Here is a 72,089-nt window from a genome sequence, read left to right as displayed (position 1 = left end):
GTTATCGTAAACTTGATCCACTTCGTGCTGATGTAAGCATGAAGTCGTGAAATACACATGAAGAACAGAGTTTGTGCTGATGTAAGCACGATGCAAAACTCTCTTCGTGCTGATGTAAGCATGAAGTTACACACGAATTTCATCATCTTCACGAATTAAGCCACGAATTCCGCAGAAAATCTTCAATAAAGATCGTAATTGAAAGCAAAATCGCTTCCCCCGCTCTGATACCAATTGAAGGTGCGGTTAGGACCGATTAAATCACGATCTAAGAACATCTAAGTGTGCGGAATCCACTTAGATTTGTCTTTGAAGTTTCTGTAAAATTATGAACATATAATCACGAATTGAACAAAGAACAAGAGATATAAAACGAATTCCTTTATTATTCAGTCATTTCGATTACAATACAATGATAAATCCGTATAGAAAACATCTCAATGATTACGGATTACAATCAAAGAGACGACAATAATAATGAATTACATGGGCGGACACGGTGTATAGATCTCTACACCGATCCTATGAATAGCTTTCTGACTAGTCTAAAACTATTAACCCTAAATTGTAACCTAAGTCGTGTATATATAGGCTATCGAATGGGTTGGGCTTCAATCTCGTTCGTGGGCTTCGAGCTCCTTCGCACGAACTGTTGCCTCGTGCTGACGTCATCACGACCTTGATGATGTATTCTTTTCATCATAATCAGCCCTTTGAATTGTATTGCAACGGACAACAAAAACCTATCAGAAATTGTTTCTACAAAACAAACACCCGTTTTGTCACTTCTGTAAGCAAATTCAAAATAAAATACTTCACTTTTATGTAAACAAGTAATTGTATATATATAAATATATTATATGTATATATATTTTAAATAGATATATATTTAGTATTTACAAGGAACATAAAAATACATTTATTAAAATTTTGTGAAATAAAGTGGGTTGACCCGCACCCGACCCTCACCCAACCCGCTTTTACCCGTACTCGTTTGACCCGCATTCTTGAAAAGACCTGCTTAGACCCGCACCCGTTTTGACCCATTGCCCAAACCTGCCCGACCCGCCCATTTTGCCAGGCCTAGTCTTTTGACATAGACAGATCTGTTCTGAGTGTAGCAAGCAGTTGCAACAGCTTCAGCCCATAAATTCTTAAGAAGACCAGATTAATTTAGCATAATTCTAGCAGCTTCTATCAGTATTCGATTCTTTCTTTCTACAACACCATTCTGCTCTGGTGTGTAAACTGAAGAGAATATCTGAGTTATGCCAGTTTCAGTGCAGAAGGACTCCAGAGTGGCATTTCTAAATTCAGTGTCATTGTCACTACTGAGATGACAAATTTTTCGCTTCTATTTAAGTTCAATTTGTCTAATGAGGGCAATAATTTCAGCAGCAGCTTCACTCTTGGTTCTGAGGAAGACAACCCAACAATATCTTGAATATTCATCAATAACAACAAGGGTATACTTCTTCCCTGCTCTGGTCTGAACATTCACAGGACCAAAAAGGTCCATGTGAAGCATGTGAAGTGTTCAGTGATATTGAAGTTTTACTTGGTCTTGAATGAAGCTCTTTTCTTCTTTCCCATTTCACAACCTAGACATGGCTTGTCTTTATTGAAAGACATTGGAGGTATCCCTTCAGCAAGTTGTTTTCTTGACAACAACTTATTAATGTACTTGAAGTTCAGATGGGATAACCTCTTGTAACACAACCAGTTTGTATCCTCATCTGCCTTTGTATAGAAACATTGTTCACTGGGTGAACTTTCCATATCAATGACATATATGTTTCCTTTTCTTGGTGCAACCAACACTACCTTCCAATCCTTGTTGAATATGGTGCCTTGTAAAACATCAAATAAAACCTTAACGCCATTATCACAGAGCTGACTGACACTGATCAGGTTGTATTTCAAACCATTCACATATGCAACTCGTGTGAATTTGACATGACCATTGTTCAGAACACCATATCCCTCAGTTTGTCCACTTCTATCATTCCCAAAAGTTATTGAGGTCCCCTCTTGCACCCTATATTCATCCATTAGAGTTTTATTAACAGTCAAGGTTCTGCCAATTGCACTATCAAGATACCATATATACTTCTTTCGGTCTCCCTACACATACACAAAGATTAGTTCTTTTTGGGAACCCATCAATTGATGGGTTCACTGGACTCTCCCTTAGACTTCTCGGATTTCTTTGGTTTAGGAGGAAATAAAGGATCAAAAGGGATCTCAGTCATTACTTCAGATGACACAAAAACATTTTGTTTGATGGGATTTCCAACCTTTTTCTTTTCAGATTTCTGCTTGATTTGTTTTGAAAAAGGTTTTGAGGTCTTTTTTAGGTTGAAGAGGAGTACTTTCCACATTTTTCAAACGGGCCTTACAACTTTGCATTTGCCTAGACAACAAGTGGAATTGACTTTCTAACCTTAACAACATAGATTCTTCTAAAGACACTCGAGCTTTACCTGAATCTGAGATAGATGGCTCAGTGGGGAGACATTTTTCTTCTTCCTTTGGTTCTTAGAAACCTTGGATGAAGACTGAGAGGATGGCTTTTTGGATTTCGCCTTCTTGTCTGAAGCACTAGTCTGAGTTGCTTCAGATTTACTCTCAGATTGTTCCTGAGCCTTATCAGTCACAGCTTTCTGATTGCCAATTTCTTTAAAAAATATTTCTGGTTTTATTTGTTTTGGAAGTGCATCTAAATCAGTGATTATAGATGCCAAGTGAAGATTACCAAATTCGTATGCTGCTCTTCGATTTGCAAAAGTGTTTTTAATGGCAGCATCTTGGTTTTGTGATTTCATCCATGATTTAATTATTATTTTTTCTTTTTTAAGGATGGTTTTGCAATTCTTCTTTTTCCAAATCTAAAGTGGCAACCATCAAATGATAAGTTTTTAATGCCAACTGAACATCTTTCAGTTCTTTTAGTCTGGCCTGATTGGCGTTCAGTTCAGAAGTATTACTTTCAAACATTTTTAAACTTTCCGAACGCACAATCTCAACAAATGAAATGTCAGCTTCTAAAAGAGCCAAAAGATCCAGTTTGTGTTCCTCGTTACATTCAAATCCAAAATCACTAAACTTTTTCATGATTATGTCTACCCAACGACTAGATTCAATATCATATTTGACCAAATGACCTTGATCTTCTCGAACCATGAAACACATGTCCCGCACCTCTTCATCATCATCAGAATCATCCCAATTTTCAGTCTTGGCAATCATGCAGCCATTGTTGCTCGAATTCTCTTGTGCCATGAGAGCTCTGTAGGCCTTAAGCTTCTTGTACATAGCCTTATAACTATCATCAGATTTCTGAAAAATAGAATGGTTAGGACCAGATTGTGTACCATCCGTGAGTTGACCATTTAAGATTTTGCGTCAAAATAAACTTGTCAGTAAATACGACCTCATAAATTGATTTTAGTATCGTATTTTAAGTCAACACTGTTTTAATTAGGCATCATATTTGGAGTTAGCCTCGTATTTTTGGAGTTAGCCTCGTATTTTTGAAGTTAGCCTCGTATTTGGATCGGCCTAGTAATAAGGTCTTGTATTGAATATTCTGTTTTAACCTACATATAAATACTCTTTTTCTTTCACAATTCCTCATTTCACCAACTTAGCCTCCAAGCAAAACACACACATACTCTTACTACCTCACCTTTTGCTACCCCATATTTGCTACCTCACTTTACTACTTCACCTTTGCTACCCCATAAACATCTACTTTTAATGAAATCCAGCCTTACTTTTGTTTAGATTTAGGGTCAAAAACTAAGTTTCTACCATCTTAACATCATTACAAAGATTTATTTTGGTCAGATTTGATGTAAGAATCAAAACCCTTTTTATGCTCTCCTTTTGAATATTTTCATTTTTTCTTTTAATATACATACTACACCCGCCAAGTATCAAACTTTTTACGTCCAAAACGTTTAGAATCACATACTACAACTTTTGTCAAAGTTTCGTGTGATTTCGTTACCAAAATCTTGAGATATAAGAATTTTTGTACACTTTTTATAAACTTTGTTCAAATGGTTTTTGGGTTTAAGTCCATTTCCAACTTTCCAACCTTAGTATTATTTTTTTTTATCATATTTGTGGGTCTAAAAGTACAAACTGATGTTAAAAACACCTACAACACCGAAAGAAACGATTAGGGTTTTCTAGAATGAAATTTAAGGAAGAACAACCCAGCTTGCGACCCCGCCAAATTGAGACCTCGTATTTCCATTTCTGACCTCGCATTTCATTTGTGACCTCATATTTCATTTGTGACTTCGTATTTGATTTGAGACCCCAGATTTACTAGCCTCTCAAATTTAGTCTCTTAAATCTAGTCTCTCAATTTTAATTTTGTCTTTTAGTGAAATAAGACCCCAAATTCAATTTAAGACCCCAAAATCAATTTAAGACCTCAAATTTTGATTAAGACCCCGGACTTCGATTACTACCTCGATTTGGTCAACTTTAGTCAACTTTGGTCGATTTGGTCAACTTAGTTAAGCTCGTAGTTTGGTCAACTTTGGTCAAACTTATAAAATTGTGTCAAAATCAAACTAGTACGATTTTGGTCAACATGGTTGATATGTCCATTTATATGCATATTCCCAAATCGTTTCTAAGCCGTTTTAAGCTTAATTATGAGCAAATTATATGTATATTCGACGCTTTCATGGTATTGTTAGTGATTTCTGGCTTAGAACAGGTACATCGGCTAGAAATGGCATTTGGAAGGATAAAAGATGCATTAGGATGATTCTTAGACTAGTACGAGTGAAGACGAGTTGAAAAATACAAGTTTCGCGAAAACAGAAAGCTTGTGCGGCGCACAAAATAGGCATGCGACGCACAGAAAGTTGTAATTTTGGACAGGGAATTTGGCGATTGTGGTTGTGCGGCGCACATATAGACCATGCGGCGCATAACGGGTTAAGGAAAGTCTGAAACATGGAAATCTTTGGTTTTGTGCGACGCATAAAAGAGGTCGGCTGAAGGGTTTTTGATTTTTCACTATAAATATAAGACCATATCCCTCCCATTCGATATACAATCACCTCAAGTCAACTTTAGGGTTCTTTGGAGCTATTCTCAGCAGCTTTTTCGTCCATCAAGGTCTAAGGGTTGTTCGTGAGCTTCAAGGCATTCGGTTGTCGATTTTCTTAACGATTACTTGTTTTCTACACATTGGTACAATATGTTCTTCTATATTTTTACTCTTTGTGCTTTGTTTATGATTATGAGTAGCTAAATAATTCGTCATCTACTAAGATAAAGTGATACATTGAATAATGGTTGCATAATCTTTTGAATTCAAGTTGATTTGATTTAACGTTGTGTCGTAATCTTAGCTTATTAATTCTTTGTTATTTAACTCTTAATTGCGGATAGTTTTTGCATGATCTCAGTGGTAACTTAGGTTGTGTAGAAGTTATTTTGATTGCTTGGTTAGAAGCAATTGTTTCTATAACGGGTACGGTAGAAAGTAATTAATAGTTTATAAGGGTTAACGGGTTAATGGTTGGGTACAATCAATAGACACAATTGTTATCTAAATAACCAAAACAATTAGTTGACTAGGAAAGTTATGAAAGGTGTCTTGGGGTACCAGTCTTAGTAATGGAACTAGTTAATTAAGGGAATTGAATAAAGTAACGAACTTGACGGGTACGGGGTGAGTCTTTGTTTAGTTCTCGGTTATAAAATCAACATATTTGAATTGGTTCTTCATTTATATGCAACCTAAATAATGTGTATCATGGATTCGAAGTGGATGATCTTCTCATCCCATTTGATTTAAAACAATTTTCTTTTCGATAAAATCTTAGGAATTTCTAACTCTTCCAATCAACTAACTTTTAATATAAAAACCAAGATGACGTGGTGTCTTTAAAAAACCAAACTCTTTCTAAATTACTTAAAACTCGCTAACTCTTTGTAGTCTCCATGGAATGAACCTTTACTTACTTTAATCTATATTGCATATGAACGGGTCTACTGCCCGATTGTGTGTAGTATTCGATTTGGAGTATTTTAAGGATTTTAATTTAACTAGATTTTCACACATCAAGTTTTTGGCGCTGCTGCCAGGGATTGATTTAAGAGCTTAAGTTTGAGATTTCGTAGTTGATCCTTTCTTGTACTCACGTACAAGAGAGTTAATTGCTTTCTTAGATTAGTTTTATTTTTAATTTTGTTTTTGTTTTTATTTTTATTTAGTTTAAATTTTCTTCCATCGGTGCTTTTCACGGGTTGTGCTAGTGTCTGTTTTGCAGGATTGACATTACCAATGGCATATCAAGTTTATGATTCGGAAGAAGAATATCCTGATGAGCTTCAGAACTTTGAGCAGTTTGCTGATGAAACTTACGAGGAAGCTTGGTTAAGGATAAGAAAAATAGTTGAAAAGTTTGGCATGTATGGGCTTACAATTCGTCAACTAGTTTCGGTATATTGTCGTGGGTTGGAAGAAGAAACAAGGGAAATACTTGGTGACGAATTCTTCTCGATGAATCCGGATGAGATGTTTGACTATATGGAAAAATATGCTCAACCGGAAGAGGACGAAACATGGGAAGATCATCAAATTCCACCATCTGAATCACACGAGTGGTTACCCATTATCGATGAGCATGAGGATAACGTGGATGAGGAGCATGATTTTGAGACACACGAGATACCTTCCATGAGCGCTGAGGATTTTAATTACATTGTTTATGAGGAAGATTATACTTCACTTTCTGGCGAGGTGATTTCTATATCTATTTGTATTCCAGGTACTACTAACTCTGTTTTGAAGGTTAGAAAGGAACCGCACGAGTCAAGCAGTGAGCATGGAAGTGACCGTTTTGATGTGGAATTGGAGGAAAAAAGTGAAGTCGTTTGGGATGAAGTTGAATGGGAAGACGAACTTGAAATCATATGGGATGAATAGATAGTGACTACTCCGACCATGGGAAGCAAACTTGTATACACCATAAGGAATTTGCTACCTATAATTGAAGTTAATAATGGAGATACGGGAGACACCATTTGGGAGAAATCCAATGTCTTGTTCGAGAGTTTCTCACTTTTCAAGTTTAGATCACACAACACTTCAAAAGTGGGGGAGTCTAAGATCCTACCAAAGAGAGCCGAAGAGAATTTAATTCTCACTCATTCAGGAGTGCCAAAACCGCTAAATCTTTTTAAGATGATCATGGTACGAAAGAAGGAGCCCGATAAGGATGCTAAGGTTTTTGAGGACACGAGTCAAGATCATTTGCAACCCAAGCATGGTTATTCAGGGAGCTTTCTAACCTCTTATGCTTTAAATAGTTTTGGAAGCATTGAATTGGTTAATTTAAGGGCTAGTAGTAATTTCATGCATTATTTCTTATTCTTTAAACTAGCTCCGGATCTTTTAGCTCCCAATTCTTATGAATGGACGGTTATAAGCCTTGATATGAATTACTTGAATACTCCGTGCCATAACAAAAGTTTGGAAATTTTGTATGTTCGTATGAAAGGTTGGCTTTTTAAGATGGAGTATAAAAAAGAAACAAACAATTTTGACATCTTAAAAGTGAATTTTTATAAGGTGAAAGAAATGGTCTGGGTAATGGTTAAGATAAGAGTCACAAATTTTTCACCTTATTCGCGTAAACCTCCCGACATTTTAAGTGTGGGGGCGTTTAAGACCCCACCATGGTGATTGTAGGATTGAGTCTAGCTAATGAATCATTAAAAAATTAGCGCTTCCAGGAGGCAACCCGAAGTTAGGAAATTTTATTTTTAATTTCTTTTGTCTAGTTTAAGTGGCATTTAGTTAATTTGAAAAATCCAAAAAAGTGTTCTTTTAGTGAAATAAGACCCCAAATTCAATTTAAGACCCCAAAATCAATTTAAGACCTCAAATTTTGATTAAGACCCCGGACTTCGATTACTACCTCGATTTGGTCAACTTTAGTTAACTTTGGTCGGTTTGGTCGATTTGGTCAACTTAGTTAAGCTCGTAGTTTGGTCAACTTTGGTCAAACTTATAAAATTGGGTCAAAGTCAAACTAGTACGATTTTGGGCAACATGGTCAACACTTGGCGGCACATTATGAGCACGTTTACCTATAATGAACACATACTTAATTATTATAACTTGGAACAGATTGTTGCGTGTCAGTTACTTGCTTCCTGATATCTTGCGTAGCATAATCTTGTTGCTAGCATTCAGGTGAGCGAAGTAGTCCCTTTTTTACATGTTTTCTTGGGGCTGAAAGGATACAAAAATGTTTTCTTGTGAAACTGTATTAATTGGATATGATACTGTGATAACCTATTTTGACTACATGATTGATGACACATTTCGGATACTTATTAATAACTTGTTATAGATACATATATGATTTCATAACTTGGATACCTATTGATTTACATTATGGATACGTATAGATGCATTGGATACATGTTCTTGAGCATGGCTGGTTGTTGAACCATAAGTCCCTTCGTTGTTAGCACGGCTGGTTGTTGAACTGTAAGTCCCTTCATTGTCAACCTTAGCCTGGTACCGTAAGTGTTGTCAACCTTGATAAGTCCATGGCAACCTTATAGTTATGTCAACCTTGATAAGTTGGCAACATTGTGATTATGGCAACATTGTGACATGGCCACTTTGAGTATAAATGAAATGCATCACGTTAACCTAATAACATGAACCTATGAACTCACCAACCATTGTGTTGACGTTTTTAAAGTATCCTTTCAGGTGCACAGGTTAGAGGTGGCTGAGGAGAGTAGCATGGAGCCCTTATAGAAGACTTTGGACTCTATGATTCCTTGTTGCTGCTATGTTACTTTATGTTCTCTTTTGTGTTAGCATGGCATTATGCCTAACCTTTGATCCCCTGTGTGGGAGTTGAATTATGTTTTATTTTTGTTTTGGATTTATGTTGAATGTTGTGTTAATCTATGATAAGACATTCTATATTTATGGATTCATTTAGTCTTTCTATGTAATATCCATGACGCGTGTACTATACGTCGCATCCCGAGTTTTCTGCCTTAGTCGGGGTGTGACAGATTGTGATGAGGAGGGTTGACTAAATCTGCATTCCTTCATGAAATGTTCTTTCTTCCCACACTTAAAGCATCCAAGATTGGACTTATCAACATAATTGCTGGAAGCAAATGGTTTGGCAGATCGATTAGATTTGGCCTTAAAATGATTGAACGTTTTAGCCAGCATGGCAACCAGATCATCATTGTCATCCTTATCACATTCATGTGTTGCATAAACAGTAATACCCGTTTTCATTAAATCAACCACTATCTTCTTCACTGAGTCAGTGTTGTCACTCTCTAAAGATAGTAAGGGAGTTCCATGTGCCTCAGAATACTGAACCCCACCAAGACTGGTAGAAGCATGATTTTTGGTATCTTGCTCAGCCACTGCCCTCTCAGCTTTATTTTCTTTAGTGTATCTGAAGGCTCCATATAAGGAGGCAAGAGTGTGACTGTGCAATGTTTTACCTTGTCTCAAGACCAAAATCAAGTTTTCCCATTTTGAAGGTAATATATCACAAAACTTTTCTAACAAGATTTCCTTATCTTTTTCAACACCCAAATCTTTCAATTGGTTAACCAAATTTGTAAATCTGATGTAAGTGTAAGTTAAAGTTTCATTTAGTAATGCAAAGAAAGCTTCATATTTCTTGTTTAAAGCTACTTTTCTAGTGACAATTGTCTCATTTGTGTCTTCAAACTGAGTCATTAGTTCCTCCCATATTAATTTAGAATTTTCAAGTAAAACAAGTGTGGGCATAAGAGTTTCAGGAACTGCATACAAGATCATATTCTAAAGCTTAGTATCAAGATCTACTAGCCTATGATCTTCCTCAGACCAATGACTTAGGAACAGGATTGTTTGGAAAATGTACATGGACATTATGCAAAGGTATATTGTTGTTGATAACAGGGGGTGGATTAGTTGCATTAGCATTAGCATTAGCATTAATGTCAGGATTAGAACCTTCATTGTTAACAGGATCGATCATCTTAGTAGATCTAGGTTTGATTATTCAAACCTTCCGCTCTGATACCAAATGTGAGTCCCAAATTAAGATGAATAACAAGTAAACCCGACTGGCAAGCAATTTTAATCTGGAAGAAGACCAGTTCAAAATGCGATCCAGATATGGATATTAACAAGAAAGTAAGTAACTGAAAGTAAATAAAGAAACTAAAGTGTTGAAACTAAATCGATAATATATATATATATATATATATAATCAAGTATGTGACATTGAGACACGATGTACTTTCAATGCATTTGATTTATTGATATAAACGAATACAATGGTTGTTGTGCAACAAAGATAATTACAAGTGTGAAAATATCTAAACAACCTTGAAATACAAGTGATCTAAATAACTTGGAAATACTCGTAAGAATTACTTAGAGTATATATCACACGTTGCAATGTCAAAAGTTCAAACATTTTGCAAATTGTGAAAAGCATTGTATTTATAGACAAAATCCATGCTGAAGTGGACTAGGCCGTACAATACTTGGTTGGGATACATTTTAAGGATTTCAAATTGATTCCTTAAAAGAGTGTGTTAAGGTTAAGTGCGAAAGTCATTTAATGTGACATTCCACACTCTATTCTCAACCTTTTACTCAATCTATCACCTTACCAGATGTTATGTAAATAACTGGATAAAGAGAGATAAAGTAAAAAGGCTTCCTCTTAATCAATGTAAAGTGTTGTAATTACTTTACACTGAGATGTTTCAGTCTTTGGCCAGATAGAATCTTCTCTGGGCTCTGAATCTGACTAGATTCTCTTTCTTCAGTCTTCAGTCTTCAGTCTTCGACTTCAGAATGAATGCTTTCAGTTTGGGCTGATCGACCTGAAGTGAAGCTTTAATGAACTTATTCTGAATGGATTCAAAATTTTGTACAAGTATCTTCACTAAACTTTAGCTATTTCTGAACAAATCATACTTGGTCGATTTTTGACCTAACATGTTCAACGTTAATTTCTCTACTACACTCACTTACGGGCAGTGGATCCATTCGTTCAAATTAATATAAATAGGTAAGACCAGGATCATTCGCAAGGACTATGTATAAGAAAGTAGTTAAGTGTAATTCTAGGACTTGGGGTTGTCACGATTTAAATAAAACTAAAATAAAAAACAATTAATTGATTAATCTAGAAAAACGATAATAAATAAAAAAAATTACATCTACTTGGAACAGTTCATATGCCATGATCATTTAGAAAAAGTTTAGATATGTTGAACAACTCTTCTCACGTTCAGATTCTCGTTAGATTCACCAAACTATTTAGTAAAGCTGTCGTTAAACTCACACTACCCTATAGAAAGATTCTCGTTAGATTTATTGTTATGCATTAAAACCTGAGTTTTGTAACCGTGACTTAATCTTTTATGTAAGTCTAAATCTTTGTTAAATTCAAAAGACACTGATTACTCTAGTCACCCGGATCCGGTGTCTGTTTTCCAGATCAACTAGAATAACCTAATAAACCACATGTTCAGTTGAGCCAAATTATTAATTAACCATCCTTTAGCCAGTTATAAGTCAAGAGACCACATTAATTATAGACCGAATAATGTGTTGCAAAACAGACTAGTGACTTTAAGGACACTGATCAATTTATGCCAAACAAATCAACAAAATCAGTTTGTATATGAAAATTAATAACATGTGTCTGACTCAATAAACATAGATCCACGACAAGTGTAGATACAGTTCAACAATTTAATATAAAAACTATCATGACATGATCACATTATCCAAATAGATGCAAAACTACTTAGCTACTTATGGCAAACTAATTAAACCTAACAATTATTAAAATAAATATATTCATACTAATAATTGTCAAACAAAAGTAGTTTTGCAATAAAGTATGCTAAAAATAATAAAAAGAGTAAAAGAAATATCAAACTAATAATAGGGATGTCGAAGTCACGCACTCCTTAATGCTTCTTAGCAGCTCCTTCGAACCACACATCCAAACCCTAATTAATTTGACCTAGTAATTATGATGTAAAAAATGTTGTAGGCTGCTCGACCTAATAGTGTAGTATGATATATGAATTTTGTTAATGACAACCCTTTAGGGTTGTCAGTATTAATTAATTTGATGCATTAATATTTGTATTTTGTCTTGTGAAATTCAAGGTGCGGTTATTATAATTGATATACAAAGTACTACTTTTAATGCATGTAATAAGCTATTAATGACAGCCCTTAACCCTTATCATTTTTCATCTACCAATAAACTAAAACATGATTATAGCATTCTTCAATCGACACATGCCACTACATTAAAGCGACAAGTGTCCTTTTAGTTATATTTATTAAAATACCTATTTAATAATTTCCTTATTAAACACATCTAACCTATTTAAACTAGGACAAGTGTCCTTATTATGGTAAGTATACAACTATTTAATGCACCTTAACTGCAGCTCTAAGGGTTGTGTTTAGCATTTTCTTATAAGTTAGGGTTATTAGATTTAATATTACTTTCTATTAAAAATATGATATATCCCTGATACATATATGATGCATCTATCTATTAGTTTCCTAATTAGTTTCTTAATATTGGTAAAACTTCTACAAAATATATAAGCAAATTCCGTATTGGATAATATTGGTAAAACTTCTAGTTATAGTTATCATAATTCAAATTAGTATTGGATAATAAATTTATTATAAATACATACTTTCGTTGTTAAGATACTTACGTTGTTAAGATACTAACAGCTAGAATGGTTAATTATGTTTAAGAAAATGCTAAACAAAGCCTTTAGGCCTTACTTAACATACATAAAAAGGTGTTCCTCCCGATTTTTATGCTAAGTGTACAACTATTTAATGCACCTTAACGAAAGCCCTTAGGCTTTGTTTAGCAAAACCCTTAAGTTTATTCATCTTTGTCGTCACATTATTAAAAAGTGGAATCTATCTATAATATAACTAAAAGAGAGGGTTGGGGGTACACTTAGCACTCCTATTTCCCCTCCTTTAACCAAATACTTCATCCTCATTAATCTTCTATTTTTTAAATATTAAATCTATAGGCTGACCTTATTATTAATAAAAAAATATATATTTTTACTTTAAAAGTCTCCCAAAAATTATATTACATTTATATCCAAACTAGGAATTAACCCAACACATGTTAACCATCATCTACGACTCCGTGTTATGCAAGATGGACTGTTTCGGATCGGAACAACCCAAAGAAAATCAAAACGTTCGAGATGGTATTTGTTGATGAATTGGTATGTACTTTTCAAAAGTTATATATTTTTCTTTAGTTTTTTCGTAATTATAGTCTAAAATTGTAGTTTGTGTTTGTCTTAAGTTTAGATATAACAAACTACAAAAATTTTTTATTTAACTAAAGTTCGAAAAAAATGGTTAACTAAATTCAATATTTATATGGAGTTAATTTTCATATGTTTCATTCTTTAGTTTTCGTAATTATAGTCTAAAATTGTGAAGTCCCTCACCGATGGTTTAACCCACGAGTGTAAAATACAACAAGTCAAGTATGCACTAGATGAGGACTAGTATTTACGTAAATATAAATGCAAGAATATAAATAAGTAAATACACGACTTAAGCAATAAATAAGCAAGTTAAATAAAGGTGGAACACAAAAGTAATTTTCAATGTGTATTTTATTTATTGATGTATAAACAAAATACAAGGTTGTTGCGGAACCTAGATAATATCAAAGTAAGTATCTAAACAACCTTATGAATTACAAGTAATCTATACTTGCTAAATAATCTCCTTGATCGAAATACTTAAAGTTGTGAAGTATAACTGTTTGGATAGAGAGTATTTAGACATGTTCACCAAATTGCAAAAGTAATTTGAAAGAGGAAAATGACTTAGTATTTATAGGCAAAATAATCTCTACAGTGATTATTTTGCCGTACAAATGTGGTTGGGAGCATTTAAGGAACTTTGATATTTTCTTTAAATGTAATACTAAAAGTACAAGGATAAAGTCACATTGATAATGACTTGTCACCTTTTAGCCAACCACCTTTACACGCGTGTAAAAGCTTTACAAGGGACAAAAGAGATATCCGGGTAAAAGCGTGTAAAGGCATAAAGTCAATTCCTCGTAATCAGTGTTCAGACTTGTAAGGTCTAGAACACTGACAATGACTCCAGTTGTTGATCTGGTAAGTCTGTCAGTGGGCTCCGCCACATGTTAGTCTTCTTCTTCAAACTTCAGACTTTGTCTTCAGTGAGAATGTTCTTCAGTAGAGTAGATCTGGACTGGAGTGAAGTTCAATAAGCAAATCTGAAAGTCTCCAGATTTCCTGTACAAGTAGACGCTTACTGGACTTCCATAATTTCTGGACAAATCTTCAGGATTACTCCAGTCTTCAAGTCTGGAGCTAGTCCAGTAAAAACTGGACGTAACAAAAATTGTTGTTTGTGTTTGTCTTAAGACTAGATATAACAAACTACAAATTCTTTATTTAACTAAAGTTGAAGAAAAAAAAAGGGTTAACCAGATTCAATATTTATATGGAGTTAATTTTCATATGTTTCTTCTTTATTTATTAAATTATGATATTGATCATACACTTTTTGTTTCTCTTTCTATTTAACTAAAGTTTAAAAAAAAAAAAAGAAACAACTGAAATCAATATTTATATGGAGTTAATTTTCATATGTTTCTTCTTTAGATTTCGTATTTATTAAATTGTGATATTGGTCATACACTTTTTGTTTCACAATTATTATAAAATTTATATATCTTGAGACTACTCATCCAATGGAAGGACCTGAGCACTAGTATTATATATACCAATCGTATGTTGGTTGTTTTTGTAAACATTGTTTTTTTATAAACATGTTCAGGTTGATCAATGGGAGCGAAAATAAACTCAGATAAAAAGATGGTGATGATAATAGATCAAGCAATCTTGTCCACAAGTTTATTCTTTTTTCTTTCGGTAATTTTTATATATCATCATTTAGCTCTTTCATATTCTTACTGAAAATATACATAACTTTTGTTTTTATTTCTAACTATAAGTAAAAAATATTCAAAAGAATTTAATTTTTTTTATCTATATAATCAAATGATTAATAATAACTAGCAGTAATTATTAACCATCGGTTTACTTTAGACCCTATTTAAGTTATAACTTATTTAGTTAAAGTAAAAAAATAATAAAAGGTATCATGCATATTTATTATTTTTGATATAAAAAATAATTAATTATAATCACGTACCGTATGTATTACCTACTAAAAATGTGTTTTTTTAAAAACCGTGCATCGCACACGGGTTTTATAACTAATATAATATATATATATATATTATATATATATATATATATATATATATAGATAAGGGGACAATCAAATAAGAACAATTTTAAAATAAGAACAGTGAGAACACCTTAAAAACATCATTTTAATGCATTAAAAGTCTATAAAACTGACATAGTGCATAACTAATTATCATTATTTAAGTGTTTAACAACACATTGATTCATCAAAATAAAAAAAAAATCACGTTTTTTGTTGAATGCATCATTTTGATGAATATGCATCTAAGATGGATGCACAAAACAAAAAACATAATTATTTTGATTTTGACGGATGAATTTGTTGTTAAACACTTAAATAAAGATAATTAGTTATGCACTATGTTAGTTTTATGGACTTTTAATGCATCAAATGATGTTTTTAAGGTGTTCTCACCGTTTTTAGTTTAAAGTGAAGTTATTACGAGAACTAAAAAATTGTCGAGAACTACAAGAACCAATCATGTCCATTAGATGAAATTGATCAAAGGTCAATATAACATGATGGTATTTTGTGTAATTATTGTGAATAAAAAATAATTTATAAGTGAATAAATATAAATAAGGGCATATTTGGAATATAAAATACAAACCAAAACGTACTAATTTTATGGATCGATGGTTACAGAAAATCAATTTTAAATTGTCAACTTTCTTCTTATTTGAAGTAGTCCACGTTTTTAATTATTAATTATAATACTTCAATAAAAATATTATGAAAAAATTACGAGACACATATCTTCATTAACTAAAAATAAATGATTGAATAATGAGATTTACACTTAAAACTTTGTATTACTAATATAAAAAATTCCTATTATAATATATCAAAGTATTTATAAGTGTACATGAATTGTTCATATGTGACTTCAGCTGTATACACGTGTTTTTGTCTGTGTGCACTTGTGTTTATACATTTCATATATGATAATGGGATATGTACACATGTGTTGTTTGATGTACACATTTGTTTGTCAATCGTGTGATTTGTGTTTGTGTAGTACAAATGTGTGGATGTTGAAAAAATCTTGAACGTGTAACTATCAATTCGTGTACATATAAATTATAGTGATTTCATCATGTTCTCATGTAACGCCGCTATTAAATTTTTGAGTTGTGCATCAGCGAACATCTAATTCGTAAATGTTGTGTCGAATTCACTAAAACAAAATAAAATTTAAGTTGGTCAAAGAAAAGGTAAAATAAAAAAAACATCTAATTTGATGTGGTAAATAATATAAAAATATTATATATAGAAAAAATTGAAAAAATTTAACAATATAAGAAGATGTTTCATAAGACTAGAAAAACCAAATGACAAATTCTTAAAATATTGGATCCCATTTCAAGTTTCAAAGGATAATGCTATTTATTTCAATGTACAGTGATAACGTTTTTGATGTGTATTTGTTGTTCTATGTGATTTGTAAAAATACAAAGTAGTAGTAAGGTTTTTTAATTGATAACACTAATTATATGAAACTAAAATCCATTTCTATTTGCTTTGTATATATGAGGTTGACATTCAAAAGTATGGAAGATCATTCAAACTATTATTATTAATTGGTGGATTTAGATTTTCTATAAAAAGTTTTGTTGTTCATGAAAGTGTTGCATTAAAAAGAAGATTTTTGTTTACAACTGTCCTAAATGTTGAAGGAGCTATTGTTAAAGGATTTTAACTTCCACGAAAATAATTAGTAAATTGTATTTATTAAATTACATTACTACCCTAGCCATATTCATAAAATATTAGTTCTCGCAGTTCTCATTTTATTTTTTGACTATATATATATAGATATAGATATAGATATAGATATATAGATGTTGATGTCGTGTGTAAAGAGACAGCCGGCTCTTTTCTTCTTTTGGCCGGGCTCGAACAAGACAAAAGGGCTAAGCCCATTCTTTCCTTCTTCCTTCTGGGCTGGACGAACAAAGGACCAAAAGTGGGCCGCCCCACTTGTTTCTTTTCTTTCTTTCTTTCTTGGCTCCACGAGACAAAAGGGCTAAAGCCCCTTTCTGGGCTGCTGATTCTTTTTTTGTTGGGCTCACGAGACACAAGGCCCAATGGCCACTTCCACTCTCTTTTTGGGCACTATACAGCTGTGCCCCATCACATACACACTGTGCACTTCGACATTTACTTTGCAAACATTCCAACTTTGTTCTTTGACTTTCTTGACCATATGCCACGTGCACCAGCACCACCATCACTCTAATTATTATTAACTAATAATATTAGAGTATTTATAAATCTTGTAAACCTTGTAGTATGATGCTTCATCTAGCCGAGTCCGAGTCCAATATGCGACATTATCTGTGAATCTGTATAAATATTCAATCTCATTAAATATCAAACAATAACAACAGGACCCAATCTCTGCGGGGGGTATGGGGGAGGTGAGATGTAGACAGTCTTATCTCTACCCAGAGGTAGAGAGACTGTTTCCATAAGGACCTCCGGCCATCACAATGTAAATGTCGGCAAGAGATAGGTGTTTAGATACCATACCTGTCAGTCGAGAAGATCATAAAAGAATATACCTGTCTGCTGAGTCCGGCTACCTTACCAAAAATGCGCCCTGCCCATGGCTTAGCACAAGTTTGATAATACATATACAATAGGAACCATAATGCACATATTAAACAACATAAAATGTAGGAAAACTCATAACCAAGACAAGATATATACATAAAACATAACTCCTAGTCCTAAGGCCTACTAACTAACCTACTCATCGTCCTCTCACATAAATCTCCAAACCACTAAACTAAACCTAGACACCTAGTCCTCGGTCATGTCCTCCGACAGACAAAGCAATTTTCGGGGGCATCAAACACTAGAGTAACCTCCCCCCTCGATTTTGGCCTATCGAGACAACGTTCACATATATAAACTCGATTAGGCATTAAAATGCGGCCTAATGATAGGGGAAATAATCACAAAATAGACGATCATCATATACAGGTGATACCAGCGGCTTTCCCTCCACCCAATCAACATGTGCAATCCGTGATGTCATTAACTTGCATATACCATTGGGTGACCATAAAACAGTTGATCAGGCTGTTTTAGTGTTGCCACAATGTTATACTACGTTAATGCCATAACTTCGTTTTGCCCTAATTCACCAAACTATCATCAATCAACAACAATAATTCGTCATAATCACGATGAAGTTCACATCAATGTATACGTTGACCACACATGCTTTACCGGCTTTCCCGAGCAACAACAAGGACACTTTAAACCAAAATTTTTGATAATGAGTTTGGATTAATCCTAAATGAATGGATCCAAAAGAAAGTAGACTCCCATACAATTCCAACGATAGCTCATACATTAAAAACAGACTTACGTTTAAAAGTTACGCTCGCTTCAAAAATTAGTAGGTTCTGCCCTTCGGATACGGCATGATCATCTATGGTCACGACATGACCAATTTGGTTCTGACCTATGAATGCGACATGACGAGCTATGGTCACGACATGACCAGTTTGGATCTGACCTATGGATGCGACATGACCATTTATGGTCACAACATGACCATCACCAAACCCGACATGCCCAAGAACACTCAAGGACCTCAAACATGAATCCAAACACCCCCAAACACATCCAAATCAACCCTAAACTCATTTTTGACCACTTAGGATTTAGGAACCATTTTGAAGCTACTAAACATGTTACTAACACAATTTGACCAAAACCCATCATCAAAACTCTTTCATAACATCAAACCAGACCAAATCTTACCCCAAAATCACCCAAAAACCCTAACTTTGACCCAAATCCATTTTTTAACTCAAATTTGACCAAGAATACTTAGATTGGACTAGGAAACATGATTAACAACATAAAATAATGAATTTGAGTAAGGATTTACTTATCAAAACTTCCACAAATTGCCAAACCCGAATAGTACTCAAATGGAAGAGTTTATTGCAGTTTGACAATCCAAATCTTTGATATGTTATGAAGATGATGATGAAAATGATAACCGTAACACAAATCTTGCTTGAAACAAATATTTTGGTGTAAGAATCTTAGAGGGGGAGAAAGAAAGAAAAGTGTGTGTGTGTTTCTTGAGATTTGAGAGAGAGGGGGATGAAGTGAAATAAATGAATGGATGAGGGATTGGGTTGAAGAAAGGGGGGTGGGATAAGGTTGGGTAAGGGTCAATGAGTGATGGGTATGGGTCAACCCATGGATGACTCAAATTACACTTCTAGTTAAGTTATACATCAACAAGTATCGTAACATCAAATAAGTCGACCAAACGACCCCGTCTAACATATTTCACGTCAATAGATCCTAATTGGCATTAAATTTATTACTAACTAAAACTAATTGGTCAAAATATACAATTAGTCAAACAGGTCAAAATTACAAATGTTACAGCGCCTTGAAACTTCTTCTCCCACGTGCATCGATCCCATCTTGAAAATATGGAAAATTGGCCTCGATGTCGTCGACGATTTTCAAAAACATGCTTTTATCCATTCGAAATTTGTTTCGAAAGTAATCCGTATTTTGGTTCGTCAACAAACCAATCATTTAGTAAAATTTGATGACCAATTTCTAGTTGCTGATTTACGGTTCTACAGTGTTGAACGTCGTTGGATGATGTCGTGTCTTGCATCCATTGAATCGCATTTTGCAAAAACCCAACATCGGTCTCGGATGACAATTCCGATTCCACAACACACCGAGATTTTGAAGAAGTGGAATTTGAAGAAGTGGAAGACATTTTTAAGTTGTAGTGGAGGGAAATAGTGATTATTTGATAGATGTGGTATGAATAGTTTGTGTGTTTAAAAATAAAAGGTGAAATGTATATATAGAACGAGAAATGTTTTTTTTTTTTTTTAAATAATGCTCAACTAGCCGGTTTTTTTTGTGTGTGTGGGGGGGGGGGGGGGGTCCACAAGCTAACGGTCGAAAATCATGAAGCCAACAATCAGTTTCAATAATCAAAATGGTAGCCGGTACAAGTTTTAAAACCTAGAAATCGGTTAACCGAATATTATTAATCGAAATCGGTTAGATAAGTTCTAGTTTTAAAACCTAGAAACTGGTTATTAACCGGTACAAGTTAACCGTAACTGATTATTACTGTTTCAAAAATAACCGAAACCAGTTATTAAAATTAGTAACTGAAATCGGTTAACCACTTCTTGCACCTCTAGGCGACGGTGTTGCCGGTTGGTTTCCATGAACCCGACTCGAAGCCAAGTAGTACTCGTGCTCCCTCCGGCCCTCCCCCTGTAACGGAAGTCAGCAAAACATATATGTATAAATAATGGGTCAATTTCTTTTAACATTTGGTTTATGTTAATTTTATTACTAGAAAATAAATAAAAGAGGAGTTTGAAAAACTTGATATGCCAATGCTGACCATCTAGACGCAGACAACCTCATCAGACGTTTCCATATACTATTTTCCTTCTTTCTCATACTATTTCAATACAATTAGTTTTCAACATAAGGAACACACACGTACTAACACGGTTTTTTAACAAGTCTTTGAATATTTCTCATTCATTTCTCAAATATCTCTCTACATTTTCATACGTAGACTATATACAATTCACAAAGTGTCAAAGCCTTAAAATTTAATCATCATAATATTATTATTCATCTCCTGTTCGCTTTTGATCACAATTAACAATTAATTAATTATATGGCTGGTCGATATAATTACGATCCTAATCCTTTCGACGACGGTGATGAAGTTAACCCCTTCGCTGTAAGTTGTTTTTTTTTCATTCTTTCTATTTTATTGAAAATTCTACTTTCCAACTTTTCAAGTTACATGATCATATCATATCTAGTTTCCTTTTCACCAAGTTCGTTCTAAGTTGGTTTTCCCACTTCTGGTTAGGCAATTTTGTAACATCCAAACTGTATATCCCGTAATTTAATTTGTTTTCATGTACGTGTCAAAATTTGATTTGCCAATGACGGAGACAAAGAAAAAATAAATGAATTTTATTTTTAAACTCGATTTGCATCATTTTTAAATGTTAATTTTGAGATATGGGTCCGGCCCACGATGGGTGGTAACTAAAGATTGAAATGTTTTTTTAAAAAGTATCATGTTTGGACGCGTATTATTACAATTTTGGACATATTTTTGAAGCATTCAAGTGTACATATGTTTGGACATAGTAATAGGTTGTGCTGATAAACAGTTGTACTTTATGGTTAGAATATTTTGAAGCTAGTATTACATAGTGTATTACTGTATTAATCACAACCTCTAAAGAAACTGTCATTACTAACATCTTTTTTTTTCATTTTGTATATGTTTTTAAATTTTAAATTTTATAACAAGATCGGTATACAGTAGTACTTGACTAACTTTATATGTTATAATAGGATGCTTTCAATGTATGGGTGACTTGCATAAAAGAAATTCATTTTCTCGTTACCTTAAATTTTCATATATTTTCTTATGAACAGTTTATTGATTATGATGTTTATTGATATTTTTATAAAAAGCATTCCTTTTCTCGTTACCTTTAAAATTCATATACCTTTAGTTTTCATAGATTTCTAGCTGTATAATCTTTGTTTTCGGTTAAAAAAAAACGTTATCTTGGTATGTATTTTCTCAAAATGGTGTTTCGTATCACGGATCTATAATATATTTTGATCATGTTCAAATGAGACATATTAGTAGTTAGATTAGTAATTGTAGTATTAGTTATATTAGTTGGAACATTGATATTGATATCCCAAGCTAAAAGTCAGTAAAGAAAACAACATTAAATTTGTTAATACTGTTGTGATGGCTTAATTACTTTATCAACACATTGTGACAACATGTTTATATTTAATTATTATCCTAAAAACTATAGCTGTTTAATGTTGAATATACATTAGGTTATGTAAAGGGAGAAGCACACGGCTGGCTTTTTTTAACTCGTGGCGACACATTTTAATATTTTATTACTCGTATCTCGTAAAACATAATTGTGCAACGTGGAATTCTTGTGGGTTCATAAATCATAACAACTTACTTATGTATATCTTTACTACATAAGGATTTTAGTTTTTAGAGTTTTATAAGAACGGACGAACTCGTTATACTTTTTTTTTAGCAAATAGAATTAATTTTGGTCAAGTTATTTTCTGATTTGAATATTTTATGAAAAAATAAAAACAAAACTCAATGACATTTTTGGTTTGTTTGATAACACAAAGTCGGCAGTAGGCGATGCCAACCATCATCATTTCTATCTAAATGTATTCAACGAATTGTGTGAATTTTTATTTTTAAATTTTATTTACAATAGAATTATATGTTTTCTAAAAAACCATCAAATTACACATATTAATGCGTGTTGAAGAATACCTTATGTGCCATATCCTCTTGAGTATTAAGGTGTCAACTATAATTTGTGAAAAATGAATCGGTCAAGTAGATAGGGCAAGGAGTTAAATTGGGTAACAACTTTAAATGTTGAAGTCTCATGCTGAGTATTTGTGCTGAATTTAGTTGCCTTATCAGCTTAACTTAAAAAAAAGAGAAAAAAAAAAGAAAAAGTAATTATTGAGTGTGGGTCGAAACGTGTGGGTCCATTTGAAGATATATGACTAAACCAAACCAATTGACTTGTGAATTAAAAGGGAATGGATAAATCTACAATAAACTATTACTTATTTACCTCAAATGTTGTTTTATTGTACAGTTTAAAACTGTAAATCATACATTATTGTGAATGACAAATAGTTGTTATAAATATATCATTTCCCTTAATTAAACGGCCTAAATGACTTCAAACATGTTTGTACCAATCATTCTATAGTATTATTATAAGTAAATAATTTGTTATAAGTGATTATAAAAAGGTTAAGTGTTTGGAAACGTATCCAACAATATCTAATATCTTAATATAAATTTTTGTATCAAACTCTATAAGAATTTATTGTATGTGTGTATCCAACTTTTAAACGGTTATAAATTTATGTTTCCACAATCAAAATCTTCAAGACTAATGATATGAAATTGGGGTAAGTATGAAGAGAAACGTGAGAACCACTGGTTTTTTCATTTTTTCTCTTTTTTTTGAGTTTTTTATTTTGTTTTTTATTTTCTTTTGACAAAAACGCATTTCAAAAAAAAATAAAAAATTGTAAAAAATCATATAGGTTACGTGTTGAAAACATATGGATACGGTACGGGCATTGCCTTCATCCGTTTTAAAGGGGTGGTCACCAGACGCATATGAGAATGATATGGATTTGAAGGGCGGCGATCCAGGAGATAGTTGCGATTTGATATGGCACGGACATAGTCCTCAAATCTAAGGGCTAAACATTTAGAGATATTCTTTTAATAGTTCTTACGGTTCTCTCACTTATCCCTGAAATTATATATTTGTTGTTCTTACTTGTCCCTTCACCGTGGAATTGTATATAGAAGTCTATATAACCGCCACGTATATACTTGGATGCCTAAAATAGTACTTTCTGAAAGTTGGATGTCCACTAATCCATAATAGACCCCTTTTTAAAGTTCCATATACATATTATGAATTTTTGGCTATAGTTTGATATATTTCCCTTAAACTTTATAAAAACTATTTTATTTTATATTTCATTTAAAAATTTCAATAAACCTTGCTAAGAGGTCTGTATGCATGGATGATTTGCAATTTGTTTGGCTCTCTCCTGTTTAGTTAAATTCTTTAGCTTAACCCACATGACCCATTACAGCTCAATCATAACCACTTACATTATGATTGTTTTTACTTGATCAGGATCAAGGAGCTGGGATAAAAGGCACCAGCAAGACAAATAAAAGTGGAGGTTCATTTTACACATCAGTAAGTACAAAAATTCATTTTGACGTTTAATCATCATGTCAACCAGGTCTAACATCACCAAGATAATCATCAATTCGGATGATGATAAATGGTTTGCATATATCTAGCATTATTGTATGCACTTCTAAGATGTGAGCACATTTTATCTTGTGTTCATAAATCTTGGTTCTTTGGTTTTTAGTTACATTGTATCATTCAATCCAACATCAAGATATCTAAGTGATTTCTTAGCGTTTTTCAGAGTGCTCCTTCTGCTCCAAGCGCTAGGCTTTCGCCTCTTCCTCATGAACGGGCAGATTACTACGATTGGAATGGCTCAAGTGACATTCCTCTCGACTCTACTGCAGTAGGTTCCACCACCACGTCTATTGAATTTATTTATTTTTCAAGATTTTCGCTTCTATTCTTTTGTCACAAAAACTTACTCTATCATGAATATTTTTTTTGAAGGATCTGAAGAAGAAAGAAAAGGAACTAAAAGCCAAGGAAGCTGACTTGAAGAGGAGGGAAGAGGTAAATTGTTCTATTCATGTGTTATGAATCTATTTTAGAAAATAAAAGATTATTTGTGCATATGTAACTTAAAAGTTTTCAAGTAGATATCTGTGCATCTTTTTATATCAGTATTCTTAAGTCTTTTACTAATGGTTTGCAGATAGTAAAACGAAAAGAAGAGGCAGCCGCTCGAGGTACTTAATTTGTGATTATTGTTTGTAATTTGTCCTTATCACAGAGTCATTTGTGTAGTTTATACAATTAACTTTAGTTAGTGTTACTTGTGGCATCATATTGAAACAAGCAATGCCTAAAAACATTCTTAATCCATTCGGTACTTTACATGAGGCGTTGTGTGTTTCAATCTTTAGGCATTCCACATTTCCACTCATTCATATATCAAAACTGGCCTTTTTGTTCAACCCATATGTTTTTGTATAGGGATTAGTATCTTAAAATGTAAACAACTTTGCACGAATTGTCATTGTGTGTATTGAACTTCAATCTCGTGCATTGTATGTAATGAACTTTCAAATCCTGTGCATTGTATGTATTCGACCAATCAAAAACTTACAAGTGACAGCTTATATGGTTGCCACATATACCCGGATGCATACAATGCACAATATTTGAACGTTTATTACATACAATGCACGAGATTATGTTGAAATAAACATGATTCGATTCGAGTGATGAAACATCCTCGATCATCCTGTGGAACCTGTAAGAGCAATAAACATAATTGCTATTGATTTAGGGTTCCCAAAACAAGATGATTGATTAATAATTGGATGAGTAATTCGGCTATAACGTTATGCACGAATTAGAGAAGAGAAAACACATGAAAATTAGGGTGTATTATGTGTAGGGATTAACCTTAACTTAGGGTTAATGACTCTCTATATATAAGGAGAGTATTTACACTTTAAACCCCTTTGGTGTTTAATGTGTGCACCATTAGTCCTCTTAGTTTCAATTACTTAATGGGAAACCCTATACTACGTCTTTAAGAGTAAATGCGTCCATCATATATTTACTTAGACATAGGGATTTCAGTTACTGTCAATTATCATATTAGGAATAATAGATGATCGGTAACGGTCACACTAACGTGGTTCCAACAGATTAAAGTTCGATACACACTTAACAATTCTTGTAAAGTTGTTTACATTCTAAAATACTAATCCCTTTTGTATATGCTTGACATATAATTCAAGCACTAACAGAACCATCTTTCTATTTCAGCTGGTATTGTTCTTGAGGAGAAAAATTGGCCTTCATTTTTCCCTATCATCCATCATGATATTGCAAATGAGATACCTATTCATTTACAGAAACTGCAGTATGTAGCATTCACGACGTACTTGGGTATAATCTATTTTATCTTTTTTTTCAACCTGAGTTGCCACTTAGCCCTTTGTGAGTTTAATAATGTACGAGTGTTATTCCATATAGGGTTGGTCTTTTGTCTTTTTTGGAATGTTATAGCCGTCACGGCGGCATGGATCAAAGGAGAAGGTTTGTGACGCTCAACCTCTATTCTAGCCTTCATATTTCGTTTTTTTTTTAAGTTATCTTTACCAATTAATCGCTAATATGTTGTTTTTTGTCGCGCTATAGACGCGCAGATTTGGTTTCTGGCAGTTATCTACTTCATATTAGGGGTTCCACTTGGTTATGTATTGTGGTACCGACCACTTTATCGTGTTTTTAGGTAAACTTTATCATCTCTGAAATTTCTATTTAAAAACTACATGCTTAATAGTTAAAAGAACTTTTGGGAGAGTAGTTTTTAAGGATCAGCATTTAACTACTTGAAGTCGATATTAACTGTTTAACTTATAGATATAAATGACCAGCACAAAAATAAAACATGTAACACCTACAGAAAAGATGTTGGTGATTCTTATATGTGGAATCTATGTTGATATCATGTTTGTCCCCAAAAGTCAAACGATACATCTTTTTCATATCAGTTATATTAACATAGAAATTTGTATCTGCAGGAGTGAAAGTGCATTTAGGTTTGGTTGGTTCTTCCTATTTTACTGTGTAAGTGATTAAACTTTTCAATTGCCATGTTCACTTTTGTGTTGGCAATACGCGTCGTTCTTATGAATATGACAATGGCACGCTAAAGTCTGTAGTGCTAAATGATTTTAAACATGTTAAAGAAAAACAAATTCAAACAAATAACAATTGCATCTGGCTTATAATTGCAAGCCAACTATCATTCTTTCAATGTTGGAAAAATACTGCCAAAAATGCGTGATTTCGTATAAAACTATTTGAAGTTTTGAACCATCATTTCAGTAAACGAACACTATGATTTGTGAAGAATGCTTTTGTACAATCTTTGGAAGGAAAAAATGGCATAGAGAAATAACAAAAACTTGCAGTATCTTATGATTGTTTTCTTTTTCTTGCATACAGTTGCACATAGCCTTTGTGGTATTTGCTGCAGTTGCCCCTCCCGTTGTTTTCAAGGGAAAATCTCTTGCGTAAGTATTCAAAAATATTTGTATTACTTCGTTAATTAAAATTCATAAATAGTTTCTTTGACATTTCAAGTCAAACGAAAACAACTAACAAAGCATTTGAAAACTCATGGTTACATAAGTCTGCATTATTTGTACTTTGAAACAGGGGTATCCTATCAGCTGTTGATATCGTAAGCGATCAAGCCATAGTTGGGGTGAGTTTTTATGCAGTTTTTGTTAATATATTCAGCACTTCATTTTCTGTGACTAATTACGTTTATTTTGCACAGATATTCTACTTTATTGGGTTCGGGCTATTCTGTCTTGAGGCACTTCTCAGCGTTTGGGTTATTCAGGTTTGCATTTTACATACTGGTTATTTTATTGCAAATAAAGCAGAACCTTGCTACTTGTCTAAAAAAAAAAGGAAATTGAGATAATACATAGTTTGAGTAAAATTTGACCATCTTTTGAATATCCAAAATAATTAAATCCATAACTTAATATAATGTTTCGGGTTATGCAGCAAGTATACATGTATTTCCGAGGGAGTGGTAGAGCTGCAGAGATGAGACGTGAGGGTGCTCGGTAAGAGCATTAAAGAATCCAAGTGCATTGTCTACGATACATATAGAGGACTCGACTATGCTCATTATAAGTTTGTTTGTTATGGTGATCTTGTTTGTTGATTTTGTTGGATGGATTTTTTATGAAGATTTATGTTATTTAATAGTGAAAACATTGAAAAATGGAAGGAACTGGTGGTTTTTTGCCTATTGTAAATTTGTCATATAACATTTTGGTTCATGTATATATGTTCATAAGAAAAGAGATGGGTGATTCTTGTTCTTGCCAAACATAATATGATTTGCCTGAGTTCCATTAATATTACTATTTTCTTTTCTTTTTTAATTTTTTGTTTCACAAATATAAATGTACATATGTAAATCTAACTGAAATATAACATTATTAATAGAGTACATACCTTTTATAAGAACACATGGGTGAAAACATTATATTTATACATTATTATATCTATGAAACAACCATTTTCACCCTTTTATCATATTTTGCAAAAGATTTGAAGGTGTATCATACAACAAGATGTATCATACAACATCCAACAGGCCAGGGAAAATCAAACAATGAGATAGATCAAAGGCAAGAAGAGTTCCAGCTAGCATCCACGGCTCTCATGATTTTTTCATGTAGGGTGGCATTAGCACAAGCGATTATACCTCTATCTAGTCCTTGCAAATACATACCTTTAGAGAAGTCAAGTCTCCGACCACCAGCATCAGTTACAACACCGCCGGCTTCTTCAATGATGACAACTCCAGCCGCATGATCCCATATCTTCTCTTTGTATCCAGCTCTAGCAAACTTCATGAAGATCTCTGCATCTCCACGAGCAATGGCTGCGTATTTCACCATACTGTATACTCGTAGTGGTTGGTTTCTAGAATACAATGGGTAACATTTCATATGATTAGTCAAATTTAACCTTGTTGCCCTTTTTCTGATAAGCTTAGTTAAATTACTTATATATCTGTTGTGATGATATAACTTAAAAGATTTTTTTCATAGAAAGTATCTTATTTTGTTTATAGATTAAGGGTATTTAAGACATTTCACTCGGATCATAGAACTTGTACCTGAGTCCAACACTATGAGCTAACCCTTGCGTGAACGAGTGGCTTGAGTTTGCCTTCTCCACAGGTTCACAAAACGTAGCCAAAACAGGATTATCTATAGCTGACACCTTGACTGGCCTCGCTGAGTTTGGCCACACAAAACTTGTATCTCCACTTAGTAACGGTTGCATCCATGCTTTCTTGCTACCTTTCTTTGTGTAAAGCACACACCCCTTACTATCCCAACTTTCAGAGTTTGACTTGGTCAATCTTGAAAGAATCCTTCGATACCCATTTTGGTAATTTAACCACTCTTTGTTCATCGGGTAATTTGGGCACCCAAGAACCCCGAGAACAACTTCTCCGTTTTCAACTAGTGCTAGAGCAATAGCATACTGGTCTCCACGAACAAATCCAAGAGTACCATCAACAGGGTCGAGTACCCAAAATCTCCCTGTAGGCCCGCCGCTAGAGTTGCACCGACTAATGGCCTCCAGAACTTCAGTGGTTTCAAGCTTTCTTAATGGAGGTTCAACACCAAAGTTGGATGCTGATGATAGGGAAGCATTGACAGTTTTTACTACAGATGATAGAATGGTAGTGGCATTAGGTTTTGAGAGGGATTCAACGTCTTCTTCTGCAACAATTGATACATTTTCGGCTCCAAATGCTTGGGATAATATCCAGCTAACAGTTGCCTGCACACTCCAATCTTTGAACAAATTTGAATAGTATAATTGTTAGGATCAATGATCATATACTGATACACATTATCAGAATTTGTTTATAGGATTTGTAGTATATTATTTGTCAATTAGAAAATACATTAATAGTTATTGCTATGATTTGTATGTATAAATAGTAAATTATTAGTCTAGTTCACACAAGTTTTACATGAATACATGATTGAATACAAAGTGCATATACCCATTTCTGTTGTATTCTTACTAAATATAACTTCTGACTTATGGTACCACATTTGGAAAAAGAAGACTTCCCCACACGATGTGTCATGTGTGTTTGGTTGTGCTGTTCCTAACACTAAAACTCAATAGTGGAGCTAGGAAATCCGTGGAGGAGGAATGAAAGTGATTATAAGTTTTACTTAGGGACCTAAACCTATTCTACCTATAATATATACTAAAACTTTTAAAGACCTCTTATTAACCACAACTGTTAAGGCAGCTGAACACACATGCACTTGACAAACTTGTTCAAAATTTAGCGTAGAAAAACATTAGTTTTGTCATAACTGATCAAAGTCAAAGTCCAGGTCTGGAATCTGGATTTGAACCTTAACAGTTGAACAAGTCCAAAGGAATGCCCACTAATGATTTGATAGAACTCGAACCACTTTTCTATGACTTCAGCTCATGACTGTATCGTCATGTATAAGTAACTTTACCCTTTGCTTGAAAGCTCACAAGTCACAAAAAAACACTTAAATATAGTGAAACATGAATTGGATTGTCACCTACAACTCCATTATAATCCCTTACTTTGTGTAAAGACTAAAAGCTAACTTTCCACATACTATAGAACCATATTTGGCACAACCTTACCTTCCTTCCCTTTTACTTTTTAGGTCAAACTTAGTACTTCTTCAAATCAATGTCTAACATTGACTTTTCTTGGCACAACCTTACCTTCCTACCCTTTCTTGAAAACTCGCAATTCGTTATGTAATATTTTTTTTCAAAATTTACTCTTAATCTACAAGTTTTCTATCAAGAAAATTACATATTAATGCTAATATTACAACTACCAATATGGCACTCCATGGTTTCGGAATAGTAACTAAGATACCTTAATTAGGCCTTATACATCTGAGTCAAACACTCGCCCTCCATGGGTAACCTATACCCCAAAAAACTTCATTTGTTTACCTGTTTTATACTAATTATTACTTCCAAGTTTATATGTTAGACCTACAACAAGTGTATCACTCACAATAAGGATAGAATTGTTCATGCTACACAAATAACATCAATTTCACTAATCTTCAAACAATTGGCACACAATAAAAATATTCAAAATTACCAACATTAAAAAAATGCTTAAAATCATATTATACAATATTATTATTATTGGAAAGTAAAAAATTACCAGCAATTGTAACAGGAGAATTATCATCTTTAGCTTGAACATTATCATCATTTCCATTAAAAATCAAACTTTCTTGAACTTTAGAACAAAGTAAACAAGCAACATGAACAGCTTTCACAGCAATTTCCAATTCTTTACAATATTTCTCATCTGGGCCAACCCAATTGGCCTTTTTCTCCATTTCTTCAGAAAAATGAGTTGAATTTGAGACACAACAAATGGGGTTTCTAGATTTTGGGTGATTGAGATTATGAAAAGAAACCCAGAATCTTGAATGGGTTTTTAAAAAAGTATTAGTCTTGTTGCTCAAAACCAAAGCTTTTGGAAATTTGTTTCCCAAATATGAACTATAAAATGTCATTATATGAGATAGATAGATATATACTCACTGTCTCAACTGTTAGACTTGAAGTGAGATTTTTGTGGAATTTAATTTTGATTTTGATGTATTTGGCCAGGAAAGGCACACGGGGTTGTCTTTCTTGGTTACAAAAAGGTTAAAGAGCCGAATGTTGCATTTAAGTACCCAAAGATTGTTGAAATGTACAAGCAAAAAGTTTCTACGTTTGATGCTAAAACTTGTGTTTTTCTTCTTTTATTTTCCAATTAAATTTGTGAATATATCTTGAAATTTAATATACATTATTTAAATGGGGTTCTTATTAGAGACCTTTCTTGATGATGAGCTATCACCATTCAACCTTCAAAGAAAAAAAAAATTACATTAATAAAGTTTGAACTTAAGACCTTAATACTGTATTTTTGAATTGTTTGAAAGAAAGAAAAGAAAAGAACACAAAGGATTGTAAAATAAGTTGTGTTTTTAAATTTAATTTAAGGATGGAAATGAAATGAAAGAGAAGGAGTTGAAAGAATTTTTTAGTTGATTTTGTTTAAAAAAGTTTCTTCTCATTTTTGGATGATTTGGAAAGAAGATATAAGGAATTATAATCATTTTATTTCTTTTATAATTTAAACTCAAGAACATAATGTTAATATTAATATTTTTCGTTACCTACCATAAAAAAACCAATGATCAATTTACTTATTGGTTTGTTTGTTTGTTTTTTTCTTTTTAACAACCAATCCTACCTTATTTGACTCTACAACGTACGAGTATATATTAAATAGTGCATTACAATTATAAGTATATTTTAATAGCCCATTGGTGTAAAAGTCCCTTGACGAAGACTTAGATTTTGAAAGACCCGGATACAAGATTAAGGCGGTTAGATTTTTCCTAATAATATTGTCGTGACTCTGGGAAAACTATTAAGAGGTTCTTCCTCCTTTTATTATGTATTGAGTGAGAATGGTCTATAACATGTACTCGGTTAAGACAACATAATTTAGACTTTCCATCATGATATTTGATCCGCGCTTTTCAAAAAATAAGTATATGTTAATCTTTAACACTTTGGGTATTATTCGTAATAGACTAATCAATATATAGCTGAGATATACAAAGAAGTAAAAATATTGTGTAAAATCAATAAAATATGAGATTAAAATTTGGTGTCATGTTTAGTTTTTGTATCAAATTGATATAAAATACTTAGAATTTTAGTGCTGCATCGAAATTATGGGAGATGAATTATTTACGTAACAACAACGGTACCCAATCCCGACAAACGTCGAGGTATGGGGGAGGTACGATATAGACAGACATTACCCCTACTCAAAGGTAGGGAGGCTGCTTCTAGATCCACCGAAATGAAAGGGACCTCCGGCCCAGGGGTATAACCCTTGCAAAAATACCCGACGGTAGGCGAAGCCAAAATCGAATATGGCAACACTCTCGATCTCAAACTCTCAATCTCAACCTCTTAAACTCTATTTCCGCTCAGTCTCAGATCTAGATATCAATCTAGAGAGAAAAGGAGACGTTGGAGAGGAAAGGGAGAAACATCAAAACGCTAAATTTGATATTTTATACATTAGAGGTTGCCTAAGACGGCACATCATGTCAAAGCAAACATAAGAATTTTTTGTATGGATACGAAAAATTTCGAGCCTTGCGGTGTAAATACGAACTTTGGATTAAAAATTTGTAAAACTACGAAAACCGGTATCTTAAACACCGGTCTTGAGGTTTTTGGACAAAGCCAGTGTCTAAGACACCGGTCTTATCTTACGTGGCTTGACAAAGCTAGTGTCTTAGCACCGGTCATCACTTTTATGCCCAAAGTCGGTATTTTAGAAGCCATTCTTGCCACTAAACCCCCTTTTTTTTTTTCATAAAGTTCAACTCCACCACGCATATATATTTTTCCAGCCCGCGAGTTGAAAAAAAAAGTTAAAGAAGATAAAGGGTCTTGATAATGTGTGTTATGTGTACAGGACGGTTTGATGGGGAAAAGTATATATTTACTCCTACCAATATAAAAAGGTGTACGCATATCCCAAAGCTTTACAAACTCCAATTGGTGGGTTGATCAGGGTTATCTTCTAAATCTACTATGTGGGCCCCAGAGGTGAGTTTTCCCCAAGGTCTCGGGTTCGAGTTTTGGGTTTCTCATCTCAAGGTATTTTCCATAAGGAGGGGGTTGGAGGTCCAGCGAATTGTTAATTCAAATTACCTCCAGCACGTATGAATCGAAACTAACTTTAAAATATATATATATATATATATATATCCTAGTATATATATATGGGGATGGGAATATAAGGCTGTTGGATATCTAAGCTTAGGTGTGGAACACTCACATATTGTTTTTTTAATCCATAAAAATCATTGGGGTCCATGCATTTATTCATTAAACAAGAAATAATAAAATATTAGTATGTGAGAAGTTCCACACCTAAGTTTAGGTGTCGGACAACCTTATATTCTCTTTTCCATATATATATATACTAGGTATTTTACCCGCACGATGTGCGGTAGCTTTAAAGTTGATTTATTTCTTTTTATTTTATAAAGCGAACCCTACAAATAACATTACAACATACGAAATCACTAAAAACTCATGAACCAACTGCTACTTTTATTGTTCTGAATAAGCATTATTAAGATAAACGAACTTGCTTTTTTTGCAAGACATCAATGAGAACCCAGTAAACTGTGTAATCAAGGTTAAGATATTGCGTATCTCGAATAGTTTGCATAAAAAAAAAACTTGCTACACCATACAATCTTGATATGATTTAACAATTAGTATTTACATTTGAATATTTCAAATAATTTTTAAATATATTTTTACATTTTAAGGTATAAGTATTTTTTGTTACATATACTAATTTTTATATTGATAATGTTATAGAACTTGTGTATTTGATAAGGGTCTAAAATCTAATAATGTTTAAGGTGATCCAAAATATATTGGATGGTATTGTTTTCATGTTGATACAATTTACATACATATAATTGAAAGTAATGTTATATTTTAAATTGGTTATAGATTACTCTGAATACTAAAATTAAAATAAGATAATATGGTCTTAAAGATTGCACACTTAAATTCCGAATAAATTTAGTTCCTAAAAAGTTGACGATTTGTTCACCATTGTTTCTTTTCTTTCTATTTTATTTTTAATTTTATGTTTATTTCTATTTTTATTTTCTTTTAATAATTAATTTATATAAATATATGAGATAAAATATTATGAAAAATTATAAGAATTACACATAGGATAAATCCTACATGGCAATGTTTAAGCATATTCTTTGGTTTTGAAGAGGCTTTAGAATCATTTGTTTAACTACTTTTTTAATATATATATATATATATATATATATAGATATAGATATAGATATATATATATATATGCCAAAGCTTTACACTAGTATATTTTTCAATTTTAGTAAGTGCCCCTAATTCAAAAATCAAACGCAATTCATGATTTCATTGTATTGATGTTAAGATTATTTTTATTTACTTTATTAATATTATTATTTTTTTTTATCTTAACTTTAAGTAGAGTGTTTTGTCATTCCAAATATATACTGACATTAATTTATTTACGCAATGCATTAGGTAATAGTTATGATGACGGATAGATGGTGTCGTCGTGTCGATGACGGATAGCAATGAAGACGAGTAGTCATTGTAATTGATAGTATAAATTTAAAAGGTAGTGGATATATATTAGAAGATAATAAAATAATGATGTAAATTAATTTATTAAGAATTGAAAATTTTTTTATTTATCTTTTTTACATTTTAAATCACAATATATAATTATTATACGAGTATAATATTATAAAAATATACAAATATATATATCCATGTGTATTTACCAATAAATTTTTGTACTTAGTCTATATAAATGTGGTCTTAACCCTAATCCTTATAACTTATATTAGTTTTTTTTTTTTAACAACTGTAACTTATATTAGTACCCTAATCCTTGTAACTTATATTAGTACCACAATTAACGATTTATTTACCACATTATACAACTTATGTAACATATTATATAAGTCAGTAAAACATAAATGTGATGATATATACATTGTTATGCTATGAATATCATTTCCCTTATTTTTTCTATATATATGTAGCTACATACGTATTACAAACACACGTAAAATACATTTAAATGATATGTTACATTTAAATGATATGTTACATGACAACTACAAGAAACTTATTAATTGTTAATTAATATATATAGTATACACGCGGTGCTGGCTCAATCAAATTGGAAGACTAAAGCAAGTTATTATTAACTGGGCCTTTTCGAATAACAAACTATTGATATTCTAAATAAATTTTTTTTTTCAATTTGATTAAATGCAAATATTTTAACAAATTTTAAACACTAATTTGAAATGATAAACCACTCCTAATCGATAGAATTGTTACTTTATTTAATCTTTTATGTGATTTTTAATCATATAATTTTTTCACATAAGTTAAGTTTTAAAAACCTTGTATCTGTTGAAGCAACTATCACCTAGTTGATAAAACTTAAGTTCTCTAATTCTCGTTTCTACATAATCATATGCATAACTAAAAAAATATGAGGCATTCGGATACTTGGGGCCTAAAGCCCTCGCTTCACTTGCTTTACCCTCAAGCCACTAATACAAATTTTTAACCCATAATTTTTTATTTTAACAGTTTTTTACCCTCAATTAACAATCTGTACACACCTAAACACATACCCATAAATAAAGAAATACTATTTTTTATGTAGCGGACATTATTACCCACAATATCTGTACACGCGGGCATACCTTTATCTTTTTCCACCCTTTCATTTCCAACTCGCCAACCGGAATATTTGAACAAACACACACAGGAAAATGAAAAGGGGCCCCTAAGAAGACGTAAAAGTAAAGACATGTCAGGCCAAGACACCGGCTTTGTCCAAAAACCTCAAGACCGGTGTCTAAGACACCGGTTTTCGTAGTTTTGCAAATTTTCCACCCAAGGTTCGTAATTACACCGCAAGGCTAGAAATTTTTCGTATCCGTACAAAAAATTCCAAACTTAAGGTTCGTCACTCTTGGTGGGTCTATAGTACCGACAAAATAATAGGTATGAGGTTTAAACCAAAATAGGCATGTAACAAAAAAAAAGAACATATAATGGAGATGCGTATGAAAGAAAAAAAATATATGCAAGTAACTCATCAAGTTCTAAAATGGAGTAAACGTCTCATTAAGGATGATTTTATGCCTATTTCTCATATCTCAAGGTAAAGGGGAGCAAAAACAAACCGAAATTCTGAAAAACAAAAACACTTAAAAAACCGAACAACCAAATCCATAAAAACAAATGTTTTTGTTTATTTAAAACCGAATTGATTGATTCAGGTTTTTGTTTCATATGAAAAAAACTCATATGAAAAAAACTCGATAAAGACTGAACCAAATCAAATATTTATGTTAATTTAACGTGTAAAAATACCATATCACATTTATATCTAATGCCTATAGTTAATAAATATATTAATATATTTAAACTTTTTGCTTTTATAATATACAAATCAAAATAAATTATATATTAGGGAAAATGATAAATCCTCCTAAATATTAGCCTAAAATCCCCCTAAAAGTCTAAGAAGGTAACATGTGTTATCCACTAATTATCTTTCTTAATCTTGTCCCCTGATTTTTTCACATATGATCCTTCAATAGTTAGGAGAAATTTTAGGCTATTTTGTTAAAAACGATTAATCATTTCCTATCTATACTCCTTTATAAAGATTATGCACTCCTCTCAAAATAGAAATAGTTACTCACATGTTACATACGAAATTATTAAATTGTTCCTTAATAAAAACCCACTATGGAAAGAGTTTTATAAATTACCAACTTTGCCCTTAATGAATTAATTTACACCATAAACCCTTATTTTAATACTTAACATTTTAAGCCTTTATCTTCTAAAAATTTCCACCTACACCACTTGACACAATCACCACCGCGACAATACCATCACCGACACCTCTAGACCGTCTTTTTCTCCATCATCGCCGCATTACGCGGGTACCATGTTGTAATATTTATACAACAATTCACATTTGTCGGTGTTGTGAGAGGGATCAATGGCAAAATACTGTAGCTACAAATATATTTTTTAATTCACTCCATAGATATAACTTAATACGAGTAGTTTATACTCACATATGAGAGTCATACACGTATGATGTTTTTACTTTTCTTTTTTTTTTTTCTCCCTCGTAGCTCTTTGAATCACTGCCTCTCTCTTTTCCGCTTCCCTATCTCCATTCCATCTGTTTTCACTTCTTTCTTCATAAGCCTACAAGAATATGTTTATCCTTTTCAAATCATCTCCACTTTCAAATCGTAAGCCTAGAAGAACATGTGATTTGTTTGATTGTTGTATTCTTTGACTATTTTTGTGGTTTTGATTCAATAAAATGGAGATAGATAGATAGATAGATATGGGTTATGTCCACCATGTGTTTGATGTAATGCTCCTTATGGTTGGAACCTATATAAATATTAATTGTTACACTTTGGATCCAAACAAAAAGAAGATCAGCAGGCAAAAGAGTGTTCTTGGCAATTGTTTGAGTATTAGTTTTATGTCACTTAGTGCTCTTTGTAATTGTTTAGCTATAGCATTTCCTGTCTTTCGTTTCAAGGTTGTGTATGTCTTCCATTAAATGGTGAAAATGGCAATGGACATTAAAAGAAACTGGTCGATGCAATGACACCTTATTGAAATTGAACCCACCTGAAGATTTTAAAAGCAATTGTGGTTATTGTGGTGCTAACATGGAAGTTTTGTTTATGAATGTATTAGCTTTACAAGTCTGATCAAATAAGGTTCCAGTTTCCAAATAGTGTTGCCAACCATGACGATAAGAGACGTGTCAAGATAATAGCCTCTTTTTTTTTTTTTTTAAAGGCAGTAACGGATAAATGGCTAACACCCCACGCGAATGCGCCCACGCCGGTTCATCTCCTGACAATGCCCTAAAGGGTTTGCTCCTCATGTGTTAGAAGAGTATAGCATTGCTAAAGCCCCTCACCATATTTGCATGTGGCAGGATTCGAACCTGAGACCCCCCAGGAGGAAACCACTTTGTGGAAAACCTCCTAACCACTAGGCTAACACCCCAGTGGCAAGATAATAGCCTCCTATGACACCGCAACTACGAATAAGTACTCCATCGCTATGTTTTGCACATCGTTTATTCTATAAAAAAAAATCGGTTAACTTTGACGCTCGCTCTATAAAATAGATATCTTATAGCTAATTTTTGTTAATTATATGACTAGCTATGTGAATGTCAACTAGCTTGACGGTACTTCTATCTTTTGTGTAGCATAAAGTTGATGACAAATTAAAGAGGTGGTTACGCCAATGGCAACTACTCTATTTAAGACCCTGCAGGAGTGTGCTTACATTGTTTTCATGTTTTGTAACTTCGTCACCCGCAGCGAGGCGCGGATGTTGCAACTAGTTTTAGATGAAAACATATAACAAAATCAATTCGGTTTATAAAAAAATATACTAGTTTTAACAGCTAGAAGATAGAACTAGTTATAAAAACATCTGTATATTTTAGGAGCGTTTGATTATGGAAAACACTCTCTGTTTTCTATTTTGTGTTTTTTAAGAAAACGTTAAAAAGCTGAAAACGTGTTCTAATGATAGGTTTTTTTTAAAAAAACAAAAAAAAAATATTTTCTACTATTCAATAAAAAACTTGAAAACATCTTTTCATTGTTTTTTATTTTTATTTTCCATCTCCCCTTTCCCATCACATCTCTAACATGTGTTTAGGTTTTCTAAAATGAAAATTGAAAATAACATTTACAAATTAGAACGTGTTTTAAAAAAAATTTCATTTGTTTTACAGAAATAAAAAAATCTTTTCATTTTTACAAAATTAAAAATGGAAACTTGAAAACATTTTAAACAACCAAATGTACTCTTAGAATATAGATTTGTGGATATTTTTCAAGTCAAATTGATATACATCTACACACAATTAACTTATTTATTTTCTACAATGGAATTAAACCCACAACTTTTGTTTCATCGATAAGCACACATACCATTACGACCAAGGAGATGGAACAAAAAGAAAAATACAAAACGGGTTTAATACGATGTTGAACTGATATTGAAATAGTGAAATCCTATACCAAATGGTTTGGTTTTGATATGAAAAGTTATTTTGAGAATTTTTTTTTTTGTGAGAACCTTTGATAACTTTTAAAATCAAGCTCAACCGATAATTATTCTTTACATGAAAATTATTTTTTGATTGTTTTCTGAATAACTTATGTATAATTTTGAAATTTATAATTGTGTAGAGGCATGGATTATCATCCGTTATACAACTATGTGGAGATTTGGATTCTTGATCACATGTGCACGAATATTGTTATGATTACATGTGATCGACTTGCATACATGTGATCATAGCAATATTCGTGCACATGTGATCAAGAATCCAAATCTCCACATAATTGTATAACGGATGATAATCCATGCCTCCACACAATTATAAACTTCAAAGTTACACATAAGTTATTCAGAAAACAGTCATAAAACAATTGTCGTGTAAAGAACAATCAACGGTTGGGCTTGATTTGAAAAGTTTTCAAAGATTCTCACAAAAAAAGAAAGTTTTCAAAATAACTTTACCTTGTTTCTGGTACGTAGGACCCTTTGAATACCTTATTATATTACTACCAAATTCAGAAACCGAAAAAAAAAAAAAAAACATATTCCATAACTATTATAATCCAATCTATGCTATGTTGTATTACCCAACGTCAACAAAAGAAGTCATTCCCGTTTTTGTTATCATTGATTAATCAAACAAAAACAATATCCCAAAATCAAAGCACATACACAATTCCGCCAATAACATAATCCAAAGCATCAGTTGCAACTATCATAGATTCATTAAACGTGTGTCGTATATGTGTTCATAAAAATATCAAAGTTTCCGAATAGCTAAGATTTAAGCTTAACTATTTTGTATAGCATTCATTATAATAAATTTTTGCCAAAATGATTCCAGGTTTAAGCATATCCTCGATAGTATTGGCTTTTGTTTGAAAATCATTCTATTTTTTGTTAAAAAGAAGATTTTTGATGCCAATGAAATATCCGTTATAACATCCCTTTAAAGTTTTGATGCCAGTGAAATACCTTCACCTAATAGCCACATGATTTGGACAACCATAAAAATCGAACCGATCTCTCTCACTTGACATATGTATCCAACTAGGTGATACTCGTGCGTTGCACAAGACTATCTTAAATCAAAGTATTAAATCTTATTTCAAAGGAAAATTTGCAAATATATTTAAACCTTATAACATAAACGGAAGGTTTTGAGTATATGCACATTGTCATCACGGGATCATGTATCAACAAAGTTTGGGTAATTTATTTTTAAGGTAGCAATTATTGCTTTATATTAAGATCTATAAATATATAAATTAAAATCTATAGATAATTATATCAACACCAATCTTCATAACTTTGACCACCTATTACCAACCTAAATTCTTGAAAAGTCTTGTATAACATTTAAATTCACTGAAGAACCATTGGCTGATAATTCTCTTCGTACCACGACTACATGATCAAATATATATGTTAATAACTTCTTTTTTCTAAAAGAATTTATGTTAATATGGTTGTATGCAATAAAGATAGATTATCGTGACTCCCGCCTGATAGAATCCATTTGTCATCCTTTGGAAAACTATTTTCTTATATGACCCATTTATAATAGAACACGGTCTGCTTCGACCCATAGACCAAAATGCAACCCTTAAAAGATATGATTTTAGTGCTAAAGATAGGACTCCGAATATGAAATCTGGTCATGAAGACGACATGCTTGAATCCTGTTAAAAGAAAGAGGAAAGTAGATGCTCATTTGTAGCACACTACACACTGGAGAATTAAAAAGGCAAGACATTAGAAAAACGGTAAATACAAAGTAAGGTGTAATTTCAAACTAACTTCTTTGAAATAAATATGAAAAATAATAACATGACATAAAATATGTATTGCTAAACATAAAGAAATCATGACCAATCATCGTTGCACCCTTGGTCATCACATTTTGCCACTGAGTTATCATTTATTTCTTCTTATAGAAGCCGTTATCTGACCCTCCTAATACAGTAAATTTGACATAATAAAAGACCAAGCTTTGATGGTAACATACATAAAAAGTAACAATTCCCCCCAATACAAATTTACATCCATTTCATTGAAACTTGTCTTATCTATTCATTCATAAAAGGTAAATGTAGTTTAAAAATGACATATTGGGTTTAATTTACAAATCGAACAAATTAAATGATCAATATTAACGACAATAATAAATGACAATAACATAAGAAAAATAATCACTTCAATAGATTTATTATTTTACATTCAAAACATATAATTTTTCAAAAAGTTAACAAAACTCACGCAAACAAAAACACAAGCACTTGAAAGCAAAACAAACTTAAAACGTATTTGATCAATTTTTATTTTAATTATCATATTTATTAAAAACATAAAAAAATAGTGATTAGCTTAAATTAATTAATATACAATAAATTAAAAACGGTTAAAATGAAACCTAATTCCAAACATGAATATAAGCATTATAAAATCTCTCTTCCTAATAAAGCAAGGTTTTCTACTTGAAAATTCTTTAAAAAACTGCCATGTGGCAGCTTCCCCTTTACTTCTGAAAAATTCCCATATGCGTAATTTCAAAACAAAAACAAAGAATCAAACTAAGAAAAAAAAGCAAAACCTCATAGCTCCAGAATTATGAAGACAAAAGAAAATTCCCAAAATCTATCGATAACCCCATCGTTCTATGCGCTAATTAAAAGGATAATTATCAAAACAATACATGAATTCCAAGGTAATTGAATAATCCTCAAACAATACACATTATATATTACATTATTACAATATACAAGATGACTAAATGAAACTTTAAACATCACCTCAGTAACATCTTGCAAGATCTTTGGTTAAAAATATGGTTTAAGAAGGACCATCCTCATAAAAAATAAAAAAAAAAGGTTATTTGATTAGAAAGTCTTTCAACTTGTCCTAAATACCTTTTTTAGGGTTTGAAAAAAAAACTTCTTTATTATAGGAAACAAAACCGACAAATTTTTTTTTTATGGGACTATCACTAGATAACCAGTCACTTTTCACATGTATGCAAGTCAATCACATTTAATCATAGCAATATTCATGCACATGAAATCAAGAATCCAAATCTCCACATAATTGTATAACGGATGATAATACATGCCTCCAAACTATTATAAACTTCAAAATTACACATAAGTTATTCAGAAAACAATCAAAAAACAATTTTCATGTAAAAAATAATCATCAGTTGGGCTTGATTTGAAAAGTTCTCAAAGGTTCTCACAAAAAAAAGGTTCTCAAAATAACTTTTCAATATATATATATATATATGTATATATATAATGCATCATTGCTTTTATGTTTTGACAAAACCGACAAAAACTTCTATTGCTATGATCACATATATGCAAGTCGATCACATTTAATCATAGCAATATTCGTGCACATGAAATCAAGAATCCAAATTTCCACATAATTGTATAACGGATGATAATACATGCCTCCAAACTATTATAAACTTCAAAATTATACATAAGTTATTTAGAAAACAATCAAAAAACAATTTTCATGTAAAAAATAATCATCGGTTGGGCTTGATTTGAAAAGTTCTCAAAGGTTCTCACAAAAAAAAAGTTCTCAAACATTTTGAATATATATATATATATAATGCATCATTGCTTTTATAATTCCATATATCTTATCATGAATTAGTAAATCATTTTATTTTATATACCAAAACATAAGGTTAGATTCTGTTACCCCGTATGGCCATATATCCAATCAACCGATATGATCAAATGATTATAAATTTGACTTTTTGTAAAGATCAAATCTCACTCTAAGGATATACTCAAAACGTACTATCAAAGGTGACTTTTACATCACCAATCAGTGTATCATCTATCTGTCTATCTCTTATTGAGATTGATATCTATGTGGCGTGTAACATTTGTCAATAAAAAGAAGAAGATCATGCCGAAAAACAAACGTATCAGTTGATTTTATTGCTTTGATATCATTACTCAAAAATTAACGAAAATGTTAAATAAAGCATGCAATAGCTATCTTAGGTAAAGCAGAAGGGAATTATGTAAAATTCAGAGAAGGTTATGTAAAATTCAAGAAGGCTATATATATTTATCAAATTCAAAGGTTTAATTTGTAACTTTTTTTAAAGTAATAATATCTAAGCTTAGGTAAAGTGATCATTTTCCCTTAGATTTATTGCTTCAAGCTTCAAACGAAGTATTGTTGTCTAAAGTCTAAAGTTATATCAATCAAATTTGGTTTAGGGTATGTTTGACAAACTTACAAGCACCAAAGTCCAATAAACTTGTATAAAAGAAATTTAATAGCTAAATACAATTAAGTTAAAGAGCAAGGATAAGTAATTCAAAAGCCATCATTATAGAATTCTTTCCACCATTATACAACACCATGTACATTATCAGACAATTATACAACAACACCTAATAATTACCATGTATATTAGTAGCTAAATCCAGGCAAAAGTCATTCAAAAACCATCATTATAGAGTTCTTTCCACCATCTTTGTGGTTATTCAGAATCGAATAAACTTGATGTTATTAATACTTCCGTACAAAGGATAATTACAACCATAAGAATGAAGTAAAACAACAAAAGTAAGAACTAGGAATAATTTAACTTTTGAACCCAAAAAGTATGCTGCCAATCTTCACTTAAGAGATGTACGCCAACTCCACGTCAAAGCAAAGTTTTCATTAGTCGATGGAATCACAATATACAAATGTCTCTTGAAAAGCAGTATTACATGTTTACTCTTTAGCACTGAAGTGATGCATGACTTAAAAAACATAAGAACAAAGTACAGAAAGGAAATAATAAGCATGTGAAACACATGCTAAACAAAAACAGGCCGATGAGGATGCATTCACTGAAGATGCAATGCAATGACTACTACATGGATGAAAAGAAAAAAAAAACTTTTTAACCACCTTCAGAAGCAAATAACTTGAACTGGTTTATTCAATAATTGTATATGTCATGCGTTGGAAAAAGCAGAAATAAATAATAATAATAACAATAATAGAAAATTCTGGTCTATCTAATTATATATGAACACAAAAGCTAATGATCTCCCCAAGCAACAAAAAAAATGCTCAATAAATCAAAACTAGTCTAAATACTGATTTCACTATCTAATTATGTAGATTCCTATGCTAACGATACTACATGACATGAACAAATTAAGATGAACTATATATGTAGTGAACATAAGATACACATAAACTAGTCTATAACTCATACATGAAAAGACAAATCCAGACCTAATACACTTATACACAGATGATTTGATAAGCTTAAAAAGTAATTAGTAATGCTATATCAATAAGACTAGTATATTGAACCCTTCTATAAAATTCGATACATGAGCCAAAAGCTGAAGTTTGATGCAACCATCTAATACACTGCACATACAGACACAATCTAGAAACTAAACAAAAGGTGCCTCCTAAGAGCTTGCATACAGGAGTGAAGACCACAAGTTCATATATCAAAGGTGCAAATATTGCCCAAAAAGGTAACATTCCAAACATAAATCCATTCAAAGCGGCAACTTAGGTCAGCTAATATTAAATACTAATTTTAAAATTGAAGGCCTCAACAAAAAAAACTTATCAAACTTGATTTACAAGTGTACTTTACCTCATTTCCTTATAATTTTCTAACAAATTAGAGGTAAACATAATACAGTTTCATTCGTCGATAATCAGAGAAAAAGTCATCATGTAAATGACCAAGTACATACATTATACTCTTAGATTAACTCAACCCAACTAACCAAACTGTTTTGTCTATTCCAAGACTCGTGGAATCGATGCAATAGTAAATAAGTTGCAGGTAACGGTGTTTGAATGTGCCTTTGCTGTTTAAATATGCAAGAATCAGAAGTTTATTCAAGTGTTTGGCAATTTGTTCTGGCCAGGACAATAGATAAAGTGGCAAAAGAAGATAGTAAAAAACTTATATTGTTTGGCAATATATATTCTAACAGACTATAAGTCTATAGGTCTATAACTATGTTGATTATTAAACTATTTAAAAAATTCCATCTAAAGATCAATTAAATGACTTATAGGAGAGGATCTCCACACCCCAAATTTAAGTGTTGACCTGAATTTCAAATACATCAGACTTACAGGATAGGGCAGGGTTTTAATTTCTAATCAGTTTTTCAGGGAATAAAATGACTCACAATAGTCTAACCAGGGTAACCCCTTTTACCAAAAAAAAAAAAATGACACAATATACAACCATCATACACAACATCCCATTGTTCTTCCAACCACATTTTTATACTAACTAGAACCACATGTAGCTCTCTAATGCCAGATTGCCTTGTTCGAGTTTTTGACTTTAGGGCAGTAACTTTGTGTCAACAAGCACAAAAGCTAATGAGCCCCCCCAAGCAAACAACAAAAAACAAACTCAATAAATCGATCAAAACTAGTCTAAATAATGATTTTACTATCTGATTATGTACATTCCTATGCTAACGATACTACATGACATGAACAAAATAAAGATGAATTATACATACTGAACATGAGATCCACATAACCTAGTCTATAACTCATACATGAAAACACAAATCCTTACCTAATAGACAGATGATTTGATAAGCTTAAAAAGCAATTAGTAATGGTATATCAATAATGACTAGTATATTGGACCCTTCTACAAAATTCGATACATGGGCTTCATTTATGTGCTCATCTAATCACATATCTTTACCAGGTCAATATATTTTTTTAAGCTTTACAAGCAAAAAGGAGCCTATCAACTTTTACCCTAGCCTTACAAGTGGTTATACAGATATAATATAGGGTGTACCTTTAAGTGCCTGTATAATCCTAGTATAATTAAAAATAAATCAAAGAATGAACTACAAAACATGAGAACATGCCAAGATAAACTATATTAATAGTAGATAATAACATGAAAAGCAGGTCTACCTGCTCATTTATAAATACATAGATATCAAGAATAATTTAACACCTTAACATAAGAAGAATCGGGCTATCAACTCAAACTTGTCTACCTAATGTGTCGCTACTTACGTGTTTGCTCAAGTAAAGAAAAAGAGAAAAAAAAAGTGGTCAATCAACTGTTATATACTCGCTAGATAAATAAAAGATATAATGCGCTTCAAAAGCAACAGATAAATATAGATTAATCAACCAAAACTAGTCAAGACCTTTTAGGAATGCATTCATGTGTTCATAAGCCCAAGGCTAAGATAGAACATAGAAATCATGACTATATAGCTTGTAAGCAGACCAAGGAAGTTAATAAAGGGAGCAGATTATAACAAGGAAAACTTAGTCAATCAAATCATGCATGAAAACACAGGTCCTTACCCAAAAGGTCCCGATTGATAAGTGATATTATATAATGAGATTTCGAAGCAGAAATCGATCTATCAGCTCAAACTAGGACTATAAACGGTCTATAAACATAGAAACTATGCATTCCCAATAATAATTGCAGTAAGAAAATAATAGAGACTCATAACGAGTATATTTACGCAATCAGCCTATCAAGCTATTGTACAAACTTAAACATATGGTGGCGCTATGTTTGGTTCAAGTCTAAAAAGACCACAAATCAACCAAGACTAATATAGGATATCTCAAACACACATAGTCTAATTAAACGATTCTTCAAACTTACAATTATGTGGGCACAGTCTGTGTTTGGATAAGTGAAAAGATACAATAATATGAACAAAACACAAAACATATCAACCAAAACTATACAATAGATCTACGAGTTACTTCTATGACGAACATTTATGTGTTTGGACAAGTGAAAAGAAATAATAATTAAAAGAACAAAAAACTGGCACATCTAAAACACAATCCTAACAGGACAAATAAGGATTCGATGAAAATCACAACTAATAAAAGATATTACAAACAAAGCTAGTCTAATAAATCGATTCTACAAACTAAAATATATGCGGGCACATTTATGTGTTCTTATAAACTAAGTTTAAATAAAACACATAAGACCACAAAACAAAATAAATCAAATTGAAAACCAACAACAAGAAGCAAAAAACTAGTCTATCAACTCATATACGAAAACACAAATACTTACTTACTCTATTAATGGTCATTTAGCTAAAGCTATTTAATTAACAGCCCCAAGAAGTTGGATATATCGGGTGCACTTATATTTGTGTAAATTCCAGCTCAATGTAAAACATAAAAACCACGCAAGACTCGATAACATGAGAAGATGCCTAGATGAAATACAGTGACAGCAAAATATTGGCAAATAAAATCCAGTCAATGAGATCGCATAAGTAAAAACATACAGAGATAAGAAAAACTACTATAGCAAGCAAAAGCATAGTCCAACAACTAATATAGAATACTTATGCTATGAACAGAAAAAGTTATTATGTTTCACAAGTAAAATCCGTTTAATCAACTCAATGTATTTCTATTAGCACAAAGTTTGATGAATTAGGGTTCATGTATATATCTAAATTCCAAGTCTAGAGTGACATGAGAACATGCCAAAGATAATTTACAGTGACACCAAAAACTGATCTACCAACTCATAAGAAAACATGTATCCTTACCAAATGCATAAATGCAATGAAAATTACAGGTATAAATGATCAACCAACTCAGAGTCAATTCAATTGTTTTACAAACTTGAAAGTTGCAAACTTAGGTAGACAGCAAATACTATAAGAACATTAGTATATCAAGTGTCAATCGTGCGTGAAAACACAGAATATAGAAAATTTAACGAGCTACTCGAGTAAAGACAAAGCAAACGATGCATCAACTCAAAGTAGACTATATGGTTTCTCAACCAACTTTAAAATATGGGGGTGCCAAATCTAAAACAGAGGCCAAACAAGATACAAAATTTATATTCAGTTAGATCAACCAAGTAAAATGACCATGACAGGGAACTAAAAAGGGGGGATGTTAAAAACCCAATCTGGATTGGCTGGCCAGACGGGGAAAATGGCCGCGATAATGGTTCTAGTTGAATGATTACACCACTTGTTACCGGACCAGTCAAAACTGGCAGCTTGGTCAAACCAAGAACCAAGCAGTGAACCAGTTCAAGCTGATTTTATGGTAAAATTGGATATGTTTTCACTCTTCTGATTTAACCGGCCAGACCGGTGGAACCTGTCAACCTAGATTCATTAGGCCAGACCCATATGTGAACCTAACAGTGTCTAAGAAAAACTATAAGCTATATAAATCAGATCCTTGTTTGTCTGTGGACAAGTAACATTTAACGTGTTAAAAATCCTAAACAAGTAGAGCTTAGAGTTGCATAAAGTTTAAACAGCAAGTACCCAATGTGTATGCTGCAGGACGCCATTCAAATGGGAAAAGTTCTTTACTGCTAATTTAGTCTGTCGAAAACACAAATCTTACCAGATAGATAAAGATTTGATGAGCATCACAACTAATAAAGGATATCTCAGACAAACCTAGACTAATTAAGCAATTTTACGATCTAAAATTTATGTAGGCACAATTTTTGGGTAAAGGGAATTACCCTGGCTCGATATTTATGAGGGCACATTTATGTATTCTTATAAAATAAGTTATAAAGCATATAAACCATAATAACCACATAACAAGAGAACAAACCAAAATGAATCAAGATAACAAGCAAAAAACTAATCTATCAACTCATTTATAAAAACACATATACTTATCAAGTTATTCTATTAATGATCATTAAACTCAAGCTATTCTATAAACAGCTCCATAAAGTTGATTAAAAATAAAAACTAAAAATAATTTGATTAAAAATAAAAACTAAAAATGACTAGTAAGAAACTAGCCGATGCATAAAAGTTCTAATTTAAAACATAGAAACTACTTAAGACTCGAGAACATGAGAACATGCCAAGATGAAATACGGTGAAACCAAAATACTAGCAAGCAAATCCAGTCCATGAAGTCACATAAGAAAAAACACACACAAAGATAAGATAAACTTAATGAGCCTCAATATGAAAACTGGATCTATCAAGTGATGTTTGAAAAAAACAGACAATAGAAATTTTATTGAGCTTTCACAAGCAAAAACGAAACAACATATAACCTCAAACCAGACCATTTATGGAGGTTGCCAAATCTAGAACAGCGGCCAAATAAGACACAAATATTAAATTCAAAGTAAAATACTGAAAAGTTGAGTAAAATAAACTCACTTGAATTAAAAACTCATCCTATGTTCATTTTTACTTGGTAGTTGAATGAGAAACTATTGCAGGTAGTTGAATGAGAAACTATGTGGTAGAGGTGCTAAAGTGTTCATCTTTTGTAAGGGTGGTTGTTTTGAATGCAGCCTGAACTGCTTGGTCAGACCGGGAAAAGGCCATACCATCAGTTCTACCCACTTGTTACTGGACCAGTTACAACTGGAGGTTTGTTCAAACCTACAAAAGATAGAGTTGGTAGCTTTGTATTCTTACAGAAGGTGGGAGTGAGATAAGAGAGCTTAATCCAACAACTTTAAAACAATCCAATTGGTCAGACCAGTTGAACATGTGAACCTAGATTTAATGGGCCAGACCTATACCTGAGCCTAGCAACAGTGTCTAACAAAACTAAAAGCTATCCAGATCAGATCTTTGATTCTTGGATATGTTAAGTGTTAATAAATCCTAAACAAACAGAGCTTAGACTTACTATGCCAAGTGTGTCAAACCATTCCTAATGCATATGCACTAAATCCAAATCATGCTTTAAATATAAAGTGAAGTGCCTGTTCAAAGTTTTTCTTATTTTGACATACCTGGAGCTGGCCCTTTATTAAAGAACTGGGGATGACAGCCACATTCCTCCACGTCATCTGCGAATACAAATACAGAACTTCAGATTCCAACAATAATCTCTCAATAATGTAGCAGGCATAACAAACTCAAGCAAACTGGATCTATGAACAGATGTAGTATGGCAGGATTATCGAAAATTAAGTTAGTTGGAAAACTATGGAATAGGAGTAAAGCCCAATTAATCTATCTCGATAATAAGCATTTGATGGATGGCAGGGAGAACGGTCTCTGGATTTGCATGGGTCATCTTCTGTGGAATGCCCAATGAATGCCTACGAATGTCGCGATAGAGACCATTAGTACAAGCACAAATATTGAACAATCAGCAATACAGATGAACGAAACCATTAAGGCATAAGTAAATTTGTATATTATCTATATCCATTCCAAAATAGATAAGAAATAACGGAATGAAACCAAGGAAAAAATTCTTACTGTTGTGACGAGATAGATCTTAGTGAAAACAGCTTACAATAGGCATAAATGACTGCTACAAAAAATTGGTTCCCTGCCAAAAGGATTAAAAGTATTATTGAACTTCACAAGTAAGCTATGATGTTGAACCCCGTAATAGTTTTCTAGATACTCAAATTACCAAGTAAAAATATTATTGGATATAGCATGCATATTAGCTCTAAAACTTTATTGGAGCACACAATTCAGTCAACACTACTTAATGAAAAATGAAAACTTTCAAGAAGTGATAAGATGGAACATAATCCACGCAGAGATGCCATAACAACTCCTCTTTAGCATTTAAAAAATGAAATGGAAACACTTACAGCAATGACAGGATGTGGAAAATTCCATGTAAATTGCCTTATGAGTTATGAAGAAATATATTCGAAAGGGTATCTAGCTAAGCTGAACAATAACATCTCCTTGATAGAAGTTTCCAGCACGACACCATTAACATCACGAAACACCTGCAAGACGCCATCATCTAGTCTGTAAGATTAAAATCACTTCTTTAAAATGGGTATCTGGCATGTCTGAACAACAAGTCCTTGACAGAACTTTCTAGCTCGATGCCTTTAATATCTAAAAAACCAGAAATGTGGACACAGTTTGTAAGATTTAAATCATAGTACTTAAGCGGACTACCAAAGAGCAACAACGTTTTACACATAAATATCTTTGAATTTATGGGGATTAAAAGAAGTATTTATGCACAAACATTTTCTTTCACTTGCAAAGAGACTATTTCACTTACCCAAACCTATAACCTGATGTTCGTTACCATTTCACAGTACTGAAAAAACATTTATCGAGGCCAACATTGTCAAACACAATTATTGCACAAGTAAACATACAAGAGGAATTCTTAAAATGTGCAATCCCAACAGATATACTTGCTTGTTTCTAACTAAACAAGATTCCCAAAGGCCCAAACAAGTGAACCACAAGCTGTCCACCATTGTTCTTTTACTATTGATAGGATTATTTTGGCATTTAAAGTTCAAACATTTATCTTGTTTATGCTTTTACCTAAGTCTACTAAAATCCAAGTTTATACCTTGTTACCAAGTCATTACTCAAGAACAGTGAAGTGTATGTTTGAGGGAATTTTCAAAAATTACATACCGGACCCTTATATCTGCTTAGCTATAACTGAAGTTGGTCCCACATCTAACAACTGAACATGATATGTTGAGCTGCATGCACTCTTTATTGCCTACATATACAAGTAGAAAAGTAAGCCTTAACTCCTAAAGCAATTAATATCTACCTAATATAGCAAAATCATGCATACTGGAACATCCCTTGTCTGTATAGGTAGTACGGCTTTGCTTGTAACTCAGCTGCAAGCCCTGTTCACCATATGTAAATGTATAAAAAGTAAGCTTTCAACAACTAACAGACATCTACAATAGCAAAGTCATCCATAATAGAACATACCAGGTCAAAAAATGCTTTGAGTTTAGAACTTCCATTGAAGCACTGGTCGTTTGAGCTCACAAGTAGAAGAAACACATTTACGAGGTTTTTTAGCATGTGGCAGTTTGATCTCAGAAGTAGTGGAAACACGTGATGGCAATTCGACAATTGGAACCAACGGTTTTCTAGCCAGGATGGGAGAGAATCGTGGTTTTTGGGCAGAGACCTGTGGTTTTTTGGTAGCAACCTGTGATTTTTGGGAAGAGTGCAGGTTTTGGGCAGGGAACCGCAGATTTTGGGTAGCAACCTGTGGTTTTTGGGACTGGAGCGGGTCTTGGTCAGGGACATGTCGTTTTTGGGCAGAGATCCTTGGTTTTTGGGTAGGGACTCGCAGTTTTTGGGTGGCAACCTGTGTTGTTCGGGAAGAGGGGGTTTTTTGGGCAGGGACCCACAGAGTTTGGGTAGCAACCTGTGGATTTTGGGCCGGGAGCGGTTTCTGGGCAGGTACACGTAGGTTCTGGGCAGAGACTCGTGGTTTTTGGGACGGGAGCAGTTTTTGGTGAGGGACCCGTACTTTTTGGGCACGGACATTTGGTTTTTGGGTAGGGACATGCGGTTTTCGGATAGCGACATTTGATGTTTGGGAAGAGGCTTGTTTTTGGACAGGGACCCCCAGACTTTGGGCAACCTGTGGTTTTTGGGCAGGAAGAGGTTTTTGAGTAGTGACATGTAGTTTTTGGGCAGAGATCTGTGGTTTTTGGGTAGGGGCCGGTAGTGTTTGGACAGGGGCCCGTGGTTTCTGGGTACAAACCAGTGATGTTTGGACAGGGACCCGCTGTTTATTGGCACAGTCCAACGGTTTACGCACAGAAGTAGAGGATACACTTATTGGCACTTCCCTAGTTGGAACTAGCGTCTTTTTCGTCATAATGGCAGGGAGCGGTGGTTTCTTGGCAGGAATTGGTAGCTTGACCTCAAGCGTAGAGGATTTACATATTGGTGACTCTTGAGTATGGACTGGAACTTTTCTGACCACAATGGTGGACTTCTGTGATATTAGAGCAGGGATTTTCTGTTCTCGGGCAGGCACGGGTAGATATGTGGTACCCAACACCTAATTAAAAAACCATATACAACAACTTCGTAAGAAACTATGCACTTTTAAATATAACAAGTTAAAGAATTAAATGCGTTAGAAACAGAATTTGGACAACTTTCAAAAATATTAAGTTGCTACCCTTTTACCTCTAATTTTTTTACTTTGTTTTGTGTGGACCCAAACCAATTGACCTAAATAGCATATGTTGAACGGGTCGTTCGGGTCAGGCAGAGGCGGATCTATTCAGGACTAACTGGGGGGAATGCCCCCAATGGCCAAAAACCTTACGGCTATTGTATAACTACTCAAAACTGATGTTTAATGCTTTAGACTAAGCAAGCCCTTTCCTTGCTTATTAGCATAGAAAAACCAATGTGATTAATTCTTTGGATTTGAGATGTAATCAAAAAGCTTATTATTTTTATTAAGATAATAACATTCAACATTCTTTAGGGTCAACTAACTCGACCCAGACAGCTTTGACAATTGACCCATACGAAAAAGAACAACTGTAACCCGTTATCTAACCCCGTATGTGCTCAATACCCCCTACGTGGGCTTTTTACGTATCCACCATTGGGGCCGTATCTGAAAACATTTTTTTGTCCCTTTCATAATTATATACAAAAAAAAGAAATGTATAACTCATGTAGTTTTGATCTACAAAACTAGATAGTAATCAATAATTTCAAATTTTGCTTTTAAAAAGACGAAAATTCACTCCATTTGACCCGTTCCCCTTTTAAAACAGCTCTGACCCAACCCATTTGACCCGTTGAAACAAATCAAAATAATCTATAACACAAAAAACTAGTACCCACATCACCAAAATGAAACCTTAACGAAAAAAATTAAAAGAGACAGAACTTACAATTGATGGATGAGATGAAGATGAAGAGATTTTATCCATGTCTACATGCATTCTTTCATAAAGCGGCGTAGAAACAGAAATCCGATCGATCATATGAGCATCGACATCCTTTTTCTCAAGGGGTGTCATCTCTTCCTTGGGTCCCATTGAATCAAGTAAAATGGTAACTCCAGAAAGAACAGTCACATGACAGCACAGCACGAAAAGAAAAGTGCTAATACTGTTACAGAACAAACTCTACAAACAAACGAAAACAATAAGTAAAAGAATGTTGAAATTTTGCAGAAAATTTCAGTCTTTGAAATAAAAAACATACCGCATTCAAGATGCTCATGACCACTGCAGAGGCCGGATATACGATCGAGACCTAATCACATACAAGGAACAAATTTGTTTTTAAAAGGAATTTTTTCAATTTAATTATAAAAAAATGTATAACTTTATATACTATAACTATCATTCTTGTCCTTTTTATTATATTTCATATCATAATGATGAAATAAAATGTTTTCTTTATTATAAAGAACTAGAAAACTGATGCAGTTTTGATCTATCATTCAAAAGATTATTAATTCTTTAAAATATGATCCAACGAATTTGACCAATTAAATAAAAATAAAATAAAAGAGGGGAAAAAACCCTAGAAAACTTACGATTGAAGAGGAAGACGACGATGAAGCCATTTCCGTAGTACCTGAAAATAATAACAAATATACAAACAAAATATATATATATATAAAGAATTATATTATCAGCAGAGGAGATTGATTCAGAGAGCAATTGATTATCAGAGAGAGCAACAAGTTGTTGTTTGCGAAATTAAAGAAAAGGGCAAATCTGAGCAAAATTATGAAAATTGAGATTGATAATTGATTTTGATCAAATGCAGCGTATATATAGGTTACCGGTTCGTTACCCTCCACCGACTCTGATTTACCGGATTTTTTTCCTTTCTTTTTTATTTCTGTTAACACGTGTGAAAAAGCGTAACAAACTATCCAATTTTATATATGGAAACTAACTAAAATAAATTATTTAATTATTTATATCGATTATAATTTATATAAATTAATATTCGATAAATTAATGTCTCGATAAATTAATAATTTCTATAAATTATTAAAATGATTGATTTATCAGTTCTTTTCTTTCTTTCTTTCTAATTTCTATTAACACGTGCAAAATACCTAACAAGCTAATCTTATAAAGCGATTTTTGTTTGAAAAGTTTAGTGTAAACTAATGCAATTTTCACTATGGACACACACAAAATGTACTCGTGTAATATATATGTAGAGTGTATTAGTGATGCATGGAAAGCTTTCAAACAAGATATATATATGATGAATGAGATGAGATATCGAGTTTTAAAATGGGGGGTTTTGGATACACATAATGAATGAAAGAAAATTGATTCTTTGTTGTCATTCATGTTATAAGCATAACTTAATTCTTCATGGATTAATGAAAAGAAAAAAAAAAGTCTATGTAACATATTCAGTTAACGATATTTTAATAGTCATTAATAAGTTGTAATGGTCATCATGGGATAACTTGTGTGGAAAAATACTTTGAAAAAGAAAATACTAAATTGTATACTATTACAACACTATTTAACTTTTCAAACTAATTTTGTTTCCATCTCAAAAATATTGCGACCCACCCTTGATTTAGACATATTTCGGGGCCATGTCTTAAGCAAGTGTTCCAGCGCAAAGGTATAGATAGGTGTACCCGGTGAACAAACAAAAGATCTGTTTAAAGAATTGTGTCTGACACAAACCCGGTTATTACTTTCATGGTTTTCGTTTCTTCTTATTGTACTTCAGGAACTATCAAGCCCGGAGTGACAGATCTAATTAACTAAAAGAACTACTTAATAGTTTAAACCAGCTGATCCTCTGAGCACTGCTTGTGAGCTTCAAGTTTGAAAAGGTTGGGAAAAGTCTACTTTTGTGGTACAACTCCAATCCATTTATCTATATATCCAATGGTATTAATGCAAGTATACACGCATAATATTGCTAAAAGTGTCATTTGGGGATTAATGTAGTTATTAGCTTTCGGATAGGCAGCTTCTTTACGTGTTACTTTAACATTAGTTTGAAACGACTAAAGTATATGGGGCTCATCGTGAGATAAACTGGTAGATAAATTGATCATGAGATGAACTCTTAAATTATATTTTTCTAGAAATAATCAAATACATATAAAAGACAGCACACACATATAAATATGAATTAAACACAAATTAATCAATCAATACCAGACAATAACAACCATTAAGAGAGAGATTAATAAAGCAATATATATGCAAGAAGATACTTATTTCTTGCATGTAATTCCATTCCCTCCACCTTTGCAGTCAAGCATTCCATAATCCATCTTTAGGGACTCATCTTCAATACCCTTAACATTATCAGGAGAGAACACACAAAGAGCACAATCACTTGCAAGAAGTGAACTAGTCTTGTATTTGTCATCACCACCTATGACCGGCATTGCCACCCCTGGTTTTGCTGGATTTATGAAATCTGGTTGATAAGTCCTTCCAAGAATCCCTTCAACTTGAGACGATAAACCAAAGAATCGGAATTGTACTTCCAAGTGAGCAAAACTATCATTTTCAGGAATCTGATAATTATGTATCTTACTATCCTCTTCTGATACTGGAATCACATTAACTGATATTTCAGCAAGATCCGGTATATTAACCATTAAGCTATTAGTTGGTGAAGTCCTTTCCACTTGTATTTCTCCTTCTGTCGAATTCCATTCAGAAGAATGGCCTTCTGGAATGATCAATTCCTTTCCATCGAATGATAACTTAAGGTGATCAACATTATCATCCCATTTTTCGGCCTTGGTTGCTTCAAGGGTGAAATTATGTTGACCAAACTTCAGACCCAACGCTTGGATCCATGTATAGTCGCGAGTTCTGCCTTCAGGCCTAAGTCCAATAAAACGTGCGTTGATTTGGAGATCAGAATCAGAGATTAAACTAAAATGCTCGTTGCTTTTCCCATGAAAGTAGAATACTATTCCATCTCCACCTATGAATCGTGGATCATAGCATGCTGCCCCGGGTCCATTGCAGTTTGGTTTACGGGCTATACATGCACAATAAAAGTAATTTGTATTAGTTTCCATATATTAATCGTCAGATGAGGATTTTCTCTAGTTGAAAAACAATTACTTGAACTATGAAGTTGTGATTTATCTTTATATATCAATCATGTAAGGGAAATCATAATGAAAATTCTATGAAAAATAACACATAATTAAAAGTGTCAAAAAATTCAAAATGATTAATGTTCTATGTGTACTTGATCTTGAATAATGTTAGTAATTGCTTGTGAAATTTTATATGAGAAATAACCTGTATATCAAAAGGATTGGATATATTAACTTACATTTACATACGGCCTCACATTTGGGTGAGTAACAATCAAGAAAGCACGCTTTGTCTTTTGGATTCTTCGGTTTAACCTTAGGACATTCAGCCGGACACTTGATACGCTTCATGAAACACCTGCTTTTGCGACTCTTGCAGGTTAAAAGCTCTTGTACTGGTTTCACGGGTTTAGGAGGCTTAATACGTTTGACCTTATTACCGGACGCAGCTTCAGTTGCCATCGATGCCAACATTACATGTAAAAATAAAATTACTACTAAGGTTTTAACTCCAAACATCTTCATTTGAAGTTTCAATTATATGTATTTTTTAAAGCAGAGAAGAAAATGAATGAATGTGTACTTGAAATGATGGTCTCCAAGCTATATATATGCAAGTCTATTTGATGGGTTTGCAACTAACTTTGAAATATTAAAGAGTTAAGTTGTAAATTGTGTTTGGCCAAGTTTGGTTTCAAGACATTGAAATATTAATGTTATATCACCAGACTCTACTATTAGAGTTTAATATTCTTTTTGATGAAGTTTTATTTAGATTAATCTTTAATTCATTACCTAGTAGATCGAGGTATAATATACTTAAACTTTTAACCGCGCGCGGTAAACATTTGTTGTTTTTTTTATCCTCTATGTATTTTGAACTTATTTTAACAGGCTACCGGCATATAACAACGAACCCTTTTGCTATGACTCCGAAAACATATATCAAATTATTCACATATTTTTGTTTACATTTTATGAAAGCGTGGATTTTTTTTTCCACAAAGCTCGTATTTAAAAAAGTCTAAAATTTATTCACACTTTATTATCTTAATATGTGATGACTATTTAAAAAAACTCACTTTTAAAAACAAAAAATATTATAGAACTAATTCACGTTTAGAGAAAAATGGAATTTTATCACATACTCATACTCGTATTTACAAGTAAAAAAAAGTTTTCCTATTATTAAGTTATAGAAAAATGGAATTTTATCACATTTATAGTAAATGTCTTTCGTGACTTATTAAGTTACTTCTCTTATATACGTCTAGTGTGGCTACTTTCAAATCATGTTTTCCGATTAAAATCTCAAACGTTGTTTGAGGATTAGTATTATCTAAAGTTACTCTAACTTTATAGGTGAAGTTGGAGTAACTACACCTATGAAGTTGAAGTAACTTTAGAAAATCTTAATCCGTTGTTTGATCTTTTTTCGTCGTATTAAAGTTTTTTAAATGATTTTCATTCGTTATTGGTTAAATCGGTCTTTGATTACTAAATCTTTTGTTAACAGTAGACGTCAACTTGTTCTAATGTATACGAGAGCACGTACTCGCGCGTTGCGGCGGTAAAATGACGAGAGTGATAGGCCATAAAGTGTGATCGGTCATAGGAGGTGATATGTGATAGAGTGTCATAGTCAAATGCCTTAGCCGTACGGGCTCTGTTCTCGGATTTAAAAATTTGTCGAAAGTATATCGAATGACATTTCTAATGAAAAAGTATGAAAGTTTAAGAACACCCATATAATTTTTATAATTGATCGATGTATGGATTTTGAATTAGAGGAATAAAATGATTTGTGGATGAGAGAGAAAATTGTATAAGTCATTTAGAATTTACTATGTTAATGAAGATATCCAAATCTCTTTCATCAAAGTTCCTTGGAATCTTTAAACCAAACGACCCGTTATTATGCTCTTTGGCAAACTGTGAATCATATATAACAAATAACCAAATTTGAAAAGGGAGACAATTTTGTTTTTGGTGGGAAAAGTGGAAAACAACGAATTTAGTAGGCCCTAAAACTATGTAAATCTCATATTATTGCAGTAGACTTGAAAAGTAGTTATTGACTCAATTAATTGAGCAACTTTTCATATTTTCCACACAAAATTGTCGATTTCAAAACGAAGGTTTATCTTCTTACTCAAAACATACCTCACAAATTAGTTTATATGTTTACTATTTGTTTGCATTCTCTTAAAACTACCAATTCACTGACATATCTAAAGACACCATCATGATATTATCAACTACTAATACAATTATACACACTTTCTTCAAATGTACAATACTCTTTTTGTGTTTCTTTTTTCCTTGTTGTTTATCTAAAGACAACATAACAACGGGGGAGATAATTAAAGATGTTGGGACAGAGTACTTGGAATCAGCTGGCAAAAAATTTCAAATGGGCTTTTTTTCACCTCAAAATCGGTCAGAACAACGATACGTTGGAATTTGGTATGCCATGGATCGGGGCACTATAGTATGGGTTGCAAACCGCAATAGTCCGGTCCAGGATTTATCAGGATTTCTTACAATTGGAGATGATGGTGAGGTTAAGGTGCTAGACAAAGATCAAAAGGTTTACTTCGACACAACTAGCACAGGTTAGCTATAGTCAACTAAGTCAACTTATCTCAACACATTAATTATTATGCATTGAATAATACAGATCACTCGAGTAACAACATAATGTTCATCTTCATTTCATTTTAGTCTCACAAAAAGCATAATTTGGTTATCATACTTTTACACACAATAACAGAAGTGTAGATTGCATAAAAACTTAAAAATTTATGTATAAATACAATAATACTCATTTGAGCTACTCAACAATACAAAGAAAAAATTAATTTGGATACAATTGCATGGGACGATGCACTTGGAACCATAGTTTTGGGTTAGGTTGTACTCTCAAAACAACAAACCATTTCTCAGTTATTCTTAACACTATTTTCAATTTTGATAGTGCCACGTCTGTTGATCAATATAAATATTCACGTCCAACCATTCAATTTAACAGCAGTTTTAACTTACCATGAGGGTTGTGCTATGAGAGCTTTCTTCTTTTCTTTTTGAGTCCCTTTTGGGAATATTGGACCTTAGTTTAGGAATAACAATGGGAGTAGGTTGGGCCGTTTTGGGCCTCCTCTTTCTTCTCTTTGGTAGACAAAATCCATCCAGATCTTGAGCCCCATGTTGGGCCATCTTGGCTTGATGGACCATCGTTATGACCCACACCCATACAAACCTATTTCCAATTTATTGAATGCCACCAACAACAAAATGCTTGGTTCACACTTCACACTAACAACAATTTCACTTTCTAGTCTCTCAAGTTTCGAAGTCTATAACACAAACACCCTATCATAGAAAAATTACAGTCGTTTTGTCAATATATGATGTTAAATTGTTAACTATTTATTCTCGATCTTGTACATATAATGAAAACATTTACAATATCTGTGGTGTTTCCAGGGGGAGCTTCACAAAAGGTATTTAAACTGCTTGACTCTGGAAATGCAGTGCTACTAGACAATGTTACAGGAAGTATAACATGGCAAAGTTTCCATTATCCTACAAATACTTTTCTTCCTGGAATGAAAATGAACACCAAGTTAACGTTGACTTCCTGGAAAAGTCTTGATGACCCAAGCGACGGAACCTTCATGTTTCAACAAGAAAAGACGGCTCAATTTGTCATTATGAATACTACTGGTGGATTAAAACCTCATTGGAAAAGTGGAAGTGGATCAATCAAGAGCTTTGACCCAAAACCATTTTTCACTCGCGCATACAAGTTGCTCACAAACTCTACCACAAATAGTACATTATGTCCATCGAACAGTAAGCAAAAAAAATACATTCCCTTTAACACGTCGTGTTCCAGCAATTCTAACAACTATACAAGGTTAGTGATGAATGTTACCGGAACATTACAATATTATAGCTGGGTAGACAGTAGTCTTCAATGGAATTTGGATTGGGAGGCCCCAAAAGATGATTGTAGTATTTTCGGGGTCTGTGGACCTTATGGATTCTGTACTCAAAGTAAAAAGACATGTTATTGTATGGAAGGATTTAAAAAAATTAATCCTAATGATCTTTCAGCAGGCTGTAAGCGGGCCTCAGATATATGTCATAACAATGACGAATTCATTGATTTTACTATGATAAACGTTGAAAATCCAAGGCTAGGATATTTTCCGTTAAGTAATGAGTTAGAGTGCAAGAAAAAGTGTCTTGAAAGCTGCGAATACAAGGCTTATTCGTTTACTCCTGCAGAGAGCGAACAAGTTAGGAGTGGACGTCCTGCAAACAGTTGTTGGATTTGGGATTTTGATTTAAATAACCTTCAAACAAACGGAACACTTAATATTTCCATTCGTGTTTGCGGAACGAACAACTTATGCGTGGACGTCCCACAAGGTGCTTTCGTGATATTTTACTTTTGGTTAAGTTCTATTCTTATTCTTCAAACATTCTATTCTTATTTTGCATTTGATTTGTAAGAAAGTATATATGCCATAATTAGTTGATTGGGCTCCTTGTTTTTCCTGCGGAAAGTGTATATAAGCGTTAACAATTTATGCTGTTGTACTACAGGGAACCTTGACCAGGAAAAAGGATCTCCATCGTTCATAACACCGACACATATTTTGATCTTCATAATGGCAATCCTAGTGATCTTTTTGACCTTATTGTTAGGAAGTCTTAGCTACATGCATTACAAGAAACAAGACAGTAGTGAACAAGGTAACTAGCTAATTTTCAACCTTCAATTCCATTGCAGACATAACTAACTGAACATCTCGTCTTCTATTTTTGTTACTAGTAAAAGAATCAAAGATTTTTTTTTATTTTTAAAAAGAGTCAACTTATGTGACCTTTTAGATTATCACCTAAATGAGTATTACATCAAAAACTTTGGATGTTGATGGTGATTAGGAAGGAATTCTGGTCATCAGATGAATGATAGTGGAAGATGGACCAATGAAATACTAGATGTAGATCACTTAAGAGAAGAAGATACACAAAGCATTGGGATACCATTTATTCAGTTTCAAGGCATATTAGATGCAACATGTAACTTTTCAGATGCTAAAAAACTTGGAGAAGGAGGTTTCGGGCCAGTCTATAAGGTAACGACCCCCAAATGTTAACCAACTATTGAACTATTACTCATATCTATCATATTTCTTGCACTAATATAATTATTATAATGTGATTAGGGTGAGCTTCCAGGAGGACTGGAAGTAGCTGTAAAAAGATTGTCTAGTCTTTCTGGCCAAGGATTAGAAGAATTCAGAAATGAGGTGATATTGATCGCTAAACTTCAACACCGTAATCTGGTGAGGTTGTTGGGATACTGTATGAAGGGAAATGAAAAGATACTTGTGTACGAGTATATGCCGAACAAAAGCTTGGATTTGTTCATATTTGGTTAGCCTTTATATTTCATATATATATATATACAGGTATTTAGACATTTTGGTATTATAATTTATATGACGCTAATTTCAACATCTCTTTTCAAGATCAAGGAGCGAGTATATTACTGGATTGGGCAAAACGGTATGAGATCATCATAGGCATTGCTCGAGGACTTCTTTATCTCCACCAAGATTCTCGATTGAGGATTATTCATAGAGATCTGAAAACAAGCAATATATTATTGGATAAGGAACTAAACCCAAAAATATCTGACTTCGGTTTGGCAAAGATAGTTCAAGGCAGAGAAACAGAAGCTAGCACAAACAGAGTCATTGGAACCTAGTAAGTACACAAACATGGGTTTTCTGTTATATTAATGAATAATACTTATCTAAATGTTCAGAATTCTTGACTAATGTGCTAAAGTTTTCTTAGCCTCAATTAGTTAACGTACATTGCGTTAGGAATTTCGGGGCCAAAAGAACGAACCGTGTGACAATACGACATAGGAATGTAACATGGTTATGTCCAGTCACACAAACCGAATGACTGGTTTAATCCACGTGCCAAACTAGAGAATTACAGTATAGTTTTTGTGGCTTAAAGTTACTACAACGATAGGAGCTATATATGTTTATATGGGAGAAAGAAACTTTGCCTCCAAGTAATTAAAGAAAGGGAAACCTGATCTAAGTTTCTTCCAACTCTTTAATCTTATTGAACGTACAGAGTAACATTCACAAATGCATAAGAAATTATATTAACGTATTATAATTGGGTATAAATTTTTTTAGTCTTCACTGTTGTATATATATAGGAACTAATGAAAAGATATATAAAATATTTTGTAGTAGAAAAAAGTGACACTTAAAAAACTATCACAACCAATTCCAAATAGAGCATAGCATAGTCATTTGGAAAAGGCAGAGGTTAATTAACATCATTGCTACAGAAGTCAAATATCCGATCAGCCTTGCAAGACATGAGGTCTTTATCTACTTTAGGTAAAACCGGAAACAGTCTCTCTATCTTAGATAGAGGTTATACTTTAACCTCCCCGTACACTATGCAAAACGATATTGTAGCACATAACACGTGGAAGACTGTATAAGTTACTTACATAATTTTTCATTTGGAAAAGACAAATGTACGTATATTAATTTTCCTTGCAACTTCCTTCATGCAGCGGATATATGGCTCCAGAATATGCACTAGAGGGCTTCTTTTCAATTAAATCTGATGTTTTTAGCTTTGGAGTAGTTGTTCTGGAAATCATTAGCGGAAAAAAGAACACAGGATCTTCTCAATTTGAGCAAAATTTAAGCCTTTTAGGTTATGTGAGTAAACTATTTTTCTTAATTACAAGCATTATTTATTTTTATTATCAATTTACATTTACTATCTACTTTTCAATTATTCTAATCTGCAAACAATGACAGGCCTGGAATTTATGGAAAGAAAATATGCCATTTGAGTTAATGGATCAAAGGATATTAGAATCATGCAATTCACGTGAGGTATTAAAGTGCATAATTGTTGGGCTTTTGTGTGTGCAAGAAGATCCAGGAGATCGCCCTACCATGACAAATGTGGTTTTGATGCTTGCGAGTGATATCGCAAGCCTTCCAGATCCGAAACAACCGGCCTTTATAACAAGAAAAACCATGTCCAGCTCGTCGTCTTCTTCTTACAAACCAGATCAGACACAAACAAGAAACACATTAACTGTTACTCTCCAAGAAGGACGGTAACGCAAGTATATAGCTAGGATATATATGACGGTCCTGAACATGGCAAACCTTGCAAGTTTAGACATATTGTATCGATTTCAGTTTCTAATGGATTATTGGGTTAAAAATTATGACGTTTTATTGTGTAAGGCATGGTTGGATGAACCTCTATTGAAATAAAATTTTTGAAAAAAAGGGAAAAACATCATAGCTAGGGATGTATAAAATTATATCAAACTTACTATTACTAGTTGAGGATTTGCAAGGTCAATTCACCTTATGTCTAGTTACAACTCAACTAAAAGATAGGACCCTGATCTCATCCGCCAAATATTAACTGCGCAATAATTTATTTTAAGTTTATAAGGTTGTCTTTGATGTTGCACAAGTCTGCGCTGGTCAGGTAACAACCGAGATATAAATTAGCTAGTCACAAGTCCATCAAGTTGATACCAACACCTAAAAAACAAACGACGACTTTAGTGGTGAGATTCTAATGAGGACCTATTAATCATACCATAAGACCGACAAATACATATCCAGCATGAATGAGAAAATTCATTTCAAGTGACCAAGAAAGCTAATGGGGTCAGTAAGATCGCTACACATGGTTTGCTCACCAATAATTCCTAATGATCAGAGTCCAAAACAAGCATAGCCTATCCAGGAGAAATATAGTAACATGATTTCAAGGTAAGATATCTAAGAAAATCTCAACTACATTCATAACTTTACTAACTTATATTCTACATTGAATCCACTTTCGTAATCTGATCGTTGAACTTAATTTCAGGATACAGCTTCACCATAACATATCCACAATCTACCAAATAGCTATCTTATTATGCATCAACAATCTACCAAATAGCTATCTTATTATGCAGATATCCGAATAACACAAATATGCATAAGCTTCATGGAGCACTTCATTATCCCATATAAACTCAATTCACCAACAGCACGCATAATAAGTAGAATAAAACATACACAAATCAAGGAATAAATTAAATTCACCTGGAGATAGTCTCCGCTTTTTTCTTCTGTCCATCCTTCTGTTTTTTCTTTGATCTGATGTAACGCGTTCATTAACCCTTTTATATCACTGCAAAATAAGATATGTAACAATCAGAACACAAAATCAACATACAGTTTCAACTTCAATTATACATAAAATATACAACCCTCAATCATTCGCAACAATAACTATCTCTCTCAAAAATCTACAATCAGTTTAATACAACAAACCCAAATCTTGATTGGTTCTAAGCTTTTCAAATAACTAATTAAACCGAAGCGATTTATTATTCAGTTGACGGAAAAAGTATACACACAAATATATATGCTCAGACTGAATGAATGACATCACACATGTTGAATGGTATTTACTAGTGAAATACAAAAGAGCTGCACATATCTAGTATATTTAACAGTGGACGGGTCCATGTAAGTATACACACACATAATAAACGGTGTTGCATGTCATATATCACCCTGAAAAACAACATGCACATCAATAGATACATGCTTCGTTGGATAGTTTATTATCTGAAATTATTATGTTTATTTGGATTTTGGATACAACAAAATCCATGCATCTTTCTAGCATGGGACTACAAACCTTTGGAAAAATAAAAGGAAGGAAAGTTATTTGGATGATAAGGAACACTTCTAGAGCTACGGCCAAAAAAGAGTTATAATCTAGGGATAATGGCACGGGAATGTAACCGACTATGACCAAAAGGTTATGTAATGTAACCAACTACTCGACTAGCTATGTAATGTAACCAACTTTGTTTTTTGAGTTATGATACAAAAACAAGTTGCATGTTACCACTTTTATTTTTATGGGATAATGACACCGGAGTGTAACCAACTATGACCAAAAGGTTATGTAATGTAACCAACCCACATATATTAAGAATATATATATTTTCTAATAATTTATATATAAGCAATTATATATATATATATACACACACACACACCTCTTCCCTCTATCAAGATACACCACATTGATCATGGTGGCGGCGGTTTTGATTTTGAAGATTCAAGCAACAAGCGACCTCTCTTTTCTATCGGTTTGAGTTCGCAGATTTGTGGGTTTTATTAAGAAATCAAATTTGCGTGTAAATGGCTAGATTAATAGATGGATATTTATCGAGTAGATGGTGAATGGCAATAGTGAAGAACAACACCAGATTCCGTCGATAGTTAAGAACAACATCAGATTCCGACAACAGTGAAGAACATCAGCAGATTCTGGCGACATGATCGGACATTTTTTTGAGCTTTTGCATCCTTCGTTGAGCCATTGCCATTCGGATCTTTGACAATAGTTGTTTAATCCAATAAAGCAAAACCCATTGAGGTATTTAATCACGGTATAGTGTGGTGATTAATATTATAGAATCAATCGGCATGGTGAAACCATTTGTCTACGACGGCGAAGGAGAAATTTATAAAGAAATTTATATAGATATACTGATATAGATATAGATATAAAGTGATAGATAGAAGAAGATATATTGATTGATGATGATATGATGAATCATGTGGGTTAACATATTTGGGTTTAGATTCTCATTTTGGGTTGTGTTGCATAATCCGTGTGATGAAATGAAGAAGATAAAAGAAGCAAAAGAAATGAATAATTTTATAACTTTATTTTTGTTTGTGGAATTACAAAGGTGGTTTACACTACATAGCTAGTCAAGTAGTTCACTACATTACATAACCTTTTGCTCATAGTTGGTTACACTCCGGTGTCATTATCCCTAACTTTAGTTTTGGCTTAACCGGATGAAAACTTGAAGTAGCCGGTAATTTACATGAAAGTAAGTAAGTAACTGCTCAGTGCCGCCTTCCGCGGGTTTTGAGCCCCAATACCTCGACGGTGTATGGGGGAGGTTAAGATGTAGGCAGACCTTACCTCTACCTAAGTAAAGAGGCTGCTTCCAGTTTCTACCTAAATGGTAGAAAAGGCCCTCCAACCTTTGCATGGGATGAGGATCGAACCCATGACCTCTGTCTCCAGAGGCAAGGGTGTTTACCACTGATCCAACCATGTTGCTTTTCGGTAACTTACATGACATAACCCAAAAAACAAAGGTGGTTACACTATATAGCTAGTCGAGTAGTTGGTTACATTATATAACATTTTGGTCATAGTTGGTTACACTCCGATGCCTTATCCCTATAATCTATATATTAATCATTATATTGGGGGCAACGAGCTAACCTAAACATTAACTGAAGTATTCTTCTATACAACACGAACCAATCCACACATAGGACGCCCATGAACCCAATGGCAAATCCACCATGTCTCCATTCATTTTGGACAAGGTTTTAACGTCTAATCAAATAATTAGGAAATAAAATGACTCACAATAGTCTAACCAAGGTAACCCCTTGTACCCAACAAAATGACTCACAGTAGACAACCATCATACACGGCACCCTATTTTTCTTCCAACCACATTTTTATACTAACTAGAACCACATGTAGCTCTCGAATGCCCGATTGCCTTGTTCGAATTTTGATCTTAGGGCAGTAACTTCATGTCAACAAGCACGGGCGCATTGAAAAATAGATAACGTGTCAAAAGAAGTTCTTTCGAGTAAAGATGATAGTCAACAATGCTGATTGCCAGATAATTTGTGTCGATGTTGCTATAATCTATACCTGGATGCCGTTGATATTGAAACCCAACTATGTGAAGTTGCGACTTAAACTAGGAGGCCTGATTCACAAACTTGACTAGAAATAATGAAATGGTGAATATTTCTAACAAAAACAATATACAGAGAGGTTAAAGTGCAGAGCGACAAAAGCTGATGGCTGATGCCCTACAGAATCAGGCTATCAGGATTCATGACTTTCATCGTAACTCGATTAAAAGCATATCTTTTAATGTGTTCATTTATTATTTTCGTGAAGGTCTTGGATTGTATGGTACTGCCTGGAAGATCAACAACTCGAGCGATGTAATCTGGCTTTCATGAACAGCATGAATGAGAAAAATAGTAATGATTCATAATGATCAGGAAGAACGCTATACATGGTTTGCTCGCCAATGATTCCTAATGATCAGGATCCAGCACACAAATCCAGGGAGAAAAATAGTAATGATTTCAAGGTGCGCTATCTAAGAGAATCTCAACTACATCCATAACTTATATTCTACATTGAAACCACTCTACTTAATCTAAGGATACAACATCACCATAACATATCCCCATTGAAACCACTCTACTTTATCTAAGGATACAACATCACCAAAACATATCCAAAATCTACCAAATAGCTATCTTATTATGCAGATATCATCCGGATAGAGCACCTCACTAACCCATATAAACTCAATTCACCAACAGCATGTATAATAAGCAGAATAAAACATAAGCAAATCAAGGAATAAAGTAAATTCACCTAGAGATGGTCTCCTCTCTTTTCTCTGTCCATCCGGTGCTTTTTGTTTTATCTGATGTAACGCGTTCATTAACCCTTCTATATACTGCAGAATAACAATCAAAACACACAATCAACATAGCTTTAACTTCATCACTTTAAACAAAAATAGACACTAAATCATTCACATTAGTAACCATTTGGTCTCAAATATCTACAACCAGTTCAACTTCATTAATTATATATAAACGCATGCTACTACAATTTTGGTTGTCCAATTTCACCAGTTTCTTACATAGTACGATTTAGCGTTTTCATTAATCCTATAACTGCATGATTTTGGGAAACAGAGAAGGGCAATAAATGAAAATGAGAGAGATTTTGGATTTTGGGAAATCAAAAGTGTATATATGTGTCACACCCCTAAATCCGGGGGCGTGACGTTCATGAGATCACAACACAAGATATAGTGAACGACCACAAAACATGTCGTTTTTGAAATACATTTAGAAATAACATTGTTTTAACAAAGTTGATAATACAATACTTGAAACAAAATTCGTTATTGAAAACATCAGATTATTATTAATAAGATAGACGTTAGCAAATTGTTAAGTCAATTCCTAAGGTCTGAGATATGGGACAAGCTTCCCATAGTGCATGCAATACATGCTAAAGAGTGTCAACATAAAGTTGGTGAGTTCCATAGGTTTTTATATAAAAGTAAGTATCATGAACCACAAGAATTTACATAGCCATTGTCTAATTACAATGCTAAAGAAAAGTACGTATACATTGAACTAAGCTCACGAAACGAAACTCGACAGTGGTGTGCCTCAAGTAAGTACTTGTTCAGAGTATTCAAGTTTTCCAAATATATAACATCCGTTCGACCGTGCAGGTCAAGTTGGAGCTACCAACCCAGATGAGGAGTGTCAATCCCAAATAGTACTATTCATTATATCTACGTTTAAGTCCATAACTAATCGTTTCATGATAGTGAGGCCTTAAGTGAAAAGTGCGACTTAGTACAATCTATGCATACAGTTTTTAAAGTAGTTGCATTCATCGTAAAAGTAAAGAGCATGCATTTCACCCCAAAAATAAATAAGTAAAATGGGACTATGAAAACTCACCGTAGGGAGTAGTGAATGTGATAAAATGCAAATGATATCCGAAGCGTGACGTTAACCTAATGCACAAAGAAATACATATTTTTTCTTAATAATGTATATTAGTAAAAGTTATTAGTTTAAAAAGTTTTCATCACCCAAATAAAAGTTTTGCCAAACTAATTTATTATACTCATTAAGAAAATTATATTTTAAAAATTGTTAAATACAAATTAACATGTATTAATTGCTTTGTTAGGATTATAGTATTATATTTGACTCCACTTTTTAAAATATTAATAACTTGTGAGTAACAAAAATACTACTTTTGAATTTGGATGTTCAGATATTTTGGCGGCTTCACATACGTGGCTTCATATAATTGATTTCGAGTTTTTAAAATGGTGATATTTTGTGTCTAGGAGTTTATATAAATTTTCATATTAAACATGTTGGAGAAAGAAAAGGAATCAAATCAAATAAAATAACTGAAAGATGATAAAAGTAACTACAATCACCAAAAAAAAGCTGGACTAATGACCATAACCACACATATTAAGTTTCTAAAAGTCTATGACTGCATTAATCAACAAAAGATTCACCTCTAACCCAGAAGCACATCTGCCATATTCATATAATTTCATCTTCCAACCCAGATGCATATGGTTCACCTCCGGGTCACATTTCATAATGGGGTTATATGTGGTCTCATGAATACCAACAGCTTCCATTCCAATTAATGATGGCAGAAATAAGACCTCTGAACAATGAAAATGCTCATAAAAAATGGTGATGTCTACTCGCCCATCAGGCAGCTCATAACTCCTCTCAACAGGAGATGTTGGCAGTCTCAAGCTCTTGCTCATAGTCTCGAGCAATGTAAGCAAGCTTCTCCTTTCTCATTCATCTGTAGGGGTAGAAATAATAACCACAATCCATAAGGATCTTCATTAACTTTTGTTCAGAACCAAAAAAATATTTTTATAACATGGGAATATATAATTAAGATATAAAAACTCTAAGGCACAAAATCTACAAACTTACATATGTTAAGCAGACATACCATCAAGAGTTAAGCAACCCACCCTGTCATACTATTTTGCCACTTATACCCCATGATGGTAACTGCAATTATAACTGACATGTAGACGGAATCAAAATATATAATATATAATATATACTCCCTATATAATATAAGCTGCGAAAAAGTCATCTGTTGTTCCAAATATATAATATATACTCCCTATATACTATAAGCTCATATTGTTCCATATTCTAACAAAACAAAAAAAAATCTAGTCTGCTTTTGATACATAAAATCATTATTCACCTGATGAGATGGAAACCGTTGACTCATTTTCGAGTAATGCAGTATGTTCAAAGAAAATTTTATAAGCAAACTATCCTTTTGTAACATTCAACCCAGAGCATAATCAAAAACTACACAAAAAGTTGAAAACACAAAACACAACATCAAATGATTTAGGAACACAAAACACGTTACATGGCATGAAACCGCAGTATATATAACTGCAAACAACTAACGTTAGAAAGAATAAAAAACAGAAACAAATGAATACAAACAGAACTCACAACAAATACCCTCTTTAAAAAAACTCTCTGAATCAATGATACAATACTGCAACCAACATCAATAGGTAGAGGTAGCTAAGAGATAAATGCATACATGACATAGCAGCTCTTTGTTCTTTTTGTGTGTGTGTGTGTGTTTTTTTTTTATAGTTAATGGGAAAAAAAAAGATCATTTCACACCTATGAACATAACTATGCTTGTGTTGTGGATGGATTCTATAGACAAATAATTTAATCACATTAGTTAATTCGATCCTAATCATTTTAGCCCATAAATCCATAACCAACTTAAATACAGACATATGATTTTGCAAGAAAAAAAAATTGTCACTGATGTATAAACATATTATATCAATAAAACCAGCCAAATATGTATATATTTTGATAAAAATAACAAATAAA

The 72,089-nt window shown here is 32.9% G+C and overlaps 4 protein-coding genes and 2 long non-coding RNA genes across 6 annotated transcripts; 2 read left to right on the top strand and 4 right to left on the bottom strand.

The window, feature by feature from the left end:
• Positions 1-20,873: 20,873 nt before the first annotated feature.
• On the top strand, positions 20,874-28,057 carry LOC122595565 (secretory carrier-associated membrane protein 3-like). The gene is made up of 13 exons (XM_043767947.1): positions 20,874-21,140; positions 24,160-24,225; positions 24,467-24,571; positions 24,676-24,738; positions 24,881-24,914; positions 25,966-26,088; positions 26,176-26,238; positions 26,341-26,434; positions 26,727-26,772; positions 27,154-27,221; positions 27,367-27,415; positions 27,491-27,556; positions 27,727-28,057. The coding sequence occupies exons 1-13, from the start codon at positions 21,075-21,077 to the stop codon at positions 27,790-27,792; spliced, it is 909 nt and encodes a 302-aa protein (XP_043623882.1). The 5' UTR covers positions 20,874-21,074; the 3' UTR covers positions 27,793-28,057.
• Positions 28,058-28,136: 79 nt separating this feature from the next.
• Positions 28,137-31,409, bottom strand: LOC122595564 (PAP-specific phosphatase HAL2-like). The gene is made up of 3 exons (XM_043767946.1): positions 30,941-31,409; positions 28,856-29,546; positions 28,137-28,659 (listed from the first exon to the last, which is right to left on the bottom strand). Exons 1-3 carry the CDS (start codon positions 31,299-31,301, stop codon positions 28,356-28,358), a joined length of 1,356 nt encoding a protein of 451 aa, XP_043623881.1. The 5' UTR covers positions 31,302-31,409; the 3' UTR covers positions 28,137-28,355.
• A 12,499-nt stretch (positions 31,410-43,908) lies between these two features.
• Positions 43,909-50,886, bottom strand: LOC122598337. The gene is made up of 3 exons (XR_006323597.1): positions 50,814-50,886; positions 50,339-50,650; positions 43,909-44,330 (listed from the first exon to the last, which is right to left on the bottom strand). It is a non-coding gene; the product is annotated as an uncharacterized LOC122598337 (long non-coding RNA).
• Positions 50,887-56,438: 5,552 nt separating this feature from the next.
• Positions 56,439-57,949, bottom strand: LOC122598486. The gene is made up of 2 exons (XM_043771080.1): positions 57,639-57,949; positions 56,439-57,335 (listed from the first exon to the last, which is right to left on the bottom strand). The coding sequence occupies exons 1-2, from the start codon at positions 57,922-57,924 to the stop codon at positions 56,551-56,553; spliced, it is 1,071 nt and encodes a 356-aa protein (XP_043627015.1). The 5' UTR covers positions 57,925-57,949; the 3' UTR covers positions 56,439-56,550.
• A 1,684-nt stretch (positions 57,950-59,633) lies between these two features.
• LOC122597485 (G-type lectin S-receptor-like serine/threonine-protein kinase At4g03230) lies at positions 59,634-64,779 on the top strand. The gene is made up of 8 exons (XM_043770075.1): positions 59,634-60,014; positions 60,886-61,836; positions 62,014-62,163; positions 62,356-62,549; positions 62,640-62,850; positions 62,946-63,183; positions 64,028-64,178; positions 64,281-64,779. The coding sequence occupies exons 1-8, from the start codon at positions 59,645-59,647 to the stop codon at positions 64,590-64,592; spliced, it is 2,577 nt and encodes an 858-aa protein (XP_043626010.1). The 5' UTR covers positions 59,634-59,644; the 3' UTR covers positions 64,593-64,779.
• LOC122597486 lies at positions 62,977-71,529 on the bottom strand. Its single transcript, XR_006323434.1, has 7 exons — positions 71,425-71,529; positions 71,139-71,219; positions 70,697-71,001; positions 70,119-70,174; positions 69,004-69,088; positions 65,586-65,673; positions 62,977-63,061 (listed from the first exon to the last, which is right to left on the bottom strand). It is a non-coding gene; the product is annotated as an uncharacterized LOC122597486 (long non-coding RNA).
• Between the last annotated feature and the right edge of the window lie 560 nt (positions 71,530-72,089).

The sequence above is a fragment of the Erigeron canadensis genome, chromosome 4 (assembly GCF_010389155.1).
Source record: "Erigeron canadensis isolate Cc75 chromosome 4, C_canadensis_v1, whole genome shotgun sequence".
In the NCBI taxonomy this organism is placed as follows: Eukaryota; Viridiplantae; Streptophyta; class Magnoliopsida; order Asterales; family Asteraceae; genus Erigeron; species Erigeron canadensis.
The sequence above is the reverse complement of the archived record's forward strand: the minus strand, read 5'-3'. Positions and strand labels throughout refer to the sequence as shown.

Coding starts and splice junctions, on each gene's coding strand:
- LOC122595564 (XM_043767946.1), bottom strand. CDS start 31,301: ATGACATTTTATAGTTCATATTTGGGAAACAAATTTCCAAAAGCTTTG. Junction 29,547..30,940: donor TTCTCCTGTTACAATTGCTG/GTAATTTTTTAC, acceptor ATTTGTTCAAAG/ATTGGAGTGTGCAGGCAACT. Junction 28,660..28,855: donor GCTCATAGTGTTGGACTCAG/GTACAAGTTCTA, acceptor ATTGTATTCTAG/AAACCAACCACTACGAGTAT.
- LOC122598486 (XM_043771080.1), bottom strand. CDS start 57,924: ATGAAGATGTTTGGAGTTAAAACCTTAGTAGTAATTTTATTTTTACAT. Junction 57,336..57,638: donor ATGTGAGGCCGTATGTAAAT/GTAAGTTAATAT, acceptor GTGCATGTATAG/CCCGTAAACCAAACTGCAAT.
- LOC122595565 (XM_043767947.1), top strand. CDS start 21,075: ATGGCTGGTCGATATAATTACGATCCTAATCCTTTCGACGACGGTGAT. Junction 26,239..26,340: donor GGCATGGATCAAAGGAGAAG/GTTTGTGACGCT, acceptor GTCGCGCTATAG/ACGCGCAGATTTGGTTTCTG. Junction 27,222..27,366: donor TTCAAGGGAAAATCTCTTGC/GTAAGTATTCAA, acceptor ACTTTGAAACAG/GGGTATCCTATCAGCTGTTG.
- LOC122597485 (XM_043770075.1), top strand. CDS start 59,645: ATGATATTATCAACTACTAATACAATTATACACACTTTCTTCAAATGT. Junction 62,164..62,355: donor ACAAGACAGTAGTGAACAAG/GTAACTAGCTAA, acceptor GATGGTGATTAG/GAAGGAATTCTGGTCATCAG. Junction 62,851..62,945: donor CTTGGATTTGTTCATATTTG/GTTAGCCTTTAT, acceptor TCTCTTTTCAAG/ATCAAGGAGCGAGTATATTA.